Genomic DNA, 72,089 nt, shown 5'->3' on the forward strand with positions numbered 1-72,089 from the left:
ACTTACAAATATAGTGATTTCTTGACTTAAGTGTCGCTTTCATTTCTTTCTTTTTGCCCACTACATCACATCATCCCCCTTGAGCATGAATTTGGGATAGATTGGCAAGGACACATCTTGATAATACTCACCTCAGAAACTGTGTTGAACCTGTTTTTGTCTGGTGTTTTCTGGCATGTTAGGCTGAAGTGTTTGGGTTCACTCACAAGTGTCTTTCTGGTTCATACTCAGTTTGATTCTGGGCCTACATATGAGTTTTTAATGAGTCACATGGAGTGCATTCACACATCGTGGCTACATTGTATAAAATGTAAAATCCCAAAACTATGTCCTCTAGGTACTCGAATCTCTTTTCCAAGAAGTCAAAAATTCTTTCAGTGATGAAGCTGGTGGATTGGTGGCTAGCATTATAATTTTCTTCTCAGCGATTCTGGATTTGAAACAGGAATCATGAGCAATGTCTTTATGTTTTGTAATCTTTTCTTGTGTTTCAAGGGGATAATTACTGGAAGATACACAAGTGAATAAGTAGTCAGGAAAACAGAATATATATGCCTAATGTAATACAATTAAATAATGTCATCAGGGTCTTGCCCCTGGGGGTGGTATAAGGCCCAGGGTGGTGGTGGTTTGAAGAGCAAGTCTACCCTGCATTCACCCTAGAGTGTCTCCTGTCCTGTGAGGATGGCTCAGCTCTTAGCAGCACTCTCTGGCCTGTTGGCTTTCATCACAGCTTTCAGGTGGGACTCTCCCCCTGTGATGTGATGCTCCATCCCCTGCTTCCTAGCCCTGGCACTTCCGTATTGCCTGCCCCGAGCTGGGTTGTGTTGGTTCAAAAAGTGATTGGGTCAAGGCCCAAATGGTCTCTCTGGTTCTGAGGCCTATGGTGTCTATTGTGTCTCCTGTGTGTTTGAGCTGTCAGATTTTCTCATAACTCTTTGTACAGGTTCCATATAGCCTGGGTGTCAGATCTGTGTCTTGGAAAGACTTCCTCCTTTGGCAAATCAAAGAAGTTAATACGTAGCCTAGGTTGTAAATCCTGTTGTACGGATATAGTAGCTTAAAGGTCTGTGGTCCTTTTCATTGAGCTCAAAGTTGACAAAAGTATGAGCCTGAAGCACATTTCCGTCATGCAGAACTGAGTGAACACTTAGCAGATAATATATTGAATGAATAAAACCTTTTTATGTTCACAGGTTGTACGCAGATTGTGATTCTTTGCAGAATTTATTTGTTATTCAAAATTATTTGCACAATAATTTGTATGAATAATTCTTGGCCTGTAGATACTTTATGAGCTGCTGGTTGTGAGTATTCAATAATCAAAATTTGAGCTGTGACGATTAGTTTTTATTGGACACTGATCCAATAAAAGTGTCCAATAAAAGTTCTTGTTTCCTGATTGGATGAACATAACACTTAAAATCAAGATTCCAATACAAATGCTTGTGTTTGTGAGTTAAAAATGTGGTGTCTATGAATATTCCCTAATATTCCCATAAAATGTGCTGTTCCCATGAACATTCCTGCTAGAATCATTCACCAGAATGTTTGAGAAAAGCAAACAAAAAAGTAGTTCAAGTACAGCTGAAGTGAATTCAGCTTTTTAATTTGAGTTAACGTTTCTGGAGAAAAAAAAATCAAGCTATTCATTCAGCTCTACTGCTATGCAGAGCAGCCACAACCTGCCACTCTGAATGCTTGCATCAGGCTAGCTGCTCTCTGTCAAATGGCTGGTTTAATGAGGCAATGTAATGCAGCTGGTCTGAGCTGCTTCACTTTCAGATGCACTTTCTGGTGTAAAATATTATGCTCCATTAACCACCTGCACCGAATTTATACCTTTTTGTAAAAGTGTGTTCTGGGCAGAAACACCATGGGCTAGATTCACAAAAAGGAGTTAGGTGCCTACCTGCACTTAAATTCCAGAATCAGGCCCCGTAGGGATTCTGAAAACTCACACTCAGCTTTCCCTGAACCCTGGTAGGCATTTAAACTCACTCAATACCTACTTTTTTGCAGTAGAAATTCCTAGGCGCCTATGTTTCTATATCTGAGCTTGTGCACTGCAGCCCCATGCCATGTGTCTGGGTCCCTAAGCCAGATTCATGAACTGGGTAACAATAGGCATTCATCCACCTATCTCACCTGTGGGGCCCACTCTAGTAAGTGTGCTCAGAGCTCGCCTACCGGATTGGGCCCGTATAGATGAGTTAACACAAAATGGCAGCTTTGAGCAGGGGGTTAGACTAGATGACCTCCTGAGGTCCCTTCCAACCCTGATATTCTATGATTCTCCCTTATAACTCTTAGTCCAGTGGTTAGGGTATTCATTGGGTATATGGGAGACCCTCAGTTAAAGTCCTCCTTCCACCTGAGAGGGGACTTGAATAGGCATCTGCTACCTCTCAGGTGGGTGCCTTAGCTGCCTGGCTGTTCCACTCGCTAAATGGCATTGGTGCCTGGCACCCAGAAGAGCTTTGCAGCTGAGAATCCAAAGCAGAGAAAAGCAGCCTGAATGTATATACCTCCCTCTGAGAGAGGGGTGTGGTTTAACACACATCCCAGGTCTTGGCACCTTTCATTGGCTAATTTAGGAGCGGCACCGCCTAATTTGCTTAGTTTTGTGAATCCCATTCTAAGGTGCTTATCTCTCCCCATTTATTATATAGCAGCCTAGGCACTGAACTCAGGCTTTGTGAATCCCAATGACGTTCTGGTTGCCTAAAAGTTAGGTGGGTGACTAGGAACATGCCCATGCTTATGTTTCTTTGTGAATCTAGCCCAGTGTGTGCTCTCTTAGTTAGGGTGACCAGATAGCAAGTGTGAAAAATCGGGACAGGGGATGGGGGGGTAATAGGTGCCTATATAAGAAAAAGCTCTAAATATTGGGACTGTCCCTATAAAACCGGGACATCTGGTCACCCTCCTCTTAGTGTAGGAACAATGGCCTCATTACCTGGTGCAATGGCTTAAAATTGTAGCCCAGAATGATTTTTATGAACAACTTTTGTGACTATGAAGAGCTGATTACAAATCTACTTTATTACTTTATTTCTCATGATTTATCTTGCAGAAGGGAGAGTGACAGAGAGAATAAGTTTGTCTCCCTGACATCTTTTTGTTGTCAAGAAGCCAAGTGTTATTTAATCACTTTGAGAAGTTAATTGTAAGCTATCAAATATTGAGAAAGTGATTAACTCTATAACAGATTACATCAGTTTAACAATGTACTTAATCTATGCTTTTAAAATGTTTGTTTACAATAAAAAAAGAAAGAACTGAGAAAATTAACACCAATGTGAGCTGGATAAAGACTCTTGTTTTCTTTAAATTCTTTTTGGTTTATGTTTCTTTGTCATTAAAAGCTCTATTAATCTCTTGTATCTGGGAGCCAATTCCTACTGACAGGGTGTAAGACATCAAAAACTCCCACTGTCTTGGAGATAAGTTATCTAAAGCAGGATCACCAGTCACACAAACTTTCGCTTTTCATCCTTTTCAGATGTTTTAAGCTTTTGGGAAGGATGTAAAAAGTACTCCCCCCTCCTCCCACCAAACTTTAAAATGTCACTTGGAAAAATACACCCCAAAGTGAATGAGCTTTCTGGTGACATGACAATTAGTCAATATGATTCTCCTCTCACTTACGCTGATGTAATTCAGAATTAACTCCATTTAAGTTAACAGAGCTACATCAGTGTAAAACCAGCATAAGGGAGAGAAAACCAGCCCCAGACTGCCTCTGAATTTTCACTGTAACGATTGTTTTTACATGGGATTTCTGTGCATGATTTGTAATAGAGGCAGAAAGAACCACTAGTCTCTAGAGATGGACCCAAACTTAAACTCTAGATCTGAATGTTCCTGCACTTTGGGGAGATTTGGATCTGGATTTGTATTTGAATGTTGCTGGCCATATTTCTATAATGGGATGAGCCAAAACCCCAAGTTTGAGCACTCTTAAACTTTGAGAAAATTCTGATATTGAAACAGATCAAAACTTTGTGGATTGGGACCATCACTTACTGATATAAATCAAATATTATAAATGGTTGGCTAGTTCCTCAGCTTGTGTAAATCAGCACAATGCCATTAAAGTCAATGTAGCTACACCAATTTACATCAACTGAGGGCCCAGCCCCACAAATACACATTAAAAGTATATTACCTTAACAAATTGATTACTTTGAAATTCTTCATGAGGAAATATATAAAGATGTGCAAAATATGGGGATTTGTTTGAATCTTGTTTATGTTTTTGCCTTTCATGGATTCACAAGTCTCTGAATTGAAATACCAATGAAAATGCTACATTTCAGCTGATTATGACACATAACCATAAATCAGTCCAAGTTTACTTACAAGCAGACTCCAAAGGTGTGCAAATCTTAGGAAATCTTCCAACAAACTGGGGACAAAGTTTGAATTTCTAACAAAACCTGGAGAATTTTGTCTGATTTGGGGGGTTTGTTACAAATATTTAGTTCTAGAAAGAAAGAATAGAACACAAAGTAATTTTTAACTGATTATATGAGTATGCAGCAGGAGTAGAACAAATGACTTGCACAGTATGTGGATGGGATTTTTTGAAAAAAGGTTTAATGAGGTTTGAATCTTGTTCATGAGGACTGGAACCGGCTCAGACCAGCGACTCTGGATCCCCTTTGTTTACATTTCTATGGTAAAGTTATCTTGGCTTCTTCTTCCCTATAGTGCTGCATAAAGTGTAGTGTCCAAATAAAATAAAAGTTTGGTTTCCAAACCTTAGTTCCAAACCTCTGTCCGATGCAGTCCAGAGGAAGTTGGATTATCTTCAGAAGCGGTAAAAGAGACAGAGCCAACTCTGACAACATCAAAGTCATGGCGCTCTGGTTTTCTTATCTGAATCAGAGGAAGATATTTTATCTCAAGAATTCTCTTCAGTTTTGTGACACATTCTCATGCCCTCAAAAGTCTGATGCCTGGGTCTTAATAGAGAGGTTCATCTGAATCCACTGTAAGAGGTCAGGTTGCCAATGAGGAGCTTTGTAGAACTGGAATTTTCTGCCTTGTGATGAGAAAGAAACATCCTGTTATCATTAGAGTGTTCTAACAGAGGGAACATCTGACTCACCCTGAAACTGATGTTACTTATATTTGTCCTTACTGACCTCTGAATTTTTGGGAAGTAGCATCAAACATTAAAAGATTCAATATGAAATAAAGAATACAACTTGAGTGAATTGAATGCAATCCTGACCAGTATGGGGTTGTGTCACCTCTTAACCTTGTAACCCTGAGTTTCTGTGTGTAACTGCATCCAGTCCTGGTTCAGCAACTCTGACCACAGCAGCCCGTCTACACTCATCTTTGGAGCAAACACTCTGCAAGTTCACAGCCCTATTCTGAAAGTGACACTGCCATGCAAAGGCAATGAAATATTGTTACTGGTCTTGCCACTTCTTACTCAGGGACAGAAAGCACTATCTTTGCCTCTGTTCTTCTGGCAAGTAAAGGACATCACATTATACTGTGTGTAGAAAAAGGAAATAGAGAAGAAAACTCTTAGGTAAGCAGGTGCTGGGTGGGACTTTCTGAAACTGCTGTAATTAGAAAAGCCAAAATTATCTCAGTCAGATTTAAGAAATTTACATGCAACAGAGCCTTTAGTTTAAATAAACCAACTCTCTTGTTTTGCACTGGCATGAATGATGAGTGGCAGCACAAGACTTCATTTCCTTTCCACTTGTTCTTAATCCTTTGTTTAGGAAGCCTTCATTGTTGTAATAGAGGTTTATTTAGCCTCATCAAAGAAAAATTCCTCTGCAGCATGATCTCACCTGTTTGATATTGTGGGTGTAAGAATGAGAGCTGTCGAATGAAAGATTGTGGAGAGTTAGGGAGTTTAATATTGTCAACAGATCCTTTCCATTGTGTTGTCATCATGAGATTTATCCTCAGCTAGGATTTCAGCATTAAGTGAATGTAAACATTTTTCTGCCAGTGCTCCAGCAAAAGAGCTTTTTGGCTGGAGAGTCCGCTGATATTTCTAATAGAAAGATTGAGATATGTAGATGGATAAATGTTATGTGCAGGTATTATTGGAGAGAAATATTAAGGATGAGGGCATGGGGTTGCAAAAATTAAGAACCTGGTCTCCAATGGAGCGTGTTGTAAGACTTTTTCTAACTCTTTCGACAGAAACTCTTCTACACACACTATACCGAAATACATACTAACACCGCATTTTTCTGTCACATTCCTCTTTTGCACACACTTGACAGTTATTTATTTTGAAACCATTCCTTTGAACAGCTAATCACTTTTAAGACATGCCCATAGCCAACTAATGGCTGGTTTACCCCAGCTGTGCAGCCATTCAAGTAAGCTGCCTTTGTCATCACTGACATTAGAAAGTCCAAAACAATAGGACCATACAATTGCCAATTGCCTCCTAGGCTCTAGTTCTGCTCCGAGTCACACCCTTCTAAATCTGGACTAAAGCTATTGACTTCATTAGAGGTTGTACTCTGGATTTACACCAGTTTAACTGAGAGCAGAATCTATAAAATCTACAATAATATAAAATAGAAATCCAGGGGTAATGAATGGAAGAAAATATTGCCTCCTGGGACAAGAATAGAAATCATGGCACTGGAATAGATTTGCAATAGCCAGCTTGGTTTAGTGAAGTTGCCTTCCCATGTTTGATAAGCTTGCAAAAGCAATCCTCTCCTCTACTGCCTGGAGTAAGCAGGTGCGATTGAGATGGTTTTGATGGAATGGTACCTATTATGCTAGGTCTGAATTTGGTCCATTTTTTCCTTAAAATAATCAGTACCACTAATTCTTTTGTTTAAGCCCAAATCCTGACCCTATTAAAGTTAGTGGCAACACTCCACTTTACTCTGTTGGGATCAAGCTTTGATCCTTATGGCTTGATTCTGTGAGATGCTGAATGCCTCCTGAGAATGAAGCTGAGAGTGCTGAGCATCTCTCAGGAGGTGCTTAGCACCTTGGACTGAATATGAACCCTGGTTAGTAGGCTATTCGTAAAGATAATATTACACTAAAGTACTCTCAGGTAGACAAAGCTTCCAGTGTCCCATGTACTTCTTTTAAATGATCAGATCTTTATAAATTGTAATTGATTTAAAGGGCTCTAATCTGGACTCATCAGAGAGTGGTTGGAGCTGTGTATACAACTGTAAATGCACCTCACTTCCCTGTCCTGTACGTTTAAAATTATTTTATTTGTGTGCGAATGTGTCATATTTGACATATGCAACAGTACTAGGAAGTTAACACGTGTGTATATAAGTATCAGAGTATCAAGTGTACACCTTCAAATAAAAAGGCTGAGAGATAAGCTTAGTAATTGTGAGGCATTTATTACTCACAGGCACATTCCTGACATTTCCCTGCAAAAAGGCCTGATGGCCAAATGTCAGGAATGTGCCTGTAATTGAAAAATGCCTGACAATTACTGAGCTTGTCTTATAGCCTCCCTTAAAAAAAATCAAAGGTGTACACAATGGATATTTTCAAGCTTACTTAAACACATAGATTATCCTCATGTACCAGTATAAATCAAAGCAACTCTGTTGGAATCAATGGAGTTACAGACCAGTGTGAAACTGGTGTTTACAAAAGAGGAAACAGGCCCATTTTTACATTTGTATTAAAATATGCTAATTCACATTTCAGTCATGGGGTCTAAGATTTATATTATGGTTGCTCCCATGCCCCGACCGCACCGGGAACCCTATTGTGCTAGGTGCTGTATAAACATAAAAGTAGACCTAAGAGAGGCTGAAGTGGTGTTTGTGGATTACAAGACAGCATTGTAAAGTTACCTGAAAGAAGTGAGTCTTAAGGAGGGATGTGTAGGAGAGCAGCATGAAGATGACCGGGATTATAGCACAAACAATGTGATCACCATTTTTGAGACATACGAGATGGCATGGTCTCTGCCCCAAGGAGCTCGGAGTTCAAGTATGGACAGACAGGTAGACAAAGATCAGGGAAGAGGAATAACAAAAGGGATATTCTATACAAATCAACAGGATCCACTGTAGGCATGACAGCAGAAGTGGGTTTTTAAGAGGGACCATGGGTTTGGCTCTTCTGGATGAATCCAGGAAAGTTAAACCATACATAGAGGACCATGTAGAAGAAGGCATGGAGGTGATTATTCAAGAGACTGACAAAGGAAGGAACATGGGCAGAGGAGAGGGGGTAGAGGACAATGCAAAGCTAGAAAAGGGAAGAGCTCGAGGGGCAGATTAATATAGAACATTAAAAGAGGTGAACAGCAGTTTAGATGTGATTGTAAGTATATGGGGAGGGTGAAGGATTCAAAGAGGAGAGCGATGTGATTAAATTGGAAGCCAAGTAAGATGCCTTTACTTGCTTCAAAGAATTGTGGGGAATTCCCACCTAGTTGTGTGTTATACAGGATCAGGGAGGTTATTTCAGGTACAGGGAACAGTGTGAGAAAAGGCACAGGGCCAGGAGTGCCTCAGCTCCAGCTAAGCTAAGCTTCAAGAAGGGAGTGCGGGAGATAACATGGTTTAAAGCCATCTTTGTGCTCTCCTGATCCCCAAAAAGATCTTGTTCCCCTGAACCAGGAGCCAGTCCAGTATCCAGTGCAAGTTAGAGCAGCCTCAGGGGTATTCTAACATATGTTGACATGAACAGTCCCCAGGAACTGTTCTGCTGTCCCAGGAGCACTGGGGCACAAGCCACTCTGGCCATACTCCCTCCTGCCTCCCACATGCTAACTCTACACTGGAGCTTGTTGTAAAACAGTGTTTCCAACCCCGGGGAAATTCTGATATTCCACCATATGTTTAAAACCCGAATCGAGAGGAAAAATCAAGATATCAATTCTTTTTCTGCAATGACATTTTCCAAAACAATTCAGTTCAGAACTTTCCAAACAAGAGAGAAGGTGAACCTTGACACGGAGGATGGGTTGTTTGAATTTGCAAGATTACAATGCGGGGCTCAAAAATGCTGGAGGGAGGTAAGTATAAAGTGATGTTGGATGAATGGATCAACTCTTCAACTGGAGTAAACGGGCATTGTTCCATGGACTTCAATAGAGTGATGCTGATTGATTCCAGATGAGGATTTGGCTCCATGACTTTAGTTGTACTATACTCCCAAACAAACAAAACCCCAACAAACTAAAAACAAAGAAACAAACCCCACCCCAAACCCAAACTTTAAAGTATTTAAGTGAGCTCTCAATCATACACCTTGAATAGAGCTTTATTTTTGAGTCATCAGTTGCTTTGTAACTACTATTAAAGCTGTTCAAAATGGAGTGTGTCTCCCCCTCTGGGAGTATCTTTTTCAATTTGCAAGGTTTCATAAACCCTGGATTTTACTTTGAGTTCAAATGAACATCACCTGGAATGAAGGACACTTGCAGGCACAGTGTTGCTAAGCTGTTTAGGTGGCAGTTTCATGTTCTTTACTAGTTGTATTTTGTATGTGTACATTGCAGAGCCTTCGTGGAATGAATAGGACATTTACACACCATTGGTTTCGGTGGGACTCTGAACAGTAAAATTAGTAAGTGTGGGAAGAATAACACAGAGGCCTGTGGTTCTTGTGTGATAGTTTTATGAGAAGCTGTAAAAACAAACAAACAAACAAACACCAATTAGGCCTTAAATATAAACTGTGTTAAAATATTAAGGGTCCTATTAAACTCACAAAAGCCAGGAAATGCAGAGTTAGGGCTGCCAGTCCATCTTTAACTCAGCCCATTTCTGGGTAGATGCTGCACTTCACATGGGAAGTGGCTATTTTGAAAGGGGCTTCAGGAACGATTTTTACCTTTAACTCTTGGTTCCCTGGCTCTTATGGGCTCAAAGCACTCCCATAACATTTCAGAATACTGCTTTTTTTCATCTTCAAATATAGGTCTCACATTATTTATGCCACGTTTCCTTAAAAATTCAGACAGATGCAAATTATGCCACACTACTCAACATTTAAATCCAAGCTCAGTACACACTAGCTCAACAGTGTTTATGCTGTCAATTAAAAGCATCACTTTTTTGAATTATATAGGGAGTGAAATGATCTCTGACAGCTGTGAATTGCAGAAAAAGGGTCCTATTGTTCAAAGAACTGCCCTTAATATAGAAAAATGCTTGCTAAACGTTTGATTCAGAAGTATGGCAAACATTAATTGGCCATAAATTTAACAAGAGTTGGTTCACCCATTCCATAATCTCCATCCCCTCATCCCCTCACCACTTCATTACTTCCCATTAGTCTTTTCCAGCAAGTGCTAAGTCAGAGACAACCACTCTACCCCTTAACATGTTTCCATCTTTCTGCTGTTAAAGTTCTTGTACTATTTTATTCAGCTCATTTCACCAGGTGGCTTGTGAAAGAATACAGTCTGGCTAAGCAAAGCCAGCGTTGCCAGCTCTAACAATTTTATCACAAGTCTCCTGATGTTCTGTGGATTTTTTTTTTAAACTTTCCAGCTCCTGGAGGCATGTGAGTAGGTGAGAATCTCAGCTTTTGTTTTTAAAAAGTAAATTTATAGCCCTTAAGTTTGAAAAGAAAAGCTTGAAAATGTGACCTGAGTGCACTCTAAAGACTTAAAAACCAAAAGGCAAATAACCTCCCCCAATATATCATTTTCTTAAAATTTCATGATTTTTAAGCCATCTCATGATTTTAGAGGTCTGATGCATGATTTTTGAAGGCTTGGGGATGGTAATACTGAAATCATGAGACCAGAAACTAAGGACATTGACTGATAGCCATTAAAGCTGTACACTTTGTAGCCTATCTAGCTAGTTTATGCACTGCAGACTGTACAAAATGAGATTGTCATGGGATTCCACAGCTAGATCCATTTCAGCATTTCCCTCTCTCCAGTATCCTCGGCCTTTTAAAGACAAACTGGAAGAGAGTCATAAAGGGTACACCACTTCAGTGCTAAAGGACAAAGTTTATGAGACAAAGTTAATTCACAGCTGTACATTTTATTTTAAAACACACTGAATCTCTACTCAAGTTTGTATAAATTAGGAGTAACCCCACTGAAGTCTATGGACTTGTACTGGTGGAAAACTGGAATGAGGCCCAGAAAGTCCTGTGTAATTGTAATCAGGGTGGCTACATGAGTATTATATTATCCTTACAGAAAAAACTTGTAATTACCTAACCTCATAGTTAAAAATGATCAATACACATGCATATTGTACTACAAATTTCAATCATTTTAAAACAAGGATAAAATCTATATTGGCTACCTAGAAAAAGATCATCTTATCACTGTGTATTGGAGCAGCACTTAGAGTCCTCACCCTGAAGAGCTTACAGTCTAATAGACAAGACATACAAATGGTGAGAGGGGATCCAGAGACATGAAGTGACTTGCCCAAGGTCACAGATCAGTAGCAGAGCTGGCATTAGAACCCCAGTCTTCTAGCTCTCAGTTACTATCCACTGGTTCACCTGGCCACCTTTCTTCACAAGCACTCTTCCATCCTATCCTGTTTGTTTTCCCTCATGTCACTTCTTCAACCTTCCCCCCTCCCCCTCTTTTGTGTATTTTGTACTGCTGTCTTTTTAAATGTACAATATCTTCTAGTGGTTCCTACTGAGCTTCTAGAATCCTGTGTTTGTATGTCAGTGATCCTAATACCAACTTATGTGATGAGAAGAGCTGCTATTTGTATCTTTCCTTTGAAGTGAAATACATGTACTTTGTGCCTAAAGCCTTCCTTTTGTTATTGCTTCTGGTTTGCAGATATTTTCTTTTAACAGCAAGTGATCCTGACAGAGGAAGAGAAGAAAAAATGGCCAAATATAGATCTTGTCATCCCCGGGGGCAGGTATACATAGAAGACAGATGATAGTGGACAATATTGTGTCTCTTATTGTTAGATAAGAATCAAGATATTATTTTATCGTGGTGCACAAAGTGAGTGATTCATTACCAGGTTTGTTGTGAAGAATTACTGGAATGTTATATCTGATTGAATCAAGAATAGAGTTCTTGAAATGATTTGCCTGCTAAAGTGCTCTCAAATGGCTCATAACAAATAACTAGGTACCAGAATATATAGCTGTGACAAGCAACCATTCAATATCTACCATGTGAAAGCTGCAAGTGTGATAGTTGAAACAATATTTCAGGTTAAAATTTGAGAGTGGCTCCATATCTGTACTTCTTGGGCAAGAAAATCTCCTGTTGATAATAATAGTGGGAGAGTCTCTTGGACAAGGTATATTGAATTATGCCCACTGTGTGAGCCCCTATTATTACACAGTATTCTCATATAAAGAAATATTTGGATGAAATGCAGTTACTAAAATATTACACATTTGTGCAAGTTTGTCATCATTGTATAATGAATGGCCAGCACTAAGGACTCAACTTTTTTTTTTCTGATATAACTACCGAGAGTCTTTTTTTAAAGTCCAATAAATAGACTGAAATAAGCAAAGTCACAATCTGTTGCATCGTTACTACACAGTGATTAAGACGCTCAGGTACCATGGTGATGAGTATGGTATAAATGCCTAAAAGATAGATAGACAGAATGTATAACTGTGGTTACTATTCTAACCACAAGGAACACAGCAGTATCTCAAACAACACTGTATGGTAACTGCTGGCAAAAGTTGCTGCTGTATCTGAGTGAATAATATAATGCCAGAAGCTGGGAATGGGCAAAAGGGGATGGATTTTGGTGTGGCTTTTTAAAGTGCCACAAAAACAGGATTTCTATGGTAACGTGTAAGGAATGGGGGCAGCTGGGGAAAAAAACTTGTAGATAATCTTCCAGGACTCAGAAGCAATACAGATGACCCCTGTTCCTTTTTACCAATAACAGCCCCAGCTACAGTGATTCCTTGTGCTTGTGGTCAATGAAGTCAGTTTCTCACTAGGGATGGGTGAGTGATTTGTATAAAGTAAGAACTTAGCCAAACCTTCCCTAAATTCTAACTGAATCATTTCTGAAGTATGACACAGTCCAATTCACTTTTCAAACAAACAATATCACGTGCCTCTTATTTTTACCCTGGTGTGGAACTGGCTGTTCCAAAACATACCATGAGAAAAATGATTGGGTATTTCCAGCCAGGCTGGAGCCAATCATTTCCACAGATCTCAAGAATCTACTATGGCTAGATTTCTGGCCCAGTTGCTGGAACAAAGATGTTGGGATAGTCTTGATACTTTTCAATGCGTCTCCAAATGGAACCTGCAAGAAATCTGAGCTTTGGCCATCAATAATGACAACTCTGTCTAGGGCAGTCTGGAATGGCCAAAGACTTTATAGACCCTTAAGAGTTCCCTAAGACATCCAGTTCCCTGTCCAACGACTACTGAAAAAAGTCCCTTCTGTTTCTGACACATACTCCTCTTTACATGCAGTTTTAAAAGTATCTCTCTCATCACTATCTATCTCCTCTTTCTCACCTCTAGACTCGATGACTGAGCCCTTAATCTCACTTTTCCTTCTTGACTCCTACCCTCAGACTCTTTGAATGTTCTTCGTAATGAGGTGGATGATTGTTTTGGCTGCAATTAGATGGACTTAGTGCCTCCATGCATAATACCTGCAGTGTTATGGCTATAACAGCTCTTTGTCCTTACCTGTCTAGCTTAGCAGTAGAGGAGGGAAGGATGAGTGGGCATTTGAATTACTCCAAAAGTATGACTGAATTTTTAGGACTGGCAGCCAGAACTAACACCATGTCATTCTAACAAGACATGTTTTTGTTAATAGTGGTGACACTAGACAGAGCAGTATTACATTCTCCTCCTCTGAAACATTTGCAATAACATTACACGATACACTTAACAAATGGCTCCTGTACCATTTTATCCAACACAGTCAGACAGAGCAGCCATCCCGGTTCCCAGCCTTCTGGCTCTTGCCTCTCAGGAGCCTTAACTAGGCCTGCTTCTTCCATTCTCCTTAGAGCAATGGTGTTCAGAACATGAAAACACACCAGGCGACATAAGAAACAGAGTAATATAACTGAATGTGCTGCCAGTGCTACATACAGTAGCAATAGAGACGGTACCTGAGCCTACATGAAATACAGTTGACAAACCAGCAGAACCCCAAAAGTCTGAGAGCGGGGTCTATAAAAAAAGACTGTGGAAAGTGTAAGGTAAAAAGTGATGAAGAAGGCAGGCAGGCAGCGGGGGGAGGAAACAAAATCATGCTTCCATGAGGAGGCTGCTGTGCTGCCACCAAGTTATTCCTGCCTAGCAGCAGGAATAAAGCCAAAAGTGGAGTGTGTAGCTAAGCACTTCACTTGCATGATAAGGAAGGATCCAACTTAATCTCATGTTTCCATAGATATACTTACTGTGTGCTCAGACCTCACTCTTATCTTGCCCTGTGCTCTGTTGAGTAGAGGAGTGGGCAGCCAAGAAGCTTGAGATTTCCTTCCAGGCAGTGTGGTAGACTATACCTAGTTATGAACTTTATTGTGCCCATGCATAAACTGCACTCAGGTTTGTTGTGGGGTGCGAAACCTGGCACTTCCTGCTGCATACCCTACAAGGACTTGTAGGATCAAGATCTAAGTCTGTACAGAGGCTGACCTATTGCAACCCACATGGGCTAGTAGCTGATGATTAATAGTGCTGTCAAAGCCCAGCTTTTACAAACCCATAGTAACCAGTGGCTGGGTATTTTGGAAATAAGAGTTCACTTAGATATATAAAACACATCAGAAAAAAAATGGGAGAACTGAAACAACAAAGATATGTTAACCCACGAGCCATTTGTTTTTATTGAGGTACCTTGGTTTTCAATGAAAGTACTGCATTTGAGCAACAAGAGAAATTATATTTCTTCTTTATTGCCTTACACGCTGTTGAGAAGATGGCTCTAATTTTTGGGACAGCTTGTGATATTGAACTTGATGTAGTGCTTGTGAAAGGTGTTGGTAGACAGCCAGAGCTGCTGAGGCCCTATCTTCATGAACAGAGAAAGCACAGCATGAGTGGCAGTATCAGTATAAGCATCTCTTCTCATGTGGCTCAACAGTATCCAGGATAATGAGTGTCCAGGCCCCAAGTGTCCAGACAACTACAGTAAAGGTGATTGGGAATTGTCATTGAAACAATTTTTTCGCTAAAAATGCTGATTCATCTTAACCATCAACCATCATGGAACAGTACACCAACAGTACATCAACAGAACACCAGGCTCAAAAAAAGTTTGGTTAAAGAGAGGTCTGAGATTATCAAAAATGTCAACATTGTCAAATTGGAAAGTCCTGTTTTGTTGAACCAAAATGACTTCTGGTTTCAAAATTTTACTACATATACACTGGAAAAAAAGTGAAAAAAATGTAAAAATCAAAACAAAATGATTAAAAATTAGTGAAACAAAATATTTTGATTGACCTGAACTGAAAAAAAAATCAGATTTTTGGTTCCCAAGAAATGTTTGAGATTTGAGTGATTTGAGATTTTTTGTCCTGGTTCAAGGATGGAAAAAACTTCAAAAATGTAAAAAATTCTCACATATTGGGAAAATCATGTCCTGTCCTATACAGTAGTATGAGCAGCTTAGCAGAAGACTGGCAGTGGAAAATGCCTATTCTTCTCTTTAATGGTGGGTACTCATATGTTTGACTCATTTTTAGTGAATTATAGTCCAACTAGTTCCTGGAAGATATACGCATCAGATCCTCAGCTGGTATAAATGAGTGCAGTTCCATTGACTTCAATGGAGCTAAACCTATTTTCACCAGCTGAGATTCTGGCCCTTAAAGTTTTAAAAGTAACCATGTTACATGTTTTTAGCTGGTAAAGTGGACCCAAATCTTTCAGTCCTGGGCTTTGAGCCAAACAGCATAGCTTTAGTCTTTCCCACATTCAGCAACAACTTGTGTTTCAATAGTGAAGCCTGGAAACTGTCAAAAACTGCCCTGGAGATGGATCTGGTCCTTGTCTACAGCAAAGTTACTGACAGATATCTCAGTGCTGTCAACGTGCACATACACACAAACAGCCAAATGGCTTTAAAGGTTGTAGAAATTTGTATGCATATTTTAATAACAGAAACACACACTTTGAGCCCCATATAATATAATATGGGGCTCAAAGTGACATATTTTATCACTATTAGCTGCACTTCTCTCAAAACTCACAGACAATCTAAACACCTGGGATGAAAAAATGCTTTTTATAATGATTTAAATATTTCCTAAAAAAAAGAGGATCAACAAAGTTTAAATTTATCTGCTAGAAATGTAGTGTGCACACATAGGCAGTGCATATCTTGCCTTAGCCAGGGTTCTGACAGATTTGTCACAGATGATACAGAAGCAGAACCAGGCATATTGTGAGAATATAGTGAATCAAATTGTGCACTATTTTAAACTGGCATAAATCCAGAATAATTCCACCATCATTTCTGTAACTGAGAGCAGAATTTGTGTATCATTTTTGTTGTGATCTTCGGCCAGTTATTTAGGCAAAAATGTTCTACAGTTAGGCATATAAATCTATAGCTAGTCCCCTAAAATAAAAATGGCCTGTTTCCCCACCCCCACCCCAAGAGGTATCAGTGAAACACTTGTGTTTGGTATGATAAGGGGCAGGCACAATGCACCCACTGCCTAGCCACTGTCAAATGTTGTGCATGGTAGAGGTGAGTTTCAGCAAGAGATCTGAAGGACAAAATGGTGGCTTTGTTGATTTTTATGAGGAGCTCCTCCCATGCATAAGAGGCATCATGGGAGAAAGAACAAAGGTGCTTGAAGGAAAGTTGGACACAATTTTTTTATTTAAAGAAGTATAACTAAGTCCGAGGCATCACTGATGTCGTTGAGGATCTTAATTAGAACTTAAGTGGTACCTAGGGGACCTGTTGCTGGACCTCTGCACAGGGATAACGTTCACCCACTGAGATGAAACTCCTAAACTCCTTACTCAGTTTTTATTCCAGCCTTATTCAGGCAAACCCGCACTGAAATCAGTTGGCAGTAATGTCCTGTTCTGCAGAATACCTGCAATGTTATGGCATTTACTTAGTGTTTTGGCATTTATGTAGGTACTTTTATGGCCTTCATCACAGTCTCTGAACACATAACAATCATTAATGGATTTTATCCTCAGAACACCCATGCGAGATAGGGAAGGATTATCCCCATTTTACAGACAGGGAACTGAAGCACAGGGTAGATTAAGTGATTTACCCGAAGTCACACACTGGATTTGCAGATAAACTGGGAAATGAACTGTAGAGCAGATTCATTAATCTCTCTCTCTCTCTCTCTCTGCCACTAGATGGGTCAGAACACCGCCACCATGCTACAAGTGAAGAGTACACTACATTGGTCAATGTACATATGCCCTCCCCAACCCAGACATACTCCTTTGGCCAGAGCCGTAACTAGGTATTTTTGCGCCCGAGGCAAAAATATAAAATTGCGCCCTCCCCCAGGGCCAGCTCTTTGGTGGCAATTTGGCCGCCGGTCCCTCAGTCCCTCTTGGAGGGAAGGGCCTGCCGCCAAATTGACGCCGAAGATTGAATGAAGTGGCGGTGATAGAGCCTGTGATTTTGGGGGGTCTAACTCATGATTTTTGACTGCTTGGGCTGGTAATGTTGCTTCCAAGATGGTCTTTGGTTTCAGTCCAGTTCCAATCCAGAGAGGGACTCACAGGTTAAGAGAGGAGGGAGGTGCTGGATATCAGCAGTGGCCACTAGGGATCAGCATGTGTCCTGAGAATGCTGGGAGTTCAGGTCTGCAGGGCAGGATCAGGGGTGGCAGGTTTGTAGAAATTTTGGTGGTGCCCAGAACCCGCCCCCACCCAAACTCGCCTCCCCACACCCGCCCAAGGCTCTGGGAGGGAGTTTGGGTGAGGGAGGAGGTCTGGGGTGCAGGCCCTAGGCTGGGGCAGGAAATTGGGGTGCAGGCTCTGGGAGGGAATTTGGGGATGGGAGGGGTGCAGAGGGATGGGGTGCAGGGGTGAGGACAGTGGGTTGTGGCTGCAGATGAGGGGTTTGGAGTGTGGGAGGGGCTCAGGGCCAGAGCTCTGTCTGGGTCTGGGAATGGGAGGTTTGGGGTGTGGGAGGGGCTCAGGGCAAGAGTAGGAGTGTGGGGGGTGAGGGCTCTGGCTGGGGCAGAGGGTTGGGGTGTGGGGGGATGAGGGCTCTGGCTGGGACTGGGGATGAGGTGTTTGGGGTGCTGGAGGGGCTCAGGGCTGGGGCAGAGGGTTGGGGTGTGGGGGGATGAGGGCTCTGCTGGGACTGAGGATAAGGTGTTTGGGGTGCTGGATGGGCTCAGGGCGAAGGCAGAGGGTCAGGGTGCGGGGGGATGAGGGCTCTGGCTCGGACTGGGGATAAGGTGTTTGGGGTGTTGGGCTCAGGGCTCGGGTAGAGGGTTGAGGGTGCGGTGGGGGGTGAAAGCTCTGACTGGGGGTGTGGGCTCTGGGGTGGGGCAGGGCTGGGGATGAGTTTGGGGTACAGGCAGGCTGTTCTGGGACAGGGGACAGAGAGGAGGACTCCCCCCAGCCCTTTCCCTGCCAGCAGCAGCAAGCTCTGGGGGAGGAGCCCTCCTTTCCTGCCCCCCCAGCAGCACACTCACCCCCACCACTGTCACTGCATGTGCTCCTAGGGCCCCTCTCAGGTGCCAGGAATCACCCTTGCCTCCCCCGTGGTGGGTGTCGGAGGGTGCTGCGTGCGCCTCCTCCCCTGCTGTTGCCCCTGACTGTAGCCTCACTGGGGGTGAGGGATGGGGCTGCCTCCTTGCCCAGCATGGGGCAGGAGCGGTGACTGCGGGCCGGGGGGTCTCCTGTGCTGCTGGAGGGTCCTGCCGGAAAATGAAAGGGTCTGAGGGGGAAGGGCAGGCTCAGAGTCAGTCTGCCCTGGCAGTGGAGAAGGGGGGCACTAGGACCCTGCGGCAGCAGTTGTTGCAGGGAGGCAGCATGGAGCTGCTCTGCTCTGGCTGGGAAGAGGGGGGGAAGCAAGTCGGGGTCGGGGGACACTCGGGGGAGGCATGGGGGGGCCGCAGGTGAGGCCGGGGGGGGGGGGGGGATCACCTGGGGTATAAATATCTCCGTGCCAGCTGCTTTTTTTTTTTCTCTCCACCACTTTCTGCGCCCTCCTGACTTTGTGTGCCCGAGGCAAGTGCGTCACTCGCCTCGCCCTTGTTACAGCACTGCCTTTGGCTGTGGTAGTGTAGGCCTGTTTCCCCCCTGTGTATTCCTAGAGCAGAAGCATCCAAATTACGGTTGCCTCTTATATGGGAATGCTAGAGGAAATTAGCTCTCAGTGAACACTCCCTGCACCCTAAGGATGTATGCTAGTGTAGCCATAATTGGTCCTTCAAGTTTGTGTGTGAATTTAGTGCTCATGAAGGGTACCAAATTGACACCCTGGACTGGAGTCCTCTAACGCACTTGCTGCTCCTACATTTAGAAGGTCAATTTGAATCACAGTTATGCAAATCGGGGCAAGTGAATTGTGCTTGTGTTGATGACGATATTAAACATTATACATTTTAATAGCAACACTGTTACAATGCATCGTGTGTGCTGCATTTTATTTCAGAGGAGAACCAGTTACTGTGTCCCATGACTACTTCTGTGCAATCATCGTTGTGCTCCAGTAATGAATAGATGGCTAAGTCAGAGCCCTCCCTTCAGGTGTAACAGCAGTGTAGCTCCTGCCCTTGTGATAGGAGGGCTTTGTTGAGTAGGAAGCTATAGTCGTCATCACTCATTGTATATGAGTGCACTTTATGAAACGCCGCATTAATGGAGCATAACATTTTTATGAATAGCGCCCAAAGAATTCTCTGCATAAACTCAGCTAGTTTAAAAATATTTTTCTCCACTTGTTGAAACTTTTTCTAGTGTTTTGCTTTTGATCACGGCTTTCTCAGCTGCCTCTTTTTATGGTGGAAGGCTAATTTATGGTTATCAGACAGAATGGCAGGCATCCCATGCTAACTGGTAGAAAGAAAACCAGTTCCCAGTCGTTTGTTCTGGTTTTCCTCATGCTGCCCTTTGGAGTGTCAGCTTCCGCAGGCTACTCCCACTGACTGTCTTCCCCTCCACTCTGACATACATTTATGGCAGATGATGCCAAGCTTCCAAACCAAAGAGTCATTAGTGAAGATTAGTTTCAAATAACAATAGAACCCTACAAAAAGTTAAACTGCATTCTTTTTTCTAAAGGACCCTTATGTTGCTTTCTTTACAAAGGAATATAAAGGATTTGAATCCAGATTCTATGCTATTGGGTGTAGTACAAATACCATCTATAGATTAATAAACAAGCTAGGCAGCCCTAACAATAGTATTTTCAACACTTGTGAAATTTTAATATTTCCACTCAAAAATGAGCCTATTTTTACTCAAAGTATTTTCCCCACAGAATTCATGGATAATTTGACCCTATCTGTGCAAATAATTTGTTATGCTATGGCTCACAAGGTAAAACCTATCCCTTCAGTTAGCTGGCTGATCCGTCACTCTGGACTTCCTTCATCTCTAATTAGATCTCATGAGACCTGAAGAGAAATTGCATACAGTACATGCCATACCACCACACATACATGTTACTCATCCCAGCAGCACCGTTAGTGAAGCTGGAGTTTCCGGTCAAATTTTCTTGCATAACTGCAAGACTGGAGCTGGGGAACCAGCTGTACTTCCTGTTTGTGTGGTGATCCAGCCTTCGCTTGGGTAAGCCCTAAAGGATCTGGATAGTAGCTCTGATGGAGGGAAGTAACTTTAGAATGCTATATTAACTCATTTCCATTTAACTCATCTGTTGCCAGGTGAAACATTCTTCAGATGCTTTTTTGTTTCTTTGCTTGTTAAAGTAACTCAAAACCAGCATATGGGTTTGGTGGGGTGCTGGACTATCACAGGGTTTAAAAGAGAACTAGATACATTCATGGAGGATAGGTCCATCAATGGCTATTAGCCAGGATAGGCAGGGATGGTGTCCCTAGCCTCTGTTTGCCAGAAGCTGGGAATGGGTGACAGGGGATGGATCACTTGCTGATTACCTGTTCTGTTCATTCCCTCTGGGGGACCTGGCATTGGCCACTGTCGGAAAACAGGATATTGGGCAAGATGGACCTTTGGTCTGATCCAGTATGGCCGTTCTTATGTTCTTAACTTGGCTAGGAAAATTGCTGTGCAAGTGAGGATGGCAGATATTACCAAAAGGGATGGAGAAAGTTTAAAAAAAACCACACTAATGGTGAAATTTTCTGCCCAATGGGCTCAGCTTTAATACTCTGCTTTCCCTAAATGGGCAGAAACAAGAAAAGAATTTTGCTGTTAGTTTCCTTTTTATATGCATTTATTTTAAAGAGCAAGTCACAACAAATTTCTAGGAGACCTGAAGCTATGAGTATAGCCAGTACTCTGCTCTATCCATGAGACACACACTCTTCCTTGCCAGTCCCATATCTGATGTTTGTGAACTCTTTTTAGGAGGGAAAAACATGAGAAACAGCTCTCATCTGTTAGTTCTTAGATTGCCACATTACATTTGATTAAAATCTGAACTCGGCAAAAGTTTAAAGATCTTTTTCTTAAAGAAACAACCCATGCAATGCAAGCCAGGAGCTGTTTTTTACATGGCAAAGAGGCTGTGAAGTTTACTTCTGATTTACAAAGGAAACTTGGATGGTCAATGGGCTGTACACTAGGATCATTTGGGTGGGCTTTAAAGCCAGTTAGGAAAGTAGTGTGTGCCAAATACACATAGTTCTGCTCCTTTCTCTCAGGCTGTGTTCGAGAGCTAAAGGCTTTCCATGTGGGGTTCTAAAGGAGAACTCATAACAGGGCTGTGTAGTTTTATATCAAGGATTGCCTTAAAAATGCAGTAGATCCCTCTGAGATGGCTGCACATTACGACTGTGTGGCAATTTGGAACCGTTGCTCTTTAGCCTAAGGGAGTCTTACATTAAAGCTTCCACAACACTCTGAATTTGCCAAGATTCATGAGTTCTCTGAAGAACTTCAGTGGAAATTTCTTGATCATTTGAGAACTCTCTAGTCTAGAGCACCTTGAGTCTGACTGATATAAGGATTCTGAACTCATCAAGAAGACCATTCAAGAATCAGCAAAGAAGGCTGGGGCTGTTCTCTTAGTTATAGCTATATACTGTATGCAAGCTTTGTTCTGAGACATGTAGCTTAAGAAAGAATTTATCACATATGGTTAAAAACAAGGAAAATGGATTTCAGATGAGGAGAAGCTGCTGCCTTGCTCAGTGTCAGCTCTACAGATGAGGAGGAAAGAGTGCATGAGAGAAAACTCTACCTATGGTGCTGTGCACATCAATTTTGCACCAGTGTAACTCCTGATTTACACAGGTGTAAATGAGGGGAAAAGCAGGTGCAAGAGCTATAGTATTGCATCTAAGGAGTGAGGGCATGCTGCAGAGACAGTAAACTTTGTGATGGTCAGCAATGCCCAATAATTCTGAATGCTGACTCTGCTGTGCAAAGAGACAGATAACACTGGTCTACAATTTTTGAGAAGTCGTCTGCTTCAGAGATAAAATGTGCTATTTATTATGTATTTTGATGTGCTGAATTCAAATATGACAATTAAAACAACTGATTGGCTACTGTTTCTAAGATATTTAAGTTTTTACATTTTATGTCTATGTATATTGTGTAGATAGTAGAGTTTTAATCATAAATTGTAAACCTAGGTCTTTTCATGTGTTTATGGTTGCTTTACATGATAATATTTCACCTGTCCTGTTTATGTAACACTTTAAAAATCAGCAAAAGGGTTATATAAATAAAATTTATTATGAAACAAAAGGCAAAAAACTATTCTGTACATAGTTTAGTCCTATTCAGTGTCTACTCGGCGCTTCTTGGCTTGTCTCTTGTATTCATTAAATGGAGCATCTCTTGTCACTGTCCAGCAATAGTCTGCAAGCATTGATGGGCTCCATTTGCCCTGATAGCGTTTCTCCATTGTTGCAATGTCCTGGTGAAATCGCTCGCCATGCTCGTCGCTCACTGCTCCGCAGTTCGGTGGAAAAAAATCTAGATGAGAGTGCAAAAAATGTATCTTTAGTGACATGTTGCAACCAAGGCTTTTGTATGCCTTGAGGAGGTTTTCCACCAACAACCTGTAGTTGTCTGCCTTGTTGTTTCCGAGAAAATTTATTGCCACTAACTGGAAGGCTTTCCATGCCGTCTTTTCCTTGCCACGCAGTGCATGGTCAAATGCATCATCTCGAAGAAGTTCACGAATCTGAGGACCAACAAAGACACCTTCCTTTATCTTAGCTTCACTTAACCTTGGAAATTTTCCACGGAGGTACTTGAAAGCTGCTTGTGTTTTGTCAATGGCCTTGACAAAGTTCTTCATCAGACCCAGCTTGATGTGTAAGGGTGGTAACAAAATCTTCCTTGATTCAACAAGTGGTGGATGCTGAACACTTTTCCTCCCAGGCTCCAATGACTGTCGGAGTGGCCAATCTTTCTTGATGTAGTGGGAATCTCTTGCACGACTATCCCATTCGCAGAGAAAACAGTAGTACTTTGTGTATCCAGTCTGCAGACCAAGCAAGAGAGCAACAACCTTCAAATCGCCACAAAGCTGCCACTGATGTTGGTCATAGTTTATGCACCTCAAAAGTTGTTTCATGTTGTCATAGGTTTCCTTCATATGGACTGCATGACCAACTGGAATTGATGGCAAAACGTTGCCATTATGCAGTAAAACAGCTTTAAGACTCGTCTTCGATGAATCAATGAACAGTCTCCACTCATCTGGATCGTGAACCATGTTGAGGGCTGCCATCACACCATCGATGTTGTTGCAGGCTACAAGATCACCTTCCATGAAGAAGAATGGGACAAGATCCTTTTGACGGTCACAGAACATGGAAACCCTAACATCACCTGCCAGGAGATTCCACTGCTGTAGTCTGGAGCCCAACAGCTCTGCCTTACTCTTGGGTAGTTCCAAATCCCTGACAAGGTCATTCAGTTCACCTTGTGTTATGAGGTGTGGTTCAGAGGAGGAGGATGGGAGAAAATGTGGGTCCTGTGACATTGATGGTTCAGGACCAGAAGTTTCATCCTCTTCCTCTTCCTCGTCTGACTCAAGTGAGAATGATTCTGGTGCATCAGGAACCGGCAGTCCTTCTCCGTGGGGTACTGGGCGTATAGCTGATGGAATGTTTGGATAACGCACAGTCCACTTTTTCTTCTTTGACACACCTTTCCCAACTGGAGGCACCATGCAGAAGTAACAATTGCTGGTATGATCTGTTGGCTCTCTCCAAATCATTGGCACTGCAAAAGGCATAGATTTCCTTTTCCTGTTCAACCACTGGCGAAGATTTGTTGCACAAGTGTTGCAGCATATGTGTGGGGCCCACCTCTTGTCCTGATCTCCAATTTTGCAGCCAAAATAAAGGTGATAGGCTTTCTTAACCATAGTGGTTATACTGCGCTTTTGTGATGCAAAAGTCACTTCACCACAAACATAGCAGAAGTTATCTGCCCTGTTCACACAAGTATGAGGCATCTCTGCTCACTTTGGCTAAACAGAAATGTGTCCCTTTGCAAAATCAAACACTGACAAATAAGAGAGCACGACACTGTATGATTTCTAGAGCTGATATAGGGCAATTTGTTCAGCAGAGTGATGTAAGCTTCGTTATGATTGCATCATCCATGACTTCTAGGAATAACATGATGCAATTCATATCATGTATGACGCAATACCAGCTTCAGATTGCATCATTCATTGTTTTGCCTAAAAAGCAAGTACTGTCCAAACCCAGTCATAGATTTATTCATAGATCCAGTCAAAGATGTATTGTAGTCATTTCTGGTTTAAATTGAGATCCCTTCCCTTTATAACTCACTTATCCTCCGCCATTCCCAAGTCAAGGGTCGTATATACTGACCCAATAGCATATCTTGAAAACTAGAGCCAATCAACAATTTTAAGCATCATTTTCGTCTCAGTGACCCAGAATTAGTAAAGTTTGACTACATTTATTTCAGAAGCATTTTGACTGTAGAGCAGTGTAACAGAACCAAAGAAGCCTTCTAGCTGTGCTAGCCATGTGTAGAGGGTGGGCCCTGCCCCCTCCTGGCCTACTTTGGAGCAGCTAGAATACTGCAGAAATATTGGGCAGATTGTCTGCTTTGCTTAGGGTGACCAGATGAGATGAAGAAAATATCAGGACACCGGGGGCGGTGGGGGGGGAGGGGAGCGCAAAAAAAAAAAAAAAAGCCGAGGGGGGCGGGCGGGCGGAGAAAAAAAAAAAGTAATCCCGGCGGCGCAAAATATCGGGACAAAAATTGCGTCCTGACCAGGAATCGGTCAGGACGCGGGACAAACAACTCAAAATCGGGACGGTCTCGATTTTATCGGGACGTCTGGTCACCCTAGCTTTGCTGAGTTTATGCTTGAAGTGCGTGTGTGCTGTATGTGAGTGAGTCTGCATCAGAGATTGTGGGTAGAGTAGGGCAGGAGCCGGCTAAGCCAGGTCTATGCCTGCTGGGGACACCTCCCCATACCAGATGAATGTGGCCAACTAGGGAGATGTGGCCAGCCACAGAGCAGGGCAGAAAGTCTGCCTCACTGTGCATAGGGGAGTGCCAGGACTATCTTGTACCCACATGCTAGAGGCAGCACACATGACATGCCTGCCCATTCTGTGCTCCTTTCCCATGTGCTGTTGTTGCACTGTACTGTGCTGGTAACATTAAGCCTATGGGAGGAGCCACAAGTGGTTTCTTCATGCTCTTTCATTATGTGGCTGATAGTGCAGGGCAGTCAGAGCTCATGGAAAACAGATGAGATTGATGAGGGGAAAATGTCTTTTCAGGTGTCTGACTCCTCCTTTGTGCTGTTTACAACACTACCCCTCCCCTCAGGCAAAGAAGGCCCTAAGGCAGCAGGGCCACTATGATTTCACTGTATGGGGTAAGCTAGAGAAAAGTTGTGCCAAGGGACTCTGTACCTACTGTCCGCACATTATCTTGTCTTCCTCTGAATAGCCTCTCACCTGTGCTGAGTGGAATGGGAGTTTAGTGTGGGATGAGGGGTGGCCAGGGGATTTGGAGGCCTAACCCTGGTATATATAGACCAACATACTATTACGTCCCATGAACTGAAAGGAAGGATGGTCCCATGGGGCGGGCACTCACCTGGGACTCAGAACCTTTAGGTTCAATTCACTGCTTTGCCAAGGTCTTCCTTTAACCCCTGTCAAAGCACTTAATTGTTCTGTTCCCTCAGTCCCCAATCATTAAAATGGGGATAATAGTATTTCCCTACCTCATGGGGTATTGAGAGATGCACACGTATTATGGCAAGAGGGGCCAGAGAAGTACCCTAGATAGACAGAACTGTAGTACTGGCTTGTAGCGATGTGGGACTCACCCCTGAGGCACCTCCTGCTGGTCTCTTCCAGGAATTAGCTCTGCCAGCCTTGGAGCACCCTCTGCAGGCCAGTGTCCCACTGCCGTTTGGCCCCCAGTGTCCCTCCCCGGACTCCAGTGCCCCATTATCTGGGGTGCTGCCCCCTGGCCATACACCCCTTCAGTCTCAGGGTCTCCCCTCCCCAGGGAACCTCCACCCCCCTATCCCCACCTCACCTCAGTCGTAGGCTACTGCCAGTCACCAACTAGCCCCCGCTCCCTGGGGCAGACTGCAGTATAAGCCACTGATCACAGGCAAGGGGGTTTTGGACCTGCTGCCTTTCTCTGCAACCCAGTACCTCTATGGGGCCTTGGACAAGGCTCTGCAGCCTGGGGAGTTGCCAGCCTGGAGCTCCCCAACCCTGCCTCACTCTACCCTGAGCTTCCCAGCAGCCAGGCCCCTCTCCCTCTGAAAGCAGAGAGAGACTGACTGCTCCAGGTCCACTGCCCTCCTATAAGGGGCAGCTGCAGCCTGATGGGGGCGTAGCCCAACTGCAGCTACTTCCCCAATCAGCCCAGGTTTTTCCCTACCACAGCCCTCTCCCAGGGCTGTTTTAAGCCCTTCAGGGCAGGAGTGGGGTTACTGCCCCGCTACATGGCTGCACAGATGCCCAACACCAAGAGGATTGTGGGGGAAGTATTCTATTTAGATATAACACATGTTTATTGTACATGTGTGTATGTGTGTAGGAGTATGCTCTTGTGTTTAGAGAATGAGAACAGGGACACAGAGAGTGCTTATATAGTATTTGTATATAAGATATGTATATACAGAGAGCCCTAGAGGTCTGAGCATAGGGTTGGAAGGGTCTGAGTGCTATGCACTGGTTCTACTGTTGATTTGCTGTATGGCCTTGGGCAACACACAACCTCTCTACCTCTTTTTCTCTACCTGTGAAATGGGGATATTAAAATGTCCTGAGCTGTCTCTAAGCAGTGTGGTGAGGGTTAATGTCTGTAAAGGTGAAGAACATAGCAGCAGATGACAGCGAGAAGGAGAAAGAACAGGAAGAAAAGGAACAAGAGGGAGGGAAATGAGTAAAAAAGAATGATTGAATGAGGGAAAGAAAAGGGAGTTAATGATCGGAGGAAGAAACTATGGAGCAACACAATCTCTTGGGATCAATGCACTTCTGTAGTGAGCTTTGTGCCTCCCTTTATTAAAGGGATAACAGGGTAAAGTTCAGCACCTGGTGCTGGGTTGGACATCCTTAATGGCTGCCCTTAGTCTCCCTGCTGCCATGGTCTGTAGAAGGCTTGCAGCAGTAGGGAATCACCAGTAGAGAATCACAGCTACAGCCATACTTTCTATTGCCCCCAACGTGCCTCCTCTCTCTCTCCTCTGGCCCACCCCATCCTCTGTATCAGTGGCTTCAGAGGAGGAAACCCAGAGCTGGCCTTTGGGCTGCCCTTACACCTGCCTTATGGCCCCTGTGTGCTGTCAGGGCCAGCACAAAGGAGCAGAGGCAACAGTGAATCTGTCCATGGTCCCTAAAACACGGGAGGGATTTTTTTAGTTGTTTTTTTTTTAACAACATGTTACATTGTAGATTTAGTCAGCAAGCTCTCTGGGGCAGGATGGGTCTTTATGCTTGTGTCCCCTAGTCAGTATGACACAAATACAAATACCACTAGCAATTCACAAAGATCTGGTGGAGGGGGAAGCTTCTGCTGAGCTCCTTTGTCATTCCACTGCTGCTTCTCATTTTCCTGCTTTTTATTTTTGTATCTCCATCTGTCTCCTGCTTGTTCTTTTCATCTTCATCTCTTTCTTTCTCTCGTCTGATTAGGAAGTGGCCCTCAGCAGGTGCCTCTCATACTTTTTGGCTCTTGAGCTAAAATCTTTGGCCAGCCCTGACTGTGCGAGGGAACTCATTCAGTGAATCAGAGGCCACAGGATTGGTTTCCCGTTCAACCTTTCGGATCCTAGGGCTTATGAAGAATAACACCAAGCACTGCCTTTGGGAAGCCTTCTTGCAAGCTGAAAGTGAAAGAAAGGTAATAATTACATTTAAACAATCAACCAAAGCAAATCTCACCTTTGGGTTTGTATATTTATAGTGAAGCAATAATTACAAGGCGCTTGTGTTGCAGCATTGTGTTTGCTTTGAAAAACAGAATGCCCTTGCTCTCCACTGGATGCATAATTGGATCTCCTGAATTAAAGTAGTGATGCAGTAAAAGTTTATTTATCCAGGGCTCGTTAAAAGAAAAACTGAATAGAATGAGAAAACTCCCACTTAGGGGATGGGATTAAATACTCATAGGGTATCCCTCCCCCATGCTCTTTCAAGCTTTTTTGTTTCTCAATCTGTTTGGAAAGAAAAAGTAAATTGCCAGAAGTGAGATTAGTAGGGAATATTGTTCTAAGGACAATAGGTCTTGCTGGACGGGTATGAGATCTCTGCTTCAAAAACACTACCAGACCTGGAGGTGTGTGAGCTCTTAATTGCCTACCTCTGATAAATTGGCAGTAAAAAAAAAAAAAAATCTCATTCAGCATTGCATTAGCCTGGATCAAATCCACTTGCTAATCAGAGTTTAATGAGGAGACTGCTAGCCCTAACATATTCAAAATGTTCAAAATTGCCCTGGCTTCATGTTTGTGTGGTTAGCATTTCCTTTCCCCTATCACCCCAGTATACAGTCCTACAAAGAGAAACATACATCCTGAGAGAAATTAATTAAGTTTGGGCCAGGCACTGTGGGTCATTGGAAGGGAGAGTGGGGGATGATGAACGTCCTCCTTAGAAGAAGTGAAAATGTAGGGCTATGAGTTATATGATTATAATTCATTCCCCTGGCATTCAGATGGTTCACACTCAGTCACTGGGGTAAAAGCCCTTCACCGCTCAAAAGCAAATCAGATCTTTAGAGAGATCAGACGAATTGCAGGATTTCCAACACTTTATCAAATGTAAGTCTTATTCTGCTGTTTTTCAGACTCTATAGGAATCACATAGAAGTGTTCAGAAATCATGAGTGAGGCCTCTGAACATGATTGGTATTTTGTATTATTTGTATTACCATCATTCTTAGGAGCCCCAGTCACGGATCAGGACCCCATCATGCTAGGTGCTGTAAAACACAGACAATTGGCATGCCAAACAGTTTATAACATACAATCATGAGACTGTTTATCTTCTGATTTGCCTTCTGGTTTTTGAGCCTTTAGGGTTCATAATCTTAAATTTTTCTCTGAAACCAAAAGGGCTAGAAATTTACTTTTGTTTTTGTAGTGAAAGCTGAGATTCTCACATAATCACTTGACCTCCAGGAGCTGAGTCTTTAAGAGAAACAACAAATATTGTGACACTAGCAATAAAATCATGAAAGCTGGTAATACTGAAGTCAATGGAGTTACATCAGGAAAAAGTCATGTGAGTCAGAGCACAATCAGGCCCTCTGTGTACAAAATGTTTTAAGAAACTGATAGTGTCTAGCACTGATGTGAAATATTAGGTGCCCATTCTCCATTTCCCTTTATGCTGTTCCAAACTGTTGAAGGTTCACCCAGCTCTTCAAGATCTCAGGGAAATTTGCTATCTCTGCCACGAAGCTTTCTGTTCAGAAAGAATATTTTCATGACTTCTGCTGGTATGTGTCCTTGCTAAATACCTATTGGTTTTAGTGTAAGTAATATAAGGAGGCAAGAAATGATTCATTTAAGGTTGGAACTAAATATAAAACTTAAACTAAACTCAGTTGATTCCAGGCTACTCACCCTTAAAACTCATGTCTTCTATTATGTAAATTATATCACATTTCAAGTGCCATTTTTGTAATGGCGTCATTCAGAAGAATCAACCTAATCAGCCCTGTATAAAAAAAATTACTTCCCTCCCAACTAGAGATGTAATACCAGTTTTGTACAGTCCCAAGAATTTATTGAATCAAAGCACTAATACTTGACACTGGAGCAGGCAATGTCTGTATTGAATATGTAAAAAGTATTTGATTGGAGAAGAATTGCTCAGTGTTTTTTTCAACTAAACACTAATATTCTGCTTTGCCTGAGTTTTAGAGCTGTTTATGAAATTATTTTTTTCCTGGAAAATGTTTTGATAAAACCATTTTTTAAAAATTTCCTCAAGTTTTTTTGGGGGAGAGGGGACGAGGGGAGGAGGAGGCAGGGTTCATTAAAAAGAAACCTCCAAAAGGTAACATTTTGATAAAAATGTTTTTTAATTAAAATTAACTTTTAGTCAAAAGACCATTTTCCTTCAAAAACATTTCTATAGAAAATTTTCTTCCAACTCTACTGAATATTGCACATGAATTGTATTAGCCAAGCTTCATGTGTTATTTCTTAAAGACACATTTATTAAAGAAAAAAAATTACAGGCAATAAAAAGCCTTTTGCACAGCCCAAGTTCCAACTTTGTCTCCCTTGTTTACCAGCAACCACATTCTTTCTGGACCGCTATATAGTATAGATAGTAATATACTGCAAGTAAATGTATTATTACAGTTAGGAGCATAGATGGGATTTTTTAAAAACAGTACATAGTTCATGTGCCATTGAGAAGCACTGATTCTCTCAGCAGAGACTAAAATTATCAAAGCTCTATGCCCATGCAGCAACAGAGATACAAAATGTTCTGACCTCTGCTTTGGTTGAACTACAGAAGTGCCTCATGGAACTCCCAAAACAGCTGTGCATCATGGGAGGAAATGTAGAATGGCCAATGACCCCAACCCAAAGAGGAAAATGGGGGAATGAGGCACCCAAACTGCAACTCCCATGAGACACCAAGGCAGCTCAGGTGGATGCAATTCAATGTTGAAACATTTCATTGTGATGGAAAATGATGAAACAAGATGTTTGCCATTTCATAATCAAAATATTTCTGAACAGTCCATTTAGCAAAAACAATTTATTTGCCTTAATTCAGGACAAAAACAAATGCCAGATTATCAGAATTTCCCGGAGGACAGAAATTCTGATTTTTAACCAGATCAGCTTCTGATAGCAAACCAAATGTAAAGTTATTCAAGATGATTTGAATCTCAAAAAAGCTTTGGCTTATATTTGAGTTGTGCATGAAGGCTCAAGACGGTTCTTATTTTATCCAAACTACAAGAGAAAGTTTGCCAATGACTTTGGAAGTCCTTTACAAGATAGAGAGTCCCTTTGTTCTCAAGTGTTCTGCCAGAATAATGAATTTATAATAATCTGCCGGAAGCTTTAAGGTGCAGTCATAAAATAAGATTTATAGGACAACCTATTTAGGCAGAGCAAGGTCACAATGAAACCCAGTGCTTGCCTTCTGTCTATAAAACACTAATAATGTTGTATAGAAGAACAGAGTGTAGATTCAGATCTTGTTACTTTGGTGTAAATACAGCTCTAGGATTCTCAGACGAACTTCTGCTCTGAATGCTGAAAACTCTAGGTAACTAGTAGAAAACACTCACAGCCCCAAGTGATTTCTTCTTCTGTTTCTGCAGTTACTGAATGTATCTGGAGTCAACTACATACAAAAGAGATTAGAGTGATTAGAGGATCAAGAAAGAAAAACCATCACCTGAAGATAGGGGACTTGATTGTCTTCTTACACCAATTGTATGAATCAGAAGTAACTCCACTGATGCTAATGGGCCAGATTCTGTCTCCCACTATGGCCCCTTTATGTCACTTCTGTAGTGCACAGAGGCTATAAAGAGGTCAGAATGGTATTGTGGTGAATGCTGGGAGAATGGCTGAGGATAACTGAGGTGGTGTATCAGCATAGGAAGGGGAGTGGCTGGAGCACCCTGTGCTCTGGCTATTTTGGGCTGCAAAGCGGCTCACAGTCGGCCATGCAAAGCTGCTGTAAATTAAAGCAGCCACTGGGCTGCTCTAACTCATTCTGGGGTCAAACTGGAGCCCAGAGCACCCCCCGAATATGGAAGGTACAGCCCCAATTGGCATCCCCCTTCCTGGGCTGCTAATTCAATGCTGCACCCCCTGAGCAGCACAGCACAAACTATGGCCCACTGCAGTTACACTTCTGTAAAACTGGCGTGAGAGGAGACTGAGAGCCACAATCTATGATAGCCTGAGAAATATCAAACAAATGTACAATATGCCTAAAGGAAAAGCAGAACGAATGCTTTGAGAAGTTTCCTAAACAGAAGTGCTTTTTACCCTGCCATTCAAATGACCATGTAAGGGCCTGCGGTGCAAGGATGAAACAATATTTTTAATAGGGAAACAAAGTTCAGAACTTTTTCAAACCTCAAAAAAGGTTTCGCTCATTTCAAGTTTTGGGTGAAGATTTGGGTCAAGTTTCAGGGTGGTTTCTCGACCCCTAATTACTATTATTAACACTCCTAAATGTACTCTTTAGAAAATCCTTCTGCTAAGGAGGGCTTGAGTGAGCTAATGAGTATGAGAGAGAAAAGAAGGTCCTTGTTTGCATTTTAAATACTTCAGCTCACTAATTGGGGACCAGAGTAGAATTCTTCTGTTGGAATGGGGAGAGTTCAGGGAGAGGTGGGAGCAAGAACAATATTTTTTAGACCTGTCACTTTAAAATATACCCACTGCTGCTTTGACATGGCAGCCAATGTATTTTAAAGTAACAATAAGTAACTCTATCCTCCCTTTAGGCTCTTGCGGGGTTTATTTGTTTTTAAAAAATGAGCCAGGCAGGTTTTTCCAAGGTCTCACAGCTTTAATGAAGAATAACAATCTCTGATGATCCTGGCAACAGGCATCTTCTATTTCTAAATAAAATTTGAGAGTCAGGACGCCTTGCACCTACAGCTCTGTTATTGTGTAGCCTTCCAGTATTGTAATAGCAAATGGACTCCCCACAGATAGTTGTTTCAGTCAGAGAGTCACACTGTCTCCATATTGTTGGTTGGATTTTTGGATGCTGTTTTTGCTATTGCATGCATCAGCTCCACACCTATACACACCCTGATTGTCCTCCTCAGAGGGCTTAGAGCTCCAGTAATTTTATCCAGAAGGTGCAGCATGAGGGAGATATTTGATATTTTATTGCTGTAGAAAACTATTTCAGTAATCAGTGCCTGAACTTGGTTGCTATGCACTTCACATTTTTCCTCCCAAGTAAAGAATGAGGTTTTATTTGGCACAAAATACTCTTCTTCATCAAATTCTGTTGGACATTTGAAAGTTGTCATACATTCTAGTGATATCAATTGGTGAGTCTGTGGACGTTGAAATGATTTAGACTCATTCACAACATTAAAGAACTGCAGTTTGGCTAAACCCAGAATTTTTAAGGATGCATTTCCAAAGCACAAATGAGTATGAGTGACTCTCCATATCCAGAAAAATGTTCCGTTTTCCACAAGCTAAGGAATTTGATAAACTGAAGTGTTTTGTTTTGACTGATATTTTGGCCAATTATTGTTTGTTTTTCAGTTACACAGGGAGAAATCCACTCCTGTGCAGGACTATGCAATGCATAAGGACCACTTATGCCCTATTTTGAGGGCTTAAGTGGGAATTGAGTGGTGTATAGCACGTGTGCTGTCCCTTTGCACAGGGGTGAATGTCACATGCAATAGTCTACATGCACAGTTACAAATTAACCAGGAGGTTTGTTTGTGGAAATAATGTTGTGCACTTAGTAACCCATTTTTGCACGTATGTATATAGCAATACCCTTTTAAACTCTGCTCTTCAACTGGTATAAAAAAATCCACATATAAATGTAGAAAATTTGACTCCACAGAAAAGAATTCCTTAAGACTGATGCAGAGTAATAACACCTAGTAGTGTTCTGTGTATATAACTCCTATTAGTGCTAATGTGTGGATCGATGACAGAACTGATCTTTACTTGAGGGGTGGCGGGAGAATATGCTACCCTTAGGGTGACCAGATGTCCCAATTTTATAGAGACAGTCCCGATTTTTGGGACTTTTTCTTATACAGGCTCCTATTATCCCCCACCCCCTGTCCCAATTTTTCACACTTGCTGTCTGGTCACCCTACCTTCCCTTTCAGTCTTACAGCAGAGGGAAATATCTTCCCCCGTATGAGTGCTGGCCACCTGTTCCAAAACATTAGAGACTGATCCTGTAAAATACTGAGTGGAGGAATGGGAGCTCAGAACATTGCAAAGTGTTTATACCAGCTACCACAAGCAGGAGCAATAAAATTGTGTTTCACTGGGGTTAAAGGGGATTGCGCTTTCCATAAGAGCAACTAGGTTCTTGTTACATTTGAATAGGGAGTCTGTTTTTGTTTGTCTGTCTGCTAATTAAACATATTTTTAAACAATAGTTCCCCACTAATTTAGGACCAGTCAACTAGATAGAAAGATAGATCGCTTTGATGATATTTTGGCTCACATGAGACCATGTTGGGGAAACTGAGGCAGGGAATTCAAACAACAATCATGCTAATTCTGCAAATATATTTGCTATAGTAGAGTCCTCATAAAAATATTTTGTGCAAAATAATTCCTGCTTCCTGTCACTGTGTATTTGCAATGGAATTATTGAAGCTTTTGAGTGGGTCCATTTGTTTTTCAATGTGCGCTTGTTAATATATTGTAAATTTACTCTTCACGTCTGGTTACAGTTCCATGGTGATTTACCTTGTTGACCTTCCCCTTTCCTGGACAGGCATGGCTATCTTTCTCACACAGGGACAGACAGCTGTTTTCAATACCATTTCCAAAAGACAAACCTGAAAGAACTGCAAGGTGCCATCCGTGCACTCTGAGCACAGATTTATGAAAAGACTTCTTAAGAAAGAAAGAAAGAAAGAAAGAAAGAAAATAAATTGGCAGCTCCTTCCACACATGAGCTCTGCAGTTGGCCACTTGGAATGAACTTAAATAGCATCTGAATAGGTCATCTAAATGTATTTTCTCTTTTAAGTAGGTTTAAGCAAAAGCAGATTGCTGTTTCTCTTTCCTTGTTTCCTTGACATCACAATGTGATGCTGCCTGTCTGAAGGCCAGACGCAGAATGAGGTGTATGTGTGGAACATATGGAATTGGTTTCCCTCTCAATGATAAACACATGAATTTCCTCCATAGTCCAGTTACTATTTTAGCAGCTCAGAAATAAGTTGAACACTAGAAGTGAGCCATGAAGTAATACAATTATTGTTCTCAAAATGCAGCCTTGGTCCTGCAGACTCTTCATGTGTGCATACCTTTATGTGACTGCAATAGCACCATTCACATGAGTAAAGTTAAACACATGCTTCAGTGACTGCAAGAGCAGGGCCTACATATCTTACCATAGCTTGGCAACTTCTCACTTTACTTTTGGGCAGTAACATGTACAGATCAAAATAAATAGTGGTGTGAACATTCACAAGTTCATGGAGAGCACCTAGTGTTTGTTATGGTAGCACCATGAGGTGCTAATGGAGACGGGGGCTCTGTTGTGCCAGGCACTGTGCAAACAAATTGTACGAGACTGTCCCTGCTCTGAAGAGCAATGTAAATGGACAGACAATAAGTGGGAGCTGAAAGGACTGGTTTAGGGTTGCAGGGCAGGCAGCAGCAGAGCCAGGACTAGAACACAACTCTTTTGGATCCAAGGCCTCTGCACCATCCATTAGACCATGCTTCCTCTCCAAATTTAATCAAGTCTTTACAGCAGGTCCCAAGTTTATGCTGGCAATTTGACAGACACAATCATTTGCACTCACAAAGCCAGAATTTGAGAATACCAACAAAAAACAAAAAAAAAGAAAGAAAAAAAGGGCATAGGTAATAATGCTTGGATATCACCATGTAAGGTGTTACAAGAAAACCCAATAGCTAGATCAGCCTGCAAAAATCTGGTATCTATATAATGTGTGTGGATAAATCCTGTTTTTGTGGGCGCACAAAACCTGCAGGTTCAAAGTTAGAAGTTGAATTATTACCCACTTGGCCCCCATCATACATTCATAGTGACAGCTGCAAGGATGTACAGTATGTCCTGGAAATGCAGGCATTTTGTACCTAAATCTGTGGCTATTTTTCCAGGAAGTACACCTTTTCAGTTAGTGCCATCTGCTTCAGATTTGTTTGGTTCCAGTAAGTACTAAAATTTAGATATAAGGAATACACCCTTGAAAATGTCCATGCACCTGTTCTTGGGCATTGACGTGTGCAAATACACTAATTACATATTACAGGAATATTTACGACATTTTTGCAGGCAAATGTAGATTTTGGGGGCTCCAGAGTACATATTTGCAAGTTGAAACTACAATATAAACCATGATTCAGAAAGTGCCAAGAGCTGCAAACAATCAGAACATCAACAGAAAATCACATTAGAAAGAAAGAAAGAAAGAAAGAAAGAAAGAAAGAAAGAAAGACAAAGAAACATGAGTAATAAACTGACTACATCTTTGTAGATGCGGTTTTCAAAAATGAGACACATCTGTTTGGGAAATGAAATATGTCCAAAAAGTGGGGTGGGGGAAAAGATGAAACTCCGCCAATGAAAAAAAGAAAATTTCGAACTTTCCCACAGAAATCTTAGTCAACCCGATGCAGAAATGGAGATGTTAAGAATAGAGGATTTATTTGAAGAAGGGAGTCAAGGAAAAGGTTGCCAAACAGAAAAAGTGTCTATGGAATCATTAACACTGCAGGAATCAGGAGTGATGGTAACCATTATAATCCAGCAGACCTGGATAAGTTTCTGTTTGTTTTGCTTGTGGGCGATAGGGCTTTGACTGATCTGAAGAATGAAATCATCTGTCCTGGAATAGCTACCCCATTGGCAGTGGCAGTGGCAGTGCAAGCTTCCCTATATTGTTCCTCCAATGAACCAGATTCTGGCCCCTCTTTTTGTTTGATCCCCTAAGGATTTCCCCTCTGTAGGATAATCCTTAAGTGGTATAGTCACGGTAAAAATTCCCATGCCAACCCCTTTTAGCACCCTAGCATAAGGGATATGGCTGCTGGAAAGGAGGAGTTTCCAGGATGTCTCTCTGCCCTGGCAATCCCTGACTGCCAGACTAGCCCTTAAGTGCTGTTGACAGCCAGCACAAAGTTGAGCAGCCCTCAGGACTGGGGGGGTGGGGTGGGAATGGGACAGGATGCCTTAATACCACCTTTCCCCAGCTATCCGGAGCTGTGCCAAATGCATCTCAGACCCAATCTCAGTTGCAGCCTATAGGAACTACCATCATACAAATAATAAAATAATAAGAAGGGTGTACACAACACTTCCATGGCTCTTGGTTCTATGCTATAGCTAATAGGTATTGACAGAAAGCTGAATGCCATAATAAATCTCTGGCATTGGCAATTTGGGCATCCTGTTGTTACTTTCACTCGTGAGGATTTTATAGACATTCCTGCGAAAAAACCCACCTGCTGTGAAGTTGCTTTCTTCCTTCAGAGATCCACAGTCTGGCTCCTTCCTTTGATTGAATTACTAAGCTTCGAAGACAAAATGCACAAGGAGAGTATACAGATCCAGGAATCCTAGTGACAAAGAAAACAAGTTAGGAGTAATACTTGAAAGAACTTAAGCATGTTTAAGAACATAGTAGTTTTTAATTTCCTTCCCAAATTGATCATTTACCTCAGAGGTATACAGTAGCTTCATAATTGCAGCCTTATGTTCTGTAACCATATGAGGAGCCTAACAATTCGAAGTAGAAGTTTACATCACCAAGGGCAGATGAGATGTGAGAGATGAAGATCCCAGTGAAGTTTAGATCCTGACTCAGGCTCTGCTGTAGACTAGAAAATCTGGCAATAATAGAAACTTTTGGAACTTCTTGGAAATTTATGGAAAATGAAAGTTTAAAGTAATAAATAACTCAGGAAAAACAAACAAAGACAATGGCAAATGAGAAAAAGATGGAAAAAATCCATTGTCTGTCACTGCATATGGCTTTTGCGTCTCCAAAACAGTTTTTCATTCTATTAAATACACAAACATTTGTAGCATATGAAGATGACACTAATAATGAGAACTACCCAATGACAAAATAAGTGAAAAAGACTTCATTAAATCACAAGAGATACCATTAGAAGAAATGACTTATATGAGACTTTTACCTCAGTGAGGACTAAGTAAAATCTAAGTAAGGACAGCAGGATTTGGCCTTACCAGTGTAAATAATAATAATTATTTTTATTATTAACCCCATTAAAGACCACTCACCAGTGTCGTAAGTTACAGCAGCACCATAGCTGTTCTAATTCTTACCAAGGCTGGAGCAGTGTGATCTTCAAGATCAGGATTCATCGCTGATTCCTGATATCCCCTCTACCTTGTGAAGCAGAGCTTGGCTGCTGGACAGAATCTGACTCAACATTTATTTATACTATAACACTGTCAGAAGAAGTCAAAGTCACACATGGATTCCCTCTGCTGTGCCAATGATAACACACATGTCTGTCTCTAACATATATAACTGTGATGGGCAAGCGGCTGCCCCTTACTGGCAGAAAAGGGGTTAAAAGCAGCCCTAGAGAGGCTGTGCTGGAGGTAGCCAATTAGAAAGGGGCTGAGAGGAGTAGCCAATTATGGCCTGGCAGGCCCATATAAGAAGGGCTGCAGGCAGAACAGAGTTCAGTAGCTGACTGGAATTTGAGGGGAGAAGAGCAGGCTCCTAGCAGAGTGAAGAAGCCCAGCACCTGGGATAATTCAGTGCTGCAAGCAGGGACTGGGGAGCTAGAGAGAGCCCCTGGCTGGTTGTTAGGGCTTGCAGGCTAAGGCCCTGAGGTAAGGGAAGAAGAGGGTGCTAGAGCTGCATGGGAAGTGTCCCTGGGACAATGGACTGCAATTGCCACTGAGGGAAGTGGCTGGGTGGAGTTTACAAGTCCCCTGGAAGGGGAGAACACAGAGTGTGGCACAGGTGGAGGGCAGTGTCATGAAGAAGATACTGCGGTCCTGGGTGTGATGTGGGTCCAGGAACAGAGGTGATGGTGGGTGAGACCGCACCAGAAGAGGGTGCAGATCTAAGTCCCAAGACAGCTAGTAGGAGGTGCTGCAGTGCTGAGTTGCACCCTGTCATAATATCTAACATCTTTTTGTCAAACTGGTTTCTTCACTTATTATATTTTGCTAAACTCTAAAGCACACACTCCCATAAAAATTAGCAATGGGAAAATCATATATTTTGTTCAGTGTCTGAACTATTTGTTGTTTTTCACCCCTAAGATTCTATCCTACTTGAATCCTCATACTTGTACCCATATCCCACTGTTCCTCACTAAAGGTAGAATGAGAGCTCCTGGGTTGCAGTTGCTTAGCACAAGCTGAGCCATCTTCAATGCCTTAATTACTGGAAGACATGGCATACTGTGTTGACTGAATTCTACTGCTATTTGTGTGAGGGCATTTCCAGGAGTTAAACATATAGCTATTCCAATTAGTTTTTAGTGTCCATCAGTAGATGGATTATTTTGAGGGTGATTATGATACATGGGTATCCTCAAGTTACAGGTAAGTACATTTCTGTATGCCATGTTAACCCTACTGTGCTAGTTATGTACTAGATAACTACCAGTAGCATTGTGCTAGAGCAGGGGTGGGCAAACTTTTTGGCCAGAGGGCCACATCGGGGAATAGAAATTGTATGGCAGGCCATGAATCCACCCAAAATTGGGGTTGGAGTGTGGGAGGGGGTGAGGTCTCTGGTTGGGGATGCAGGCTCTGGGGTGGGGCTGGGCTTGAGGCGTTTGGGGTGATCTGGTCTGGGACCAGTGCCGGCTCCAGGCACCAGCCCAGCAAACAGGTGCTTGGGGCGGCCAAGGGGAAGGGGCGGCACGTTGGGCTCTTTGGCGGCAATTCGGTGCCGGGTCCTTCGGTCCCTCTCAGAGGGAAGGACCTGCTGCTGAATTGCCACCAAAGAAAAAAGTGGCGCAGTGGAGCCGATCGTGATTGCGGCCTTTTTTCCCCCGCCCCTTGGGGCAGCAAAAACCCTAGAGCTGGCCCTGGCTAGGACTGAGGGGTTTGGAGGGGGATCAGGGTTGCAGGTTCTGGCTGGGGGTGTGGGCTCTGGGGTGGGGCTAGGGATGAGAGGTTTGGGGTGCAGGAGTGTGCTCTGTGCTGGGATTGAGGGGTTGGAGAGTGGGAGGGGGTTTCAGGGCTGGGGCAGGGGTTAGGGTGAGGGGAGAGGCTCAGGGATGCAGGCTCCGAGTGGCACTTAACTCAAGCGGCTCCCGGAAGCAGTGGCATATCCCTTCTCCAGCTCCTAGGTGTGGAGCAGCCCCTGACCCTCGGAGCAGGATCATGCCACAGCTTCCAGGAGCAGCGTGGTGTGGCCCCTGGCTGGAGCAGGGCCAAACCGTGTGGTGCAGCCCCTGCCCCGGCTGGAGCTCATGGGACAGCTTAAAATGGCTAATGGGATGGCTTAAAATGGCTGCATGCTGTAGTTTGCCCACACCTGTGCTAGAGCATACAGTAGTGGATATGAATGAGAAATTAGGCATAATCATTACTCATGATCAACGTTCTGCATAGGGGAGATTTAAGAGCAAAGCAAAACCTTGATAGAGCCAAATGTAGGCCTTGATAACCAAAGCTAGGCCTTAAGATAGATCCAAGGAAAGGCTTTAAAAGCCAATGCAGGGCCTTTTGACTTTACCATATTATATATTTAAAACTGGAAAATATTGAAATTACAGCAGGACATATGTAGCTATAATGAAAGCTTATATACCGTAAAAGGGACAATTGTTAGCCTGAAAGAGTGATCTGGCTTGCTTTCCATTGGCTGTTTAGAAATTATTTCATAACTGAGGCATAATTATTGATCTTTTAGGAATAAATTGACAAGAACCATTATGGAAATAAAACTGGAAGGAGATTGAGTCTGTTCTAATATTTTGAGTACAATGATATATTTCAGAATACTTGGTGTATAGAAATGAAGGCATTGAAAGAAAAGTGTAACCTTCCTTCTCTGGTTTTCTGTTCAAATGAACCAATTATTTTGCTGACCCCAGGGTCTGAATTTCAAAGGGGGCTGAAGACAGGCTTAGGCCTGCTGCTATGGCAAATTCCAAAATACCCAATTACTGACCTCAGAAGGAGTCAGCATTCCAGAGATTAGAGTCACTGGGAGTTTACTTCACAAACTCACTAATAATAATATACCATAGTGCCTTTTTCAGTTAGCAAATAAGATATGTCTCAAGGCAAAATAGTTATTAACAGTCAGGGGTAGGAGTTATATCTCTAATTGGAAACAGCAACTTCTGCAGAGGAAAGTAATAAAAGCATATAACAAGTAGATGCATATAGTGAATTATGGAATGATTACCTAGACTCACCATAAGACCAGTCTCAGCAGAAACAATGAGCATTTCAGTGCTTCAGGGATCCAGGATAACACTGAATATTGAGGAGTGTCCCAAGGTTTAACTCTGTTCTTACTAGCCAGTTTTACTAACATAATCTTGGCACACTTCCCAGGTTCCCTTGGTTATTATTTACACTGCATTTATTTGGATGTTTGCACCATTTTGGGGGGAAGCCAATCTTCTTCTTCCCCTCTCCTCCTCCTCCCCCCCCACCCCTTTGGTGTCAGGATGCATTTCAATAAGGAAACTCTTTGGTCTGAGGCTGCCTGATGTAGCGCTATTGTGTCTCAGATGTCAGTTATACTAAGCATCTTTAGCTTTGAGTTATTCGAATATGAGTGACCTGCTGTTTCTTCATACAAAATTTTTCCATTGCTTTTATAATTAAACATACAAGGCCAAAGCCTGAAAGTTGAGTGCCTGCTGAGCATTCATAACTCCTATTGAAGTCAACTGGTGGCATATTAGTGCACAGAAAACAAACTTCTTCTCCCTGTGCCTATCTCTATGGGACAAATCCTCTCCTCTGTCAGTCTTAATGTGACATGGAGTTGAAGGGGGTTTCTGCCCTCAGATAAGGTGCAAACATTATGGGCTATTGTGATGGGTTGAACCCCTCGTCCAGGATACCACCTGATGTGCTGGGCTCCCGCTGGTTCCACCCATTTCCCCCAGCCTGGGTTTCCTCACCCTGTCCTTGCTGTGCCAGGCCCTCAAGTCTTCTCCAGCACACACACAGATAGTGACACACCCAGCTGCGAATGGACACACACTGAGATCAGCTCTGTGTGGGAAGAGTCAGCTCGGGGATTGCCCAGCACTCACATGTGCACCTCCTTTGGGGTATAAACCCAAAATAATATTGTCTTGTGCTGTATAGAAAGATCTGCACTGTGCAAGCTCATGAAAATTCACCCTCTCCCTCAATGTGGAGAGAGAGAGAGATGTACAGCTTTTTGCCCCCAGATATGAATGGCACAAACTGGGTTTTGAAATAAGTTTAACTACAAAAGGTAAATTTTAAGTGATTATAAGGGATAGCAAACAGAACAAAGCACATTACTGAGCAAATAAAACAAAACATGCAAACTAAGCTTAATACACTCAGAAACAGGTTACAAAATGTAATTTCTCACCCTAAATTTTTGTTTTAGGCAGGTTGCAGAGTTTCTGTAGCTTAGAGTTCCAGTTATTTCTCTTTACAGACTGGACCCCTGTCTCAGCCTGGCCTCAGCCCCTGCCATCCCTTCAGGTGTTTTTAGTAATCTTCCATCTTGGATGGGGAGGCAATGGACAAGAGTCCTGCTTGATTTACTCCCCAGCCTTAAGTAGAATTTACATAAGGCGGGAACCCTTTGTTTCCAGTGGAAATACCAGCAGTGTCCAAGGTGGTACTCTGTACAGGGTGACATCATCAGATGTCCCTGCAGTGTTAAAGCAACATCCCAGGAAGCTCCTCAGGAAGGTGGGAGATTAGTATTTCCAAAGTTCTATTGTCCTGCTTAAATGGCTCATTCAGGCTGATTGCCTACTGTCTGGTGGGCATTCCCCCAAGTGTACACACAGTTGTAATAGGAATATTGACTAAGTAACAAACTTCAGATATAGAAATGATACATGCATACAAATTTAGTAAACACATTTAGTAGATCATAACCTTTTTAATGATACCTCACATGACCCATCTTTCATAAAACATATCTTAGTTATGCCATATTCATATCCTAACAATTTCTATGAAGGTTATGGGATGTAACATCATAGCTATATCCTAATTTCCTATTTCAGTTTTTATTTAGTCCTTGTTCAATAAAATTCCCACTGAAGTCAAGTAACAATGATTTCTGACAATGGTCAGCGAAGACAGTGTGTAACAAAAAAAATCTTTCCTTTAAGGTTCTGGAAATGAAGTCCATTATATTGGAGCTTCATTTGGTGAATGGTGGTGCTAGGTATCATATGCTTTTCCCATTGCTGCTTGATACATGAATGTTACAAAGACTGATAGCAAACTTATAGCTTTCAATATTTTTAGCCAATTTGCTGGAGAGGAACTGGAGGTTGCCTGACGTGCTTGGTAAGGGCACAATCATATGCATTGAGCAGTTCATAGTTAACCTACTTAGCTATTTTTAGTGGGTTTTAATCTGCTCAGGATGAAGAATTGACCAATTAAAAAAAAAATACAATTTCTTTGCATGATATTTTCGGGCCATACTTATCACTGCAAAGATGAGTCTGAAGAGATGTGGCATCAAAACATATCCTGGCTGGCTTCCAGGAGCGCCACCAGCTTTTCCGTCGCCCTAGGTGGCGGAAGGTCCCACCCAGAAATGACACCTCCCCACAGAGGCAGCGGAAGGTCCTGCCGCCAAAATACCGCCGTGGTCGTCGCCCCCCCAAATCGCAGCGCCCTAGGCAACCGCCTAGGTCACCTAATGGGTTGTGCTGGCTCTGCTGGTGTCATTTGACATTACAAATGGAACTGTAAAAATCTGTCCACAGTGACTTTACCCAGCATTCCATCATGCACCTGGCAGATGATTTTCACAAACTTCTACAGACAGGTGCATTGTGAAAGGAGTTCCCTGAATTCTAGTTGGCTGATGGTGTCTAACTTTGGTAAAGCCAATAAATACATATCCATATTTTCTTTTGCTCAAGCACAGTATAACTACACCTCTACCCCAATATAACGCGACCCAATATAACATGAATTTGGATATAATGCGGTAAAGCAGTGCTCCAGGGGGCAGACGGGGGCAGGGCTTTGCACTCCGGCGGATCAAAGCAAGTTCGATATAACGCAGTTTCACCTATAACGTGGTAAGATTTTTTTGTCTTCCGAGGACAGTGTTATATCGGGGTAGAGGTGTACAAAGAAAGGTAGTTTGGTTTTGTTCATTGGAGTGGAAAATTTTTACTTCACTGGAAACATGAGTTTGTGGTCTCCCAACATGGACAGATGCCAAATTCAGAATGTCTCTGACTTTAGATGCTGTTGTTCAGTGTCAAGTAAGAAGACAACCCCCAACTCATTAGCTATAAAAAGACTCCTAAAATCTTATAAAATGTTGTTTAATTGAGATGTAAACGTGAGTTTGGAGTGGGGATTCGCCTATGAGTAAGTCACATTTTCCACAAAAAGAACAGGAGTACTTGTGGCACCTTAGAGACTAACAAATTTATTAGAGCATAAGCTTTCGTGGGCTACAACCCACTTCTTCGGATGCATATAGAGTGAAACATATATTGAGGATATATATACACACACACCACACCACACCACACACACACACAGAGCATGAACAGGTGGGAGTTGTCTTACCAGCTCTGAGAGGCCAATTAAGTAAGAGATAGCTGGCTCTTTTTTAGAAGGTACTAGATAGTTGGGAAGGGGAGAAATTAATAAGTACTACCACTAGAACAACTTCTATCTCTGTAAAAGGCTTGTAGAAAAAACCCTACAATAAAAATCTACAAATTTGCAGCATACCCTAAGTATGCATTGTAGTCATATTAAACCCCTAATAAATGAAAAACAAACATCTCCGTCATTTGTATTCCCAGCCCTCCACTAATGAATATGGGCTCTATTTCAATCCACCACATGTCAAAGCTGTGGTTGCCCTCTAAAGTCTAAATTCTTCTTCTCTTAAATGGGATCCATCCTAGAGTGGGTAGTTGTTTGTTCTCTTTCTGGAGGCCTAACTGATAGTATATACAAATGGGTCTGATCTTGCAACATGATGAGCAGGTCCTTAGAGAGGATGAGTACCTTTAACTCCATTGGAGGGGACACAGAAATTTGTAGGCCCAAATGCTCAGTTACACTTTACACATGCTCTGGCAGGGCAAAGGGAATCTCAAGTGGAAGTAAATATGTACATCCACTTTAAGACTCATTTACACTGCCAGAGTGGTGTAGAGGGTGCAACTATAAATGAGAATCAGGCCCATAGCATTGAGTCCAATTTTCTGTAAATGGGAGAACTGGTTATAACTGTTTGGCATCTCCTACCTAATTTGTTCGGCTATTACATACACACAGCATGGCACAGAAAGAGTAGCAGCTTTGTACTTACAAGACTGTAGTAGGACTGATTTCTTATTTATACTGAATCCTCTTTGCACTACTCTGGTAATATGAAGGTGCCTTGCTGTTAATGTAAATAAAAACCACACTAGGATCTTGCCACAAAGGTTTTGGTGTGTGCAGACCAGCAGCAGTCATTTCTTATTAAAGTTCTGTCAAACAATGAAGAGACAAGGTCTAGCGTCACTAAGGTTCCAGAACGTATAGATTCTGCAGGGTGGTTAAACTCACCCTCCCACCCCCCAATCCCACCAGAAGCATTAATACAGCAGATTATGAGAACATTTGACCAACAACTCATCTCAGCCACTAGTATTTACAACTTGTTTCGCTTTATTTGATATCCTGGTTATTGCAGATGAAAGTTCAAGGTGTCAAAGCTTTGTGCCTCTGGGAACCTTCTCAGACCATATCCTACAAAAAGGCCCTAAAGCTGTGAATGAAACCTTGACATCTTAAGGCCAACTGGAGTCATCTTTCTAATCTGTCTCAAGATGGGGTCTGATCTCATTGTATCTCCTTAGTTAAGCAGCATTATTCGGCCTGGTCAGTATTATGTGGCGCAAGATGCTGCATAACACTAGCTCCTGCTATCAGTGAGAGCAGTCGCTATAAATGCATGTGCAAATGTAGGCACACAATTTATGTGGACCTCAGGCCTCATTCTAATAATTTCTCCTGTAATATCAGCCCCTTTTCAGACAAATATTTTCACATCTTGGTACACTTCATGTTACCATATAGTTATCTGGAATTGGAAATTATCAGCCTTTTTATTTTGTTTGTTCTGATTAAGAAAGCACCAATTATTAGTCACTGATTACTACACCAATCATTAAAGCAATCCTACTAAATTGTCACATTGGGCGGTTGGCAAGAGTTGCTGTTTGGTTAATAGCCTACTATATTTGCAGAGCAGGTTATCCCAGGTGTCATATGAGATGATTCTCCAGAAAAGGTCTGTAATGATGCTTGGGCAAAGTATGAAAATAATTCATTGCAAAACATTGTTGGTATTTTAGCCACAGGAATATTTCTAACTTTTTTCAAAATTAGAAGCTGGATATAACAATTAGCTGCATACAATTAAAGCTCTAAAGGGCAATAAATTTCATCCAAATATGTGTTGTATGTGCTACCCGGGACAGTTGTGGTACACCACAGAGAGCCAGAGGAACATAGAGCCAGTATGGACAGTGTAACTAGGGTAACACAGAAGGAGAGGAGAGAGAAATGTATTGAAATGAATAAGAAACTAAAAAATTAATCTTCCATCAAACTAAGTCTCAGTTGCCAGTGTCTGAAATATAGTAAAATATAAACCAGTCACTAGGGTGGAAAGTTTGTATCTTGAAGATGCCATGGTGATGAGTGCAGTATAAAACGTAGCTAAAGAGACACACACAGACATCTCTTATTTAGTACAAGACTGAGTCTGTAAGTTATGATTAAAGATGGGATTTCTAAAGGCACCTACAATAGTAATGTGCCAAGTTCAGTAGGATTTGTGTACCTAACTCACTTGGCTATTTTGAAAATCCAAGCCTATAAATCTTTAAAAATGCGATTTTTATGTTTCTTAAAATGGCTTCTTTGTATTACAGTGGTCAATTGTATTAAAGTTAGCGGAGTTCCTCATATTTAAACAATCTAAAGTGAAATCTTGGCCCTACTGAAGACCATAGCAAAATTCCCATCACTTAAGTGCGGCCAGGATTTCACCCCCAAGTCTATAGTTTCAGGAATAGATAAACAGTTGAATGTTATCTATAGGTAAGTAGGCACATACATTCAGAGGGGAGAATTTCACATGTGCCCATGGTATGCAGGAGCACAAGTCTCACTGAAGGTCAGTGGACCTTATTAGGTTATTAATTATCACTTAGGTTATTAATGATCAGTTATTAATTATCACTTGGTTGTTCTATAACTAGGATGCATATTTAGCACAGACACACCCTTTTTTTGGTATCCAACTTGACACCAGGGCTGGCTTTAACATTTTTGCTGCCCCAAGCAAAAAAAAAAAAAAAGGGGGGCCCCCCCCCGTAAACCCCCCCCCCGAGGCCCGCGCCTCCCCCCCGGAACCCCCCCCCCGAGCGCCGTGCCACCGAAACAGCACCCCCCCCCAGCGCCACGCCTCCGAAACAAAAACAACCCACCCCCCACCGAGCGCCGCCCGGCCGAAACAACAACAAAAAACCTCGAGCGCTGCCCCGCCGACGTGCAAAATAACAACAACAACAACAACAAAACCTGAGCGCCCCCTGCCACCCCAAGATTGGCCGCCCCTTACAAGGTGCTGCCCCAAGCACGTGCTTGGTCAGCTGGTGCCTGGAGCCGGCCCTGCTTGACACCAATTAGAGGGTCTGATTTTTTTCAGAAAGTATTGAACATCCATCCTCTGAAAATCAGCCCCCACAAAGTGTTTCAAGGTGGGCACCCAAAAACCATGGCACCCAAAATTGCTAGTCACTTCAAAAAATATATATTGCAGATTCCCAGCACAGTTGCTAAGTATCAATGGTTGCACACATACACAGCATTTGCTTTGGTGCAAGAAGAGATGTATATATGGAACCATTAGTGCATACAAGTGTATGAGAAAGTAAGAGGTATTGCATATATAAGTTAACGACAGATACTAATGAGTATGAAGTGTGATTTCTACATATAAATGAGTCACAGGAAGGCTGGGGCTGATTTCAATGGGTGTAACAGGACCTAAGTAGTTTGTTCTTACATGTACTGAGTAATAAATCTTCTATAACTCATCTATTTTCAAAACAGTCCCGACATTGTCTGATTAGGCTTTAATTTCTTCCATACTGGTATCCTGTATTTCTTGCATTTAAATTAGCCACAACTTAAGTGCAGGAATTTATTTGGGAAGCATAGCATGGTGATGCACTAAGGAGAGGGTGGCTAGAATGGTAATATCAGCTTCCAAAAATTTCTATAAAGGAAAGAGGCAAAAACTTTCTTTCATTCCAACACAAAGAGAATACAATACTGCTGGGCTATACAAAATGTTCTTAAAAATAAAACCTCCCTGTTCAAAACAACATGAGAAACAGATGAAGAACTTGAGCCACTTATGCTTCTACGCAGGTAACACGAATGGATGCAATTTTCTTCATATCTATTTCATAAAGCTATAACCACATTGAGGGATTATTAAAATGGAATTTTAAAAATTAGCAAATAATCTATATTTAGTGGCAATTAAGGTACCACAGGGGACACCCCATCCACCCCAAAACTTGAAAGAATAGGAATTTAATAAGAATAACAAGGAAATGAGCAGTTAAGGAGAGAGACTTGTGCATTCTTTTCCACCTTTATATCGTCCACAAGACGAATGATAACACTCCGATGCTCAATGAAGCTTTCACTTCCACCTCCAATAGATATCAAAGACAGTATGTGCCCCCACTTCATCAAATTTGCACACGAGTGCAAAATCTTAACAGTGACCTTATATCCTCTTATTTAAATTATACCAACAGATCAGCACATCTGACTGTCACGTATTCCATGCGTTTGGGAAGTTATTCTGCCATAATGCCGCTGAAGTCATTATTGCTACCACTGGACCATAATAATGGGCCTGATTCTCAGTTATGGCAAGGCCCCTTTTATGTTGCTCTGACAGTGTAAAGAGGCCTTTACAAGGGTGCAAATATTTACACCCACTTTTACACTCACTTTGCACTGCCAGAGTAATATGAAGGGGCCTTAATGTAAATGAGGTTCAGGCCCATAATCTTTTTTTACTAATTTATTATATATAAATAAAACATATCCTCAAACAAACAGGGTTCATTGTCTTCTTTTAAATACTTCACAGCCTATGGCTACTGTGCTTCTTTCCACCATGCAATCTGAATGGAAAAAAGCTAGAAGAAATTGTAGAGAAGATCAGCTTCATGGGATGTTTCTCCTTTTCCACTATCTCTGACCCATCTGCAAAAACTCTCTGCAAGTGATGGAAGGCTGGGAGGAGCCAATCTGAGGAGAGCATTGTTCCTTCTAGGCACAATAAATCCACCAGATTAATTGAGATTAGACCTTTTTCAGGATTAGGCCCTCATATTGTTCCTGGGTTTATTAATTTCTACTTTCTTCTGACTTTTTCTTTTTTTCTAATAAACCTCGATGCAGGTTGAAGATGTACCAATGACAGAGAAGATGTCACACGAGCCCTCTCCTTGTGGAGGAGGAGGAGGATTCTGTCTTTGCCCCCTTCAGAGGTGTGTGTGTGCGCGCGCACATACCTGCTTGTAAAATCTACACCTGCTCTTTTGTAGGGGATGTGTGAAGATTCTGCCAAGGGTGTATTTGTGACCAGGATGAGTTGACCAATAGACAACAAGTGCAGCACAGGCTGCATCTAAGGGAATCTTGTTGAAACAAGACTGCTGCTGTGAGGAGAAGGCTTGAAAGTTCAGTGCCTGGGATTCTGAGGAAGGAAATGGTTGAGAGCTATTGCCCCAGACCCGTCTCCAGTAAGCACAGAGCCGCTGCCTCTTCATTATCTAGGTGTGCCAGCAGGAAACATGACCCCTCATTAGCCTTCACAGAGATTCCATCTTTCCAAGGAGGAGAGGTGTGAAGCAGCATTGGCTCAGGGACTTGGTAGCAGTGCCCATTTTGAAACCCTGGGGAGCTGCAGAATGGGATTGTATAATGTATAAGAATCCAATAGCATCCCTTTAGTTTAAACAGTTTATGAGCTCTCTAGTGGTGCTCGCCTGTTCTAGATTTTGGAATCTGCCAGAAATGAGCCAGAACACAGCTATGTGGGACCCAGCTGTGGTTTCTTTATGTTCTTGTCCTTGTGCAAAGAGCAAAAGACACAACAGATTGTCTGGGATGTAAGCGAGGGAAGAATCTAAATAGTTAACTGCCAAAACATTAACAAAATATTTCACCACCACAGCTGCTCACGTGGAACCGGTCAGTTAGAATTCAACCCTTAAGAGCATTCAGTTGTAAGTCCTTTTTTCAGGTCTGTTCTATGCACTGTTTTTCAAAACTCTATGCCATTTTTGAGTTAGGAGTATGGGGAAAAAATTAGACGCTTTTTAAAATTTAAAACCAGGCTAAGCTTTTATTTTCCTCTACGTCAAAAAATAGTTTAATCAATTTCCTTTAAACTTGGCCAAACAATTACTATCTGACCTGAAAGCAAGCATGCCAATTTGCAAGCTAAAAGAGGTTTTTGCCAAGCTTAAAGGGCCTGAAAATTAGGGTAAAGCTTGGGATCCTTGTTGTACCATTACGATGGCGATGCAGTTGGCCCCATAATTAAAGATTCATATCTCCTTTAACTGTGACTGAGCAGCCAAACTAAAACCAGGGCTTATTGGATTGGCACAAGCTCAAATTAAGAGCATTGATCTAACCCTGGTCAGCATGTGATCCACAGCTGCATAAGTATTCACCTTCACTGTTTAATTTCTGAAGCTGGTTCAGATAGCTTATCTGAAGCCAGCACTGAGGGCCTGATTTTCAGAAGTGCTAAGCATTCGTGACTCCTATTGAAGCACCTCTAAGGATCTAAGCCCTTAGTGGTAACAGTGAAAGTGCCAGTAGTTGATCTGTTTCAATATACAGGCCAAAGGAGAAAAAAAGGAAGGGATCCCCACTTAAAATCACTTTTAAAAAACAAAACAAAGAAAGTGAGATGTTTGGCATTGAATCTTTAAGGTAAGATACAGAGTGGAGGTTCTACTGATATCCCCAACTTCACTTGCATATTGGTAGGTTGCTACTGCCTGAGACCCATTTCCTCCTGGAGTACAGTGGTAAGTCTTTATGGAGACTAATGGTGAAATCCTGGCTCCATTGAAGTCAATGGGAGTTTTGTTAATGACTTCAGTGGGGTCAGGACTTCATCATTGGTCTTTATTTATTAATCTTTGCAAAGCACTTTGAGATTTTTACATGGAGGAAGCTATGGACGTGCAAAGGTGCAGTCTTTTGGATCTATTCAGATAAGCACTTTTTTTTTAAGCTCATTGGTAAATCTGCTGAGCTCAGAAATTATAGCTTGTTAAAGATCATGGCTACATGTACTACACTTTTTGCTTCCAGTCAAGCAAGAAATAACCCAAGAATGGTCTTTCTTGCAGTATTTTGGCACTTTCACTTCTGGATGAAGATAGAAACAGGGAGCACAAAGATAAAGGTAGATGAAAAATGTTTTTTTTTAAATGTCAGCTGAGGACCAGACCCTCAACTGGTGTAAACTGGCATATTCCCAGCTACACACATTTATATCAGCTGATAGTGAACTTTTTGGAACTCAAAAAACCCAACAATATTCACTTCCAGTTTTCAGAAAGGTTTATTTCCAAATAATGAAAACCATTTTGAGTTTTATTCAAACCACTTTACTAATTTAAAAAAAAATTACAAGTCTGATTCAAGAAAGTAGGTTCAGAAGTTAGGGTGAAACTCCATCTTTTGTATTCTTTTTAAGAATGACATAAAGAAGTTTTATTATAAACACCCCAGATCTCTTTGGGTCTAAAACAAAGGTAGAACTAACTCAAGTAACTTTTTTTTATAAAAAATAATGTATTCCTGACAATTTTCATGTCAAGTTTCAGCTTGATGTGATTTAAAATGGGCAAGCTACAAAGCTCTTTTAAAAAAAAAAAAAAAAAAAAAAAAAGGGGGGGGGGGGGGCTTCTAATGGAAACGCTGACAGACCCTTAACTACAGCGGTGTTGCTGGGCGCCACTCTAATAAAAGGTGGCAGGGATCCAGGAGTCTTCGCAGCTGCATGTCTAAATTTTATTAAGTATCTGACTATAGTTTGCAGGTCCTCGCCAGATCATAACTCATTTAATTCTGACACATTCCAGTTCATAATTAGTGTTGTACTAATATGTTCCTAACTGGTACCAGGGTGTGTTGTTTTTTTTTTTTTAAATCCTGTAAAACAAGGCTGTTCCAAAAACCAATGATGCACTTACATTTGGCAACTAAGCACACTCATATTTTTTGATCCTAGGGCTAAAATAGTTCAAATGCTAAATGCCAGTGTCTGCAAAGGAAGCATGAAACACACAAACATCTGTAAGTTCTAAAGCAGCCAAAGGCAAGCAATTTCTAACTTTCTCTAAGCCATGTATTTTTCTTCTCTTTTAGCATCCAGCAGCAATGCAAATAATTATTAAAATACAATGGTGAAGGCTTGCACTTAGGAAATAATTTGTAAACACAAAGGAAGCAAACATGATAGTTTTAAACAAATTGCTAAGTAATAAAAAAAGCCACAATAACACACGTAAGATGTAAGTGTATATATTTCAATCCACTACTGGTGCCTAAAACCAATTTATATTTAAAACACTTACATTTTGTGAGTAAATTTGAAACAAAATACACCCCTTTTTATTGTCTGTTTCATATGTGATCTACCAAAGATTAATAGCCATTTATCTTCAGGTTAAAATAATCAATAAGAGGGAAGTTATCAGTTATCCAACTATATGTGTTATTGACTTTGTAGTCATAGCTTTATTTGGTACATACTCATCCAACATATCATACTGTTCAGTTCCATACATTCAGTACTTTCTGCTCCAAACTACCTCAAAGCCCTGATTTTTTCCCCTTCACACAACAGATCTGCATACATAGGAAGGAGGGCCAGCCTCCCACATGGCATCATTTCTCACCCTCCACCCCCTTTTCATGGACAAAGGTCTCTTTAAGATGTAGGATCCACACCTAAGGAGGGTGAGGGATAGGAGGGCCATGATAGGTGAACATGGAATATCTCTCCCCAGATAGTGGGAATCCAATCAAGAGTTAATATTAAGCCTCTATTGAGTCTTGAGTGGAGCCACTCTATGCTGTTTAATCTCTCTCTAACGAGGTTTTCATGGACCACTGCTCATAGTCATGCTAAAAAGGAACTGGAGAGAGCCATAGCGAAGGACAGCGTGGTGGCACAGGGTCTCCACCTAAATAGCCTTATACTTCTAGCAGATCTCTTGAGGTCCACTGGATTTTAGGAGTGAATTGCTTGGTTCTTCCATGGGGAGAAACCCCTCCTTCCTATCCTGAAGGAAGAATTCTGAGGAAATTCCAAAGCAGAAGGGTTCTTTAGACCTAGGACCGTCAAACAACAACACGGGCCTTTGCCTGAGTTATAGGAGAACTCCTTTAGCTATGAGAAAGCAGTAGGCTGTTATAGTCCCCTTGTTCTGGCTGCCCTCATAGATGCGATCACATGCACTAAATTCTCAGTCCAGCAAAGCACTTAAGAACATGTGCAATTTTATGCATGTCAGTAATCTACTGAAATTAATGGGATTTCTCATGTGCTTAAAGTAACGCAAGTGCTTGAGTGCTTTGCTGGACTGAGGTTTAAGCCACTGTATTAAAATTCTATCAAATGTAACCCCACAGAATAAAAACAGAGAATCAAGGTTCTGGGGAAGCATTAAACCAATTTTATTTTTTATTTCAGGATGTTAAAAGACAAGGAACATGATCTATTTGCATGATGATGAATGTTTCATCTCTAGTTTTTTATATAAATATTTTTGGGTCCCAGCATGGATGGGAAAATTGGCTATAATTATACAACCTCCTTTAGCACATGGGCTTCTTAGCTTCTCCTAATTTTTGTCCTGTACATTCAGTCCTCAATAATTATCTCTTGGAACTCTTCACCCCAGTCGTCTGCTAGGGAGCCACCAGGAGGGAGCCCTAGTTAGAGCTGGAGACTAACATGAAGAGGAAGGAAAACACAACTACCGTCCATTTACTCATGAGCCACAGTTCAGGAAAAGACTTAAGCACATGCTGAAATACTGTCCTAAATAGGGATGGATTCCTGAGTTGGGGCTATAGGTGTAACACACAGCTGCACAGTAGCCAGCCCAGCACAATCCTTATTCTTTTTAATGAGGCTACAGCTAGACATTTGATTCACATCCAAACAAGTACAAATATACATACTGCTGACAGTTGTTCATACTTTTGCAACCCACCAAAGAAAGAATTCTAGTGAGTGTTTGAAGAGGGTTTTGGCACAAAGTGTGGAAGAGCTGACTTCTGCTATTTTTATTCCCCCCTCCCCCCTTCTCAACATATTCCTTCAGAGTGGAGCTTGACAAGCTCAGAAATATGCTGTCACTCGTCCTCCCCAAACCTGAAGTCTTCTACAGATAGAGCTGTAAGTCTTTGCTATTGGCAGGGTTATGTCAGGTCCATTTCTGCTCACATTATCAAGGAGGAAAAAAAATGCTCTCTTTGGCTTCTTAAACACGTCTAACCATATGTCTACACTGGAAAAAAATAGATCTGAGCCAGCAAATCTCAGGTCTCAGGTAAACTGACTGGGGCTCACGGGGCTCATGGTACAGGGCTCACAATAGCAGTATGGATGTTCAGGCTCAGACTGGAGCCTAGGCTCTGAGAGCCAGCCTCTTGCTGGGTTTCAGAACCCAGTCTCCAGCCTAAGCCCAAATATCTACACTGCTATTTTCAGCCCTGTATTGCAAGCCCTATGAGCACAAATCAGTTGACCTGAGCTTTGAGACTCCTTGCCACAGGTCTCTTTTTGTATTTTAGATGGATCCTCAGAGTCCAACTACTAATTTGCAATGACTGGACTGCAGGGGGAAGGACTTAATTATGGAAACGCCAGTTGTGGTTCCATAGTTAAGGTTGAGATGAGTTTTGCATTTAAATAAGTACTCAACCAGTTTGTTACATATGAAGAATTCAGTATATCGTCCTCAGAATTGCAGCACTTACTCTTTGGGCACAAAATGAACTTCCTGAAATTTTACAAGTAAATCTATTAATTATGAATTTGAATTTAAATTAATTTTTAAAAGTGCCATTTAAGAATATTAGGTAAGATCATTCTTTTATCCCTAATAATGGAATCAGACAGACTCTTTAAGCTTACCTATAGTTAAAAGTTACTGAAATCTCATGCACTAGCTACGGTTGAAGCCTTTTTTAGGTCTACTGGTTATTTTTGTTCACGATTGTTCATAAGTGAAAGCTTCTTTTTTGGCAGAGACTGAAGAATAATGCTCCACTTCAGAGAATTCCACGAAGAACTGTCCTCTTTCAAAATGGCTGCCATGTGAGGAAGCTTGTACCCTGAGAGTTGTCTTGCCATAACTTTCTTGATCACCTTATTCAAAAAAGAAAACTTCAATCATTGGCCAGATTGTCAATGTCAAGCAGTGATTTCTTGAGCAGACAGCTCATGCAAGCTTCCTTCAAACCTCAATGGCATCCTGTCCTTCTTAGTGGAGGCATTGGTCCAATAACAATGGATTAGTACTTCCCACTGGCTTGCCTCTACAGAACACCTTGAAGCACAAAGTTCCCCTAACACTTCCAGGTCTTCAGTCAGTGATACATACTGGGTATGTCTACAGTGCAATAAAATACCTGAAGCTGGCCCATGTCCGCTGGCTCAGGCTGCAGGGCTATAAAATTGCAGTATAGATATTTAGGCTCTGGCTGTAGCCCAGGGTCTTTAATCCTCCCCCCCCTTGTCTCAATTTTAGAGGTTCTCAGGGCTTGGGCTGTGAGGCTGAGTCTCCTGCCATGGGCCTGCCACAGGTGTAGACACACCCACTGAAACTCAAGCAGTTATGGTAAGAAATAGGCAAATTCACAGTTTGCCATTAAAGGAACTTCTGATTATTCCTTTGCTCCTGGCATTCTTGTTTGATCAACAGTGCAAACAGTTACCTATATAACTGCACACTAGTATGCATTATTATGAATTAATTATGGCACCGCCCCAGAGTGTCAAGAACTAGGAATGAATAGGCTAATCTCTTCTATCTTCTGCTCCCACACTGTCTCCAACTCCCTCACTCTTTTTGGAACCTTTTCCTCAAGTTTCTATAGCAACATTGTCTGATTTCTTTTACTACTCTCTATGCTCCTCTCTGTAAAAGGTGATCTTACTTCATATTCATGAGTCTCCATTTTTGTAGTGGAGGTGCACTTCACAAACAGCTGAACTATTGATCCTCTAGGCCATGGCTAAACTGCAAGCTCTACAGTGGCTCAGCTGCAGCCCTGCTGCCATTGACTCTGAAGGTCATTCCTTTGTCTTTAAAAGCAAAGGTGTCTGGCCTCTCCAAAAAGAGGTGAGGAGGAGACAGAGCCACCGTTCTCTCCAGGTCCTCTTTTGCACTAGCTAACAGCTGGTTGGCTGGGGGGCGGGGGGGAGTGCAAGCTGCACCTGCCTAAGAAATGGGGCAATGGCTGTGCTCCCCAGGAGCTCTAGACACATTGTGCCTGGAATTCAGATGGCCTCCTAAAGTTCCCCATGGGGCAGCACAGCTCGACAATAGTCCCTACACTATTCAAGCCTGTGCGTTAACACCACAATCTGGTCTAGCATGCACATAAACACCTTCCCCCACTTCTCATTTATTGCCGGTTTAAAGAAAAAGAACTCTACCCCGGAAAAAATCAGTGCATTTCTGTAATGGTATTTTTATTGCAGGACACGATGAAATCTTTTTTTCATGCACAGTTGAGTCATGCATAGCTTTGTTTTCCAGTTTAATGATACGGGTAACCAGAGCCAGTTTTATATCCAGAACACATGGTGCTGTAGTCACAAGAAAAAAAGTTATTGCCCAAAATTATACTTGTACAGCATTATCATCATATAGCTTATTTAAAGTAAAGTGGTTCATTTTTTGGGAACAAAATGGCTTCAAAATCTTTTATTCACATTTGTTTCTGATACACCAGTGTCCAGAGAACTGTAAAAGAGCAGATGTCCAAATGGGACTAATTTACCCAGATTGTTATTTTAAAACATAGCAAATGCAAATATTGCATTTAAAAGTGATCATCCCTAGGGATATTTTATGGTGAATCTAAATTAACAGTTTTAAAGGGGCAGTGGCCTATGATAATCTAGTGATGGCATTTCCATACTTTCCAAGAAGTGAGTTAAAATGTAACCTTTAGCTTTTAATTGTTTGACTACAGCATTCATGTAGATTTTTTTTTTAAATCTTATGAGGTTCTTGGATATGTACACTCAACTTTAATTCCAATTTAGCACAGCTTTTTGCTTGTGAATGTCCTTAGTAGGGCAGGTGGACAATTTTCCATCTACATTGTTTTTGACAAAAAAATTAGATTTTTAACTAATCAACATTTTTTGCAAAAAGTGTCTTTCTCCAGAAAATTGTTTTTTCCATCAAAAATTTAAAAACTGAAATATTTTGGCCAAAACTTAAATAGTTTGATTTGAATACCCTGCCACAGTGCCTAATGGAAGTTGTAGTTCAATTTCGTAATGTCCCCATTCTCCTCTATTGGGGTGGGCTTTCCAGCCAGACTACATCTCCCATAATACACTGTGGTCAGAGAGTCCTATGATACCACTGCCTCCAAGCACCATGAAGGGAGACTATGGCATATCATGGGCAGGAGCGGCGCCAAGGTTTTTGGTGCCCTAGGCGGGGGTCCTTCCGTTCTCCCGGTCGTCGTTGGCAATTCTGCGGCGGGTCCCGGAGCGAGTGAAGGACCCGCCGCAGAATTGCTGCCGAAGACCCGGAGCGCGGAAGGACCCCCCACTGCCGAATTGCTGCCCCCCCAAATCCTGGTGCCCTAGGCGACCGCCTAGGTCGCCTAAATGGAAGCGCCGGCCCTGATCATAGGAGATGTAGTGTGAACAAGGACCCAGTCTAGAAAGGCGAATAGAAGCCTGATCTGACTACAATAGCATTTCTGAATCAAAATATTTTCATTTTCAGTTGAAATGTTTCAGTTTTCAGCCAAAATATTTCAGGTTTTGATTTTTTTTTTGTTGCCAAAATATAAAAATAAATGTGGTAAATATTAACAAAAACATTTTTTTTTTATTTTTGTCAAAAATGTCCATGGAAAAAAGGCCCATTGTCCAACCAGCTCTTGTCATTAGGTTTTTAAAAGGATTTAAGAAGTGCATAATGTCAGGAGTCTTGGGTAGAGCTTGGATCCCTGTCAGACCTAGAGGGCAGCTGCTGCCTCTTCCAGCACACTCACCACGGCTGCCATATTGTCTGGTCTCTAGGGACCATTTCATGCTCCTCTGCTCTGCTGGCTCAAACCAGTCCTAGATTGTCCTTCTATAAACCTTAGGATTTCACTTTGTTCCATAGTCCTCTGCACAGTTCCAGGTACTTTGAATGTCTTTGGTTGCATTGCAGGTTGTGCAGAATTCAAAGCTCTGTGCCTTACCACTCTCCCTTTACAGTAGTGAAGAGAGATAGAGATGCTGGGGAGGATGCTGGAGGAGAATGGGGCTAAGATGGGAAGAAGATGTTTGCAGGACCACAGGAGTAGAGGCTAAAGTGAAAAGGTGGCAGAAGTAGGGAGTGTGTGTGACCAGGAGCTGAAGGTGCTGGGGAGCCAAGCTAAGGAATGGTAAAAATGACACTGCTTCACAAGATTATGTTCTAATTTCTAACAGTTCCAATGGAAATCCATTCTAAGGTATCCAATGATTTGCAATCTGCCATTTTACAATTATGTGGATCACTAAGATCCCTGGGAATAAATAAAACATTGTATAGATCAATATTGGAAGGACGTTAGTTTTGGTTGAACACACATCACAAGTCATGTTTTCTGTTTCCAGATTGAATGAACATAAATCTTAGAATCAGCTTTCCAGTGTGAAAGTCATACTCTATGACTTCAGTATCTCTTTCTGCCAACTTTCCTAACCTCACGTAGCATTTTAACTGTTTCCTTGAATATTCCTGCCAGTAAACTTGCAGGTCAGAATCTTCATGGAAAGTGAACACAAAAGGGGCACAAATACAGTTGGAGTGAAATCAGTTTTTTAACTTCTAATCTACTTGTATATTGAGGCTATGTCTGCACTTGAGCTGAGTGGTGTGATTCCCAGCTAGTGTAGATGTACCCTTGCTAGCTCTGCTCAAGATAGCATGCTAAAGATAGCACTGTCGCTGGGGTAGCCCAGCCTGTGGCTTGGGCTACCCTTCCAAGTACATACCCAGCGGGCCTAGGCAGGTACATACTTGGACAGCTAGCCTGAGCTGCCATCCTTGCTACACCAGCTACACTGCTATTTTTAGTGCACTAGCTTGAGTAGAGGTAGCACAGACATATCTATGGGAGCTGGAAATCACACCTCTCTGCTCAAATGCAGACTTACCTTGTGGCTTATAGTTGAAAAGAGACTAGTGATGTTGGGTGCCAGACCTGACACACCTAAAAGCATAGTCTCTAGACTTTCAGAGAGCGAGGCTTAGCACTTTCTGAAAATCAGGCCTCTTTAATGCATCTCAGGTTGGGCATCCAAAATCACTAGTCACTTTGGAGTCAGCTGTTCTGACACCCACGACCAGATGAAATATACTCCTGGACTAAAGGCCCAAAGTAGGATTTAGCATCTCCAGTTTGCCAACTAAAACATATGCATCACATAACTCATTTTCTGCTCTGCAGCTATGCTACTTTCTCTCTCTCCTTCCTGTCTTGAGCCAATTAATTGATTTATCTATGACATTTATATATGAGGAGGTAGAGGGTGAGGAGCTGGAAAAAAGTCTGAAAGCTGCAACGTGAATAAATAATATGTCTTAATGCATTTAGTAAATAATAATGCAAACCAAAGAAAATGTGGAGGAGGGGGAAAAATATTCTCTGATTGGGAAGCTATTGAATGTTTGGAGTTCAGGTAGTGTTCATTTTGGAATGTTGGAATTGCCTTTTTTCCTCCCCTTTTTCAAATAATCACTAATCTGTTCTCAGCTCTTTTCTGTTCTGCTTTAATTAATTGGTTTGGCATCTGTTTTCTTAGCTAATAAGAAAGCAGTATTTGTGCTCCATCCCTCACTCCCATATTGTTTAAATCAAAGAAGTACTAGGAAAAAGTCATTCTAAGTCATCTGGTCCATCTCACACCTGGTATAGACTGTCCTCTACTGTGCTCTACTTGATTGTGCCAGATGCTGTATTTGTATATGCAGTCCATTTGGCTCCAGATTTTGGGCTATCTCCAAGCTGCATTTAATGATGCTTGGGAAGAGAGAATGCAAAGCTGCCTCCAAGCAGTATTACTTTGTACTGCTTCCAATGGCTCCCAAAGTTTGTTCTGGCATCCTGGAATCACCGCTTTCTCCTGGATATGCCCCTATGTTGGGAGCAGGGAGAGAGTAGTGGTGTAAGGGTGTAACTACACTGCAATGTAAGCCCAGGGTTAGTAGAACTTAAGTTAGCAGACCCTGGGTTTGTTAACCTAGGGCTTGAGCATCTATACTCACTTGTAACTTCATGTTAGGAATTGTTGAACCCTGGGTCCCAACCCGGGGCTCCAGCATTTACACTGCATTATGTGGGCTCAAGTCCAACCACCATAACCCAGACTTCTTAGCACCCTCCCAAAATGTGGCTGCTCTAGCCTTTGTTCTTGGTGCAGTGTGGGAAAACTTGACTGTTGCCCAATCTTGTCTGTCTGGAGGACAAAGAAAGTTGGCCTGTAGGATTGTGGAATACTTTTGACAGACTTCCAGAGCACGAGTCCAGTGGGACTGCGTGTACACTGAAAAACAATAGACTTGAACCTTGGGTCCCAGCTTGACTCAGGCTCCGACTCACCGTGGGTTTCTGGGACCCTGGGTCTGAGCCCTGAGTTAGTGCGATTTGTGTGGAAGTGGGGTTTAGGCTTGAACCTGAGTTTGAACCCTGGGCTTACATTGCAGTGAAGACATACCCTAAGAGTCACTACAGTGCCTCTTAACCCTCAAGGATGTCCCCATGCAGGGAGAATCCTCCAGGAGCCAGATCTGCCAGGTGTCTGGTTTTGCCAGGATTTGGTCGCTGGAGTTGAACTAGATAATTGAAAGAGGTTTTTTTCTTTTTTTCCTTGAGCACTTTATGTGAACTCCTACACTTCACTCTGGAGCATCTGAGTTAAGTGTGCAGAGAGCAATTATTCCTACAGTATGCATCAACTTTTGCTGTAGAAATCCCTAATGGCAGAACTTGATTCATCTTCCTCAAAAGGAAAGAGGTGAATAGAGAATATGGGGGAGGGGGAGTCTGTTGTATGAGGTCCAGGAGTCTAGATATTATGGTAACAAGCACTTCAGATAGAGAGATGGATAGATTCTATTAGAAATGCTGTCCTCAGTCTTCCTGATCCAAAGAAATTATTTTTTGTTTGAGGTGGGGGAAAGTCAATCCCATAAGGGAAAAGAGAGAGGAGGAGAGGTAATAAGGAAATGAGTCAGACACAAAGAATTGTTGGCAAATGCAGACACTTCCTAGCAAAGGAGGACAGTTTTCAGTTGATCTAATGTAGAAAACTACGGATAATATGTGCCTGGTTTTTATTTAGTCCCCCTGGTAGTTTTTAGAAATGTTAGAATGTAATAAATGGGGGGAAAGTGAGAAACAAGGCCTTTTTTTCTCTTCCCACCACTCCCCCACACTACCCTGAGGAGCAAACTATAAGTCTGAAGCAGTGTTTTTCTTTGGTTTTGGCCTTTTTTTAAATAGAGGTTTTGAGAATTAGTTCCACTGTAGCCATTTCTAAAGAGGTAAAATATGTGGTTTGTCAACAGGGCTGTTTCTAATCTGGGTAGATTAACTCGCATAACTATATGGTTATGATAACTGATATTTTATTTTAGATTTCATTAACTAAACTATCCAAAGTTTTCTATATTCATTGGTAAACCCCTTGGTTTCCAGTTTGGGTTCTCACTGCATGGGCTGGTGTGAGTTTGGAAGACATATATTGGAGGTGTCATGCTGCCACTAAAAAAAAAAACATACTTGGAGTTTCTAAAAATGCTAGATGTAACACTGCCTGCAATGACATATTTAGGACATGCTTTAAGGATGCAACAAACATGATAACATAGATGTGACAACATGGATCCCAGCCGGGAAGAGAAAAGAGAGTGAACAACTTCTTTGCATCTGAAGAAGTGAGGTTTTTACCCACGAAAGCTTATGCCCAAATAAATCTGTTAGTCTTTAAGGTGCCACCAGACTCCTTGTTGTTTTTGCAGAACAATAGAGAAAGAAGTAAAGTCTCTCAACGTGACATTCAGAAGTGTGAACAGACCAGCACAACACCAAAGTAAATGGCAGAAACTAATTGATGCCCTATGCACTGAGGATATGGGAGGATAAAAAAGAAAGATGTCAAAGTGGGTGTGTTGCTATTTCCTTGCTTTTATACAGTATTGACATTGGTACCACAATATGTGTTTCATTTAGAGTTGGAAAATTCTGTTTGTGACTGAAAAGATATTGGCCCTGTTCCTTGTATGGACAATACAGGACCCAAGGGGCAAAGCTGGCTTAATGACACATCTGCTCTCCACCGTCCCCGTGGCTGCTGGGTCACTACTTTAAATTGTCCCAGCCCCCAGGCAGCAATTATGTGGCCTTGAATCACTGGAATGCCATACTCCTTCCCTCCCTGATATATCCCCTATTCTGGCAGTGTAACACCACGCACACTGGCCTGTTTAGAGCATCTTACAGTCCCCATTGCACTGCTGGAGTGGGGTCAAGAATCTGTCTCATCATGCTGGCTGTCATGCAATACTTTGGTTCTGAAAAATCCAGGAACTGGGACAAAGTACATCTGGCAATTATCATTTGCACTGATTAAAACAAATATTTTGTATTTCAAGAATGTTTTAAAAGAGAGAAAATTACTCCAAACATGTTTGCAATAGTATATGTGATCAATTAGCTCGCTCTGCTTCCTGTGGGCCAGGATATAGTCATTTTGATTGCTGTGACTCTTCCATTCTGTGATTGCTATAAAATTTGGAAAAGGCTTCCTGTTGGGAGATTTCCCAGTCAGAACTAGGTAACTGACTGTATTATTTATGGGTTGTCTAAAGTTCTGTAATGCTAGCAATTGCTCCCATCCATCTCCATTGGTCTCTGACAGAACATCAGTGATGTGTCACCAGTTGAACTATCAGACGTTCATTTCACTGAACACTTTTTTTTCTCTTTTTAGCTTCTTTTGGTTGTAGAAGAAGCCCTGAATCAGGTGATTGTTGGTAATGTAAATAGTGTTGCAAGCTGGCCCAGAATCAACAGTCTTTTGTTGATTAGGTTCTATCTGACCAGTGGTGGTGCTGCTGCTGTAACAAGGAGAAGCAATTATTCCTACGAATGTTGAAAACCTCCTAGAAAACAAGTTAGAGAGACAAGGTGGGTGAGGGAAATACCTTTTATTGGACCACTTTTGTTGATGATAGAGACAAGCTTTCGAGCTTACCCAGAGCTCTTCTTCAGGTCTTCTTGAGCTCTGGGTAAGCTCAAAAGCTTGTTCCTCTCACCAACAGAAGTTGGTCCAATGTAAGATGTGAACTCCCCCACCTAGTCTCTCTAATACACTAGGACCAACATGGCTTCAAAAACACTGCATAGAAAGGAAGTTGTCATTCTGTTGAGTGTTTGTTATCTTGGACTCTTCCTGGATCTCAGTCATTCTGAGACTGCAGAGTCTGCATTTCTCCATTTTACGTAGTAGAGCCAATCGTGTCATTTCAAACAGAGCACAAACATATTTCACTACATCTCCATAGCATCACCTGGGCTATTCCTAGGACCATATTCTACCTGCATTCTGTTAAAAAAAACCTCCTAGTGTCAGTGGGAGTTCAGAGCAAAGATGAAGGGCAGGTTATAACACAACATGTGTGGGTAAAGATTTTATATGAACTTGTAAACTATCAATATTTTATAGCTCTTTAATGGAATAACCAAATTGGTGTAATGTTGGCAATGTAAAAAGGTATCCACCAATATACATATTGCAAGCAACATGCACAGTGCAAATTATATCAGTCTGTGTGACATTACAGACAGGTGCAGTGAGTGGTTCTAATTTTGTTCTCATTTATACTCATGCATGCCTATTGAGGACAGTAGCATTACCAAGGTATAATGGAGAACAAATTGTGGCCCCTTGTATTTAAAAACCATAAAGGGCTGGTACCCTGCCTTCTTTTTGGTCTACTTAATTTTATCTGAGAATTCCAAGCTGTGTTATATTGTTCCACATGCTAGTTTCTGGAGACAGTGGGTTTGATTCACTGCCTAGGTTGCACAGGACTTCTGGCAGTACCACATTTGCCAGGAGCAAGGGCTCAGCAGTATAAACCATCCACAACCCCGGCTCTGCAAGATAGCCTAGAGCTGGTCCACACTGCACAGAAAATGGGTGGGGCTGGCCAGGCTGACTGGGAGATTCAGCATGTCCCAGGCAGATTTGTTGGCAGAGTTCCTGTGTAAGATGGTGCTTAAAGCTTCTCTCTCCTGGCAGAATACCCTCTCCACCCCGTATTCTGTGCTCCCCTGAAAGTGTGTGTTTCCTCCTGTTCATTTGCTCTTGTGTATACAGGAAACGTACAATTTGACATCATCTTGCACCTGCAAAGGGTGAATTTCTAGTAGAGCTGAGGAAATGATTTACCACACATAATGTAGCCAAAGAATTTAGCCTCTGTTTCTGTTGGTGAGAACTGCTTTTCCTAGAATATTTATTTTTCTTAAGCATTCAAGTAATTTTTTGCAAATACTTTTAACATTTTGGGTTGATCGCAAACAGTTCTCTGCAAGAATTCACTATTCGCTATCAAAGCTGTGTTAAGTAGTAGTGATTGGTCACATATGTCAAATGGCATTGTTTCTTTTTCCTAACTGGACACTTGCAAGCACATCTGGGGGTGGGGGAGGGAACCCCTTGCTGCTATGAATTTAAAAGATAGCTTCAGCATATACTCTCATGCCTGCACTTTTGAAATTCACATTCCACGAATGTTTGTGCCATTAAAACTTGACTGTATAAAAAGCAATTACAAAAAAGGGAATCAGCAAACCCATAACAAAATCACTACACAACATGAGTGAATATCAACTGCCTGACTTATTTTTTATGAAAGTGAGACTCTCACATGATCACACAACTTCAGGAGCTGAGGCTTTAATAAAAACATAAAATATAATGAAACTTGTGCTAAAGTCATAAAAGTTGGCAACACTGCATTTAAATATATTCTTGTGGTCTTCCAGATAATTATTCTATCGGTATCTATATTGGAAGCTGTTGAGAAAAGTACACTAGCATTCCTTTCTAAATAAGGATTCACGTCACCACAGTGGTACTGGTTTAATGCTGCAAACACTCACGCACGAGTAGCTTCACTCTTGTGACTAGCCCCACAGAATTAGGCCCAAAATATTAAGATGTTAATGTGTATATGCCTGGCATCATGACATAACATGCTGCATCATATTTTAAAAAGAGCATTGGGCCCAATCTTGAGGTCCTTACTAAATTTTCATTCACTTCTTAGCAGGGTAAAACTCCCACTAATGAATGAGGGATACTCAGTGGTTTGAGCATTGGCCAGCTAAACCCAGGGTTGTGAGTTCAATCCTTGAGGGGGCCATTTAGGGATATGGGGCAAAAATCTGTTGGATGATTTAATTGGGGATTGGTCCTGCTTTGAGCAGGGGGTTGGACTAGATGATCTCCTGCGGTCCCTTTCAACCCTGATATTCTATGATTCTAATGATATCAGTGGGAGTTTGGCTGAAAAAAAGACCAAGTAAAAACGTATTCTGCCATCCTTACCCACACAAGCAGCCCCAATGACTTTATTTGACTAAATAAGGTGAGTGGAATTTGTCCCTTACTGTCAAATTTCACAGAGTTGGCAGTAGTTGAAATGAAAGAAATGTATTACTGCTAAAGATCTACTTACACAAGCAAGTGTAGTAGCCACTCAGATATGGCATTTCCATGAGATTTTTGCTTTAGGACTATTAAGCTGATCATTCATGAGTTATGCCAAAGCACAAGAACGCCTCAGGAGACAGAGAATAAGATGCACTGATGTTCCTGATGTGTCGCCTCCACACTTCTTGCCAAGAACTCCACAATGTGTAAAACCAGGGCAAGTGTCCAGACAAGGACACGAATTATAATTAAGTAATTCTTTTCAGTATATTCACTATATCAGTAATTATTCAAGACTGAAGAGGGTTACAGGTAATTGATGGAGAGAAAGACTGAAATGGGTTCAAGACACAAAATGTGTATTCAGGTCTAACTCCACTATGGCCAAAAGGTTTGGCGTTATTTAGTTGTGGGGTTACTTTGCTGCTCTACTTGCACTGCCTATCATTTGGTTCTTAGGATGCCAAAGGATGCTTTTCTGCCTGAACTATAGGACCCTGTCATTGCTTCTCATCCTATCCCACTCATAACTTTCCCTGCCAGCTCTGTACTTATCTCAGCTGCAATGAAATGCAGTCACGGGAGACAGAAGTAACAATAAGGAGAAGGAGGTGGCAGCCAGTGGGACTCTCATTTTCTCTCTCTTCTAGTTAGCAGTAGGATCAGGCTCTCCCTCTTGTTTACATTCAGTGATGGAGACAAGAGGGTCACTAGGAACCATGGGTTGGGGAGAAACAGAGGTACCGCCTTCCTCTGGGGTCTCTGTCTCTCTTAGGAGACAGAAAGACAGATAAAGACTTTATGGGAAAGACTAAAAGTGGACCTCGGGAAGGGCCAGCAGCAGGGGTGAAAGTAACTTAGAGTCCTGCACAGGGAGAGGGGCCTCAACCAGAAGAGGCGGGGCTTTTAAATCCCCATGTCCTTTAAATCAAGATTTAAAGGGCCCAGGGCTCCGGCAGCGGTGGCTGGGAGCCCCATGTTTAGAGCAGAGGCGGCTGGGAGACCAAGGCCGTTTAAACCACCCCCAGAGCTACCAGCTGCAGAGGCGGCTGGGAGCCCTGGGGCGAGGGGGTGATTTAAAGGGCCCGTGGCTCCAGCTGCCGCTACCACAGCAGAGCCCCGGGTCCTTTAAATCACCGACAGAGCCCCAGGGGCTCCTGGCTGCCTCCGCTATCCTAGGCTTGGGGCTCTGGCAGAGATTTAAAGGGCCCTTTAAATCGCCGCCTGAGCCGCCTCTACCACCCAGGGGCTCTGGCAGCGGGGCTTTGATGGCAATTTACAGGGCCCGGGGCTCGGGCTGCTGCCGGGAGCCCCAGGCCCTTTAAATCGCTGGCCTGGGGAAGCCGGTCTGGCCTGGCACGGCGTACCGGCTCTTGCCAGTACGCTGTACCAGACCGGACCGGCTTACTTTCACCTCTGGCCAGCAGTGAGAAAGGAGTCATTACTTCAAGAAGCATGGAGAAAAGAGAGGACATTGATGGGGAAGGAGCATAAAGAGAGGACTGTTAAGATGAAAGAAAGGGGAAAGAATAGTAAGAGCCTATGGCAGGAAAAAGACATCACATCAATATCTCAATGAAACTGAAAGGGGGTAAAACTTATAATCTTTGTCCTGTTTTTGATGTCACATCCATGTTCTTCAGCAATGCTGAATGCACAGAAACTGTCCTGGAAACAGCCGGTAGGAATTCTGTAGGGGTTTCAAACTCATTCCTCTCAGGCAAGTTCCCTAAAATCCTAAAAGCACTCCTAATCTGATAACAGCCCACTGCTTTTGTGACTTAGTACTTGATTGCTCTGTTAATTTGAATATAATTAAGAAGAGTTGCTATTTAATTGGCTCAGCTCTCCAAGATTACATAACACCACGTTTAGAGCCAGAGGCAGAAAGAAATGTTGTAATGCTGATTCCTCTATTTACACAAAGTCAAATCCTGAGATCCTTACTCTCTTATTCAGTCATTATTCAAGTAAACCTCCCATTGAAGTCAATGGTACATATCTGTATTGCAACTATCACCACTGAATATATATGCCAAAATCTGGTCTGGAGACACGGGCCCTTTTTATATAGCATTCATTATTAGGGAGTCAGAGACTTAAAGTCCCTTTTGCAAAGCATGCTGGGGATTTTAGTTCTTTGGCAAACTGCAGAGTGAACTGAAGGAGGCTCCACCCTTTGACAAGCTTGTTGGAGAGAAGTGTTTTGGGACTCCATATAATTTCATTCCCTTTTCTCAAGAAGGGGAGCTTGTGTTCCACAGATGTACCCATATTGGTAGAGGCAACTTAAGGAGGAAAATTAAAAACGCATAGTCCCTGTAATTGAACCCTGTGGTTAGGCATCTGGTGTGCTGTGCTGCTAATCATGCTAACCAGAATAATTGCATTGTTACCTGTTTGTTGTCTCCACCTATTGCCTCTTGTCTTAATCCTTGATGGTAAGCTCTTGGGTGCATAGGTGCCAACTCAGTGGGTGCTCTGGGGGTGGAGCACCCACGGGGAAAAATTAGTGGGTGCTCTGCACCCACCAGCAAACAAGCTCCCCTCCCCACCCCACCTCACCTCCACTCCGCCTCCGCCTCCTCTCCTGAGCGCGCCATGTCCCCGCTGCTCCTCCGCCTACCTCCCAGCCCGTACCGCCCCCAAACAGCTGTTTGGCAGCATTAGCACACTCCGGGAGGGAGGGGGGAGGAGCAGCAACACGGCATGCTCAGGGGAGGAGGCAGGGAAGAAGCGAGGCGGGGATTTGGGGAAGGAGTCGGAATAGGGACAGGCAGGAAGCGGAGTTAGGGCGGGGACTTTGGGGAAGGGATTGAAATGGGGGTGGGACAGCAGCGGGAGGGGACGGGGACGGGAGCAGAGGGGGGGGTCTAGCACCCACTGGCGCGAGCAGAAGTCAACACCTATGCTTGGGCCAGAGACCTTCTTACTGTTATATGTTGGTACAGTACCAAGCACAGTTGTGCTGGGGCCTCTAGGTGCTGTGGCAACACTGAAACAATGAATGATTCTAAGAGTTGCTGCTAAAGCACCTGTGTGGATGATGGACAATGGACAAATGATGAACCATGGACAAATGATTGTTCCCCTGAGCCACATTGGACACGGAATGGAAAATATGCCCAGGGATCTAACACTCCCTTCACCTTCATAGGAGATCGTTTTATACTGTGCAACCAATTAACACCACAAAAATCAGAGGAAGGGGACAACTAGACCTTTAATGACAAGATTAAAAATATTATATATATGATGTAATGTCTTACATATTACACAAAGGGAATGCAGTTTAGAGGGCAACCCAGGTGTGAAGGAGAAGATACTTCAGCTGGATATTCTATTGCTTCAAGCAGCAGTATGTTACAGCTGTAACTGAAGTATTATAGCAATTTCTTTTACTTTCCGTTCTGGCAGTATAAGAAAAAAATGAGTAGCACTTGCATTAATCCAGTTTTCCACTGACCTGAATAAGTTATTTTTACATTCTGAAAGTTTGTTTTTCAATGTTTTATAGTTAAACTTATGAAAGATATTATCAAAGCTTAGCCCTATATTTTGGCATAAGATTGAAGCCTTATCTCAACCAGGAAGGGCTCATTTAAGCTCTGCTGAAGTTTTCTTTCTTCTTCTCAGCCATCTGACTGAAGCCTGATTTTCCTGTGGGTCTGATTTCCTTCATCTGTTTGAATCAACTTTTCCCAGTATGCACATCTGAAAATACTAATCGAATATCTTTATTTTAGAAAGGCCTTCCTTGATCAGGACATCAATCACTAATAAGCAAAATAAAGAATTTCAAATTAGATTCCACAGAAGAGAGGCTACCGTGTTGTCATGTTGTTGCAAGACCAGTCTTGAAAGGCTCATAAAAGTGAAGGAATCAAGTTGGCGACAGTCACTTGAGCAATGGGCTGGTGCCATTAAGTTGAACAATTGGAGACTTTGTCTCTATGTCTCAAGCTGCAGGATATGTTGATGTTGAAGTACAGTGCAGACTCACATGGGTAAATAAGAACCTGGGGGGTGCAAAGGAAGGAAAACAGCATTATAAGTTACATTAGAAGATAGATTAATCTATGTATTTCTGGGCACCCACGGGCCATGGGTTTCATGTCTTCACAGACTCACATTTTCAGGTGCAATTGGCCTAGAGCTAGATACCATGTCTTGAAGCCATTTCAAATTTCCAGATTTATTTGGTGAGGAATCACAATTCCATATTAAGGAGAGTTGATTTTTTGAAGAGGCTTGTATACCAGGTCCTCAGCTGGTATAAGTTGTCCTAGCGCCTCTGAAAATCCTACGCTATAAGGATACATCCTCTCTCCTGAAAGAATGGTGAACAATGTGAAAAAAGTATCCCTTATCTGTTCCCAGAGTCACAAAGATTGTTGACTATTCTCCTTGGAAAGGTGCAGTCCCAGAAGCAATACATTGTTCTGAAAGTGAAATTGGTTCAAAATACAAGTTATCACTGGCAGTCTGAGGCAAGACCTCATTGATATGCACAGAAAATACCACCTCAGGCTCTGCATAGATTGGCCAATGATCAACATGTCTACACTGATTACAATGTTACCTGCAGCTGCATCTTGATTACCTACACTGTACCTCCCAAGCTGTCCTACATTAGAGATATACATGGAACATGTTGTTCCATAAGAGATTCCTTTTAACAAAAAATCTGTCTCTTCCTCAGTATCTGTCATATTAAACATAAATCACTGCTGATATGCCATTCCAAATAGATAGAGACAAGGTAGGAGAGGTAATATAGGCCTGTTCTCCCTTCAGGCAATCTCAGTGATTTTAGATTTCAGCTCATGCTGCCTATATCCCAGAGCCCGAGAAAGGCAGCAGCTTTCACACCACAAATTTATCATCATTTGTCCACTAAAAAAGAAAAACAGGTTTCATGAAGAGATAGGACTTTACCATACCTGACCTTGAGATTTTTTTTGTATATCTTATCAGTACTAGCTGAAGGTTTGGATAATTTTTGGTGGTGCCCAGAATGGATCCAAGTCCCGCCCCACACCTGCATAAGGCTTTGGGAGGGTGTTTGGTTGCGGGAGGAGGTTCAGGCTCTGGGAGGGAGTTTGAGTGCGGGGTGTGGGCTCTGGGATGGGGCAGGGAGTTGGGGTGCAGGAGGGGGTTCAGGCTCTGGGAGGTTGTTTGGGTGTGGGAGGGGGTTCGGGCTCTGGGAGGGAGTTTGGGTGTGGGGTGCGGGCTCTGGGAGGGAGTTTGTGTGCGGGAGGGGGTTCGGGCTCTGGGAGGTTGTTTGAGTGTGGGAGGTGGTCCAGGCTCTGGGAGGGAGTTTGAGTGCGGGGTGTGGGCTCTGGGATGGGGCAGGGAGTTGGGGTGCAGGAGGGGGTCAGGAGGCCGGCGTTTACCTCCCAAAAGCGACCCGCACACCCCTCTGGCCGCGGCTCAGGATGAGGGTAGCATGGGGAGACACCCTCCTCCTCCAGGGGCCACAGAGATGTGTCGGCCACTTCTGGGAGCAGCCCTTTTAAATCGCCCGGGGGTGGCAGGCGGG

The sequence above is a fragment of the Terrapene carolina genome, unplaced genomic scaffold (genome assembly GCF_002925995.2).
Source record: "Terrapene carolina triunguis isolate 2854851 unplaced genomic scaffold, T_m_triunguis-2.0 Scaffold113, whole genome shotgun sequence".
NCBI lineage: Eukaryota > Metazoa > Chordata > Testudines > Emydidae > Terrapene > Terrapene triunguis.